At 39.4% G+C, this 69,917-nt stretch overlaps 10 protein-coding genes and 1 non-coding gene across 13 annotated transcripts in view; 6 read left to right on the top strand and 5 right to left on the bottom strand.

The window, feature by feature from the left end:
• Window positions 1-450: 450 nt before the first annotated feature.
• LOC126788006 (uncharacterized) lies at window positions 451-3,289 on the bottom strand. Of its 2 annotated transcripts, none has more exons than XM_050513951.1 (5): window positions 2,798-3,289; window positions 2,427-2,714; window positions 2,014-2,338; window positions 1,179-1,289; window positions 451-1,059 (listed from the first exon to the last, which is right to left on the bottom strand). In XM_050513951.1, exons 1-5 carry the CDS (start codon window positions 3,134-3,136, stop codon window positions 938-940), a joined length of 1,185 nt encoding a protein of 394 aa, XP_050369908.1. In that variant the 5' UTR covers window positions 3,137-3,289; the 3' UTR covers window positions 451-937. The 2 variants fall into 2 exon arrangements, with proteins under 2 accessions (XP_050369908.1, XP_050369909.1); XM_050513952.1 differs by having other exon boundaries at window positions 2,810-3,289.
• Window positions 3,290-17,022: 13,733 nt separating this feature from the next.
• Window positions 17,023-18,603, top strand: LOC126788206 (universal stress protein PHOS34-like). Its single transcript, XM_050514179.1, has 4 exons — window positions 17,023-17,394; window positions 17,486-17,595; window positions 18,068-18,186; window positions 18,342-18,603. Exons 1-4 carry the CDS (start codon window positions 17,220-17,222, stop codon window positions 18,421-18,423), a joined length of 486 nt encoding a protein of 161 aa, XP_050370136.1. The 5' UTR covers window positions 17,023-17,219; the 3' UTR covers window positions 18,424-18,603.
• A 453-nt stretch (window positions 18,604-19,056) lies between these two features.
• Window positions 19,057-19,128, top strand: TRNAD-GUC (transfer RNA aspartic acid (anticodon GUC)). The gene has a single exon. It is a non-coding gene; the product is annotated as a tRNA-Asp (tRNA).
• A 270-nt stretch (window positions 19,129-19,398) lies between these two features.
• Window positions 19,399-20,060, top strand: LOC126788707 (uncharacterized). The gene has a single exon (XM_050514724.1). It carries the CDS (start codon window positions 19,446-19,448, stop codon window positions 19,968-19,970), a length of 525 nt encoding a protein of 174 aa, XP_050370681.1. The 5' UTR covers window positions 19,399-19,445; the 3' UTR covers window positions 19,971-20,060.
• A 425-nt stretch (window positions 20,061-20,485) lies between these two features.
• LOC126787448 (uncharacterized) lies at window positions 20,486-21,963 on the top strand. Its single transcript, XM_050513331.1, has one exon. It carries the CDS (start codon window positions 20,503-20,505, stop codon window positions 21,961-21,963), a length of 1,461 nt encoding a protein of 486 aa, XP_050369288.1. The 5' UTR covers window positions 20,486-20,502.
• Window positions 21,964-22,103: 140 nt separating this feature from the next.
• Window positions 22,104-24,525, bottom strand: LOC126788170 (uncharacterized). Of its 2 annotated transcripts, none has more exons than XM_050514138.1 (6): window positions 24,169-24,525; window positions 23,605-23,701; window positions 22,958-23,127; window positions 22,762-22,837; window positions 22,611-22,669; window positions 22,104-22,411 (listed from the first exon to the last, which is right to left on the bottom strand). In XM_050514138.1, the coding sequence occupies exons 1-5, from the start codon at window positions 24,289-24,291 to the stop codon at window positions 22,653-22,655; spliced, it is 483 nt and encodes a 160-aa protein (XP_050370095.1). In that variant the 5' UTR covers window positions 24,292-24,525; the 3' UTR covers window positions 22,104-22,411; window positions 22,611-22,652. The 2 variants fall into 2 exon arrangements, with proteins under 2 accessions (XP_050370095.1, XP_050370096.1); XM_050514139.1 differs by having other exon boundaries at window positions 23,614-23,701; window positions 24,169-24,520.
• Window positions 24,526-26,126: 1,601 nt separating this feature from the next.
• Window positions 26,127-28,119, bottom strand: LOC126788131 (protein THYLAKOID ASSEMBLY 8-like, chloroplastic). Its single transcript, XM_050514098.1, has 3 exons — window positions 27,655-28,119; window positions 26,525-26,915; window positions 26,127-26,356 (listed from the first exon to the last, which is right to left on the bottom strand). The coding sequence occupies exons 1-2, from the start codon at window positions 28,030-28,032 to the stop codon at window positions 26,526-26,528; spliced, it is 768 nt and encodes a 255-aa protein (XP_050370055.1). The 5' UTR covers window positions 28,033-28,119; the 3' UTR covers window positions 26,127-26,356; window position 26,525.
• An 11,575-nt stretch (window positions 28,120-39,694) lies between these two features.
• Window positions 39,695-41,198, top strand: LOC126788820 (uncharacterized). The gene is made up of 5 exons (XM_050514833.1): window positions 39,695-39,758; window positions 39,858-39,973; window positions 40,114-40,264; window positions 40,379-40,558; window positions 40,662-41,198. Exons 1-5 carry the CDS (start codon window positions 39,714-39,716, stop codon window positions 40,971-40,973), a joined length of 804 nt encoding a protein of 267 aa, XP_050370790.1. The 5' UTR covers window positions 39,695-39,713; the 3' UTR covers window positions 40,974-41,198.
• An 8,070-nt stretch (window positions 41,199-49,268) lies between these two features.
• On the bottom strand, window positions 49,269-51,389 carry LOC126787757 (uncharacterized). The gene is made up of 4 exons (XM_050513659.1): window positions 51,152-51,389; window positions 50,965-51,070; window positions 49,721-49,844; window positions 49,269-49,604 (listed from the first exon to the last, which is right to left on the bottom strand). The coding sequence occupies exons 1-3, from the start codon at window positions 51,261-51,263 to the stop codon at window positions 49,766-49,768; spliced, it is 297 nt and encodes a 98-aa protein (XP_050369616.1). The 5' UTR covers window positions 51,264-51,389; the 3' UTR covers window positions 49,269-49,604; window positions 49,721-49,765.
• A 13,550-nt stretch (window positions 51,390-64,939) lies between these two features.
• On the top strand, window positions 64,940-66,938 carry LOC126787756 (ras-related protein Rab11C). Its single transcript, XM_050513657.1, has 3 exons — window positions 64,940-64,956; window positions 65,045-65,249; window positions 66,144-66,938. Exons 2-3 carry the CDS (start codon window positions 65,085-65,087, stop codon window positions 66,630-66,632), a joined length of 654 nt encoding a protein of 217 aa, XP_050369614.1. The 5' UTR covers window positions 64,940-64,956; window positions 65,045-65,084; the 3' UTR covers window positions 66,633-66,938.
• A 240-nt stretch (window positions 66,939-67,178) lies between these two features.
• LOC126787749 (metal tolerance protein B) overlaps window positions 67,179-69,917 on the bottom strand; it is a 2,753-nt gene continuing 14 nt past the window's right edge. The window contains exons 1-2 of the mRNA XM_050513651.1: window positions 69,577-69,917; window positions 67,179-68,500 (exon numbers count right to left, since the gene is read on the bottom strand). The exon at window positions 69,577-69,917 is cut by the window's right edge and continues 14 nt beyond it. Coding sequence (XP_050369608.1) covers window positions 67,334-68,500 — 1,167 coding nt within the window. The 5' untranslated portion in view covers window positions 69,577-69,917 and the 3' untranslated portion in view covers window positions 67,179-67,333. The remainder of the gene's footprint in view (window positions 68,501-69,576) is intronic.

Genomic DNA, 69,917 nt, shown 5'->3' with positions numbered 1-69,917 from the left:
ATGATGAAACCCCGGCCCATTCAATCATTCATCTCTATCTGCATGCAGTAACGTGGCAACAAATGAATAAAAAGAACTATCTTATTAGATTCCGTGATGATCGACAAGTACCATCACAATCGAAACGATGATCAACAAGTACCAAAAGATAGATCATAATTCAGGAAAGCTCCCCTTTGCCATGAATGAATTGTTTAAGATAATTACAGCTCCGATTAGCACGTTCAATTTTTATCATATTCGACTTCAAATTAAAGAGAATATGAAAAGTATTGTATTACGTATAAACTTATATACTATTCCTGTTATTATAAAATGACGTCTATCTTCTTCATTTAATAAAAATCTGAGATGATTAGTTCTACGTACAAGTATGTAAACCAAAAACTACAAACCACTGCCAGATAGAAGCAATATTACTTCTCCAAAAGTCTAGTGAATTAAACTTCCTGACGATATAAATTTCTTGATTGTATTCATGTGGAAAACCAACTACAAGCAATATTATTACTTCACCAAATGCTTACAGTAGAAATGTCAGTCACTAGCACCTGATGAGCAGACATCTATTTACAGTATTTGCTTAAGCTATTCAAGCCCAGCCCGGCCTCTGCAGCTGACAAATTCAAACTTATTGTTTGTTTATTTTTCTGGAAAGATCATAAAAGAGAGAAATTATACAAGATAATATTCTTGTCAATCTCGATCTGTTTGTCCTAATGTATAATCTAATGGATTCCCCAACATATCTAATTGATCGACTTCAATCTGTATGTCATCATCTTCCTCTTTATTCCATCTTAATCCCCCTTTCCTTATTTGCTAAGAAAAAACCAAAGCATCACAGTGACACCACCATAAGTGAAAATGAGAGATTAGCAACACTTAGGTGGTGAGGAAATAATAAGCATAGGCATTTGCCTTAGCTTTGGCAAAGTCAATACGTCCATTCTTGAGGTAGAGTTATCTCATTATTGTTCATGTCCGGCGGTGCCGTGCCTCTCGGGTGGCGCTTTCTATTTGCCAACGTGCTTGTCCTCCTTCCACCCTTTGAGGAATCTGAGTTGATCAAACACAAACGAACAGAGCAAGAGTTACGAGAGAAGTCAGATCTTGGGGAAGAGTTTGGCATGACGTACAGATTTGTTAGATCTAGCTAGCTACAAGGTAATTTGTACCGTTTTGTATGGGGAAGGCAGTAGGGTTTTGTCGAGGTAGCTCGCCCACTCGGTCGAAATGAACCTTCAGGGCTTGGACTACCTTCGCGGGTATTAGAACAGGGGAACATCCTGCAAATTAACCAATCAGAGAGAGCCAGCGTTTAGGAGATTCAAGAATTGATCTTTTCTACGTACAAAAGAGGTAAATTACGGACCACATTATCGGACTAGCTAGGATTACACTAGCATGAAAACGCCGACTTTCATTCACCTAGTACTATGACTTCAATTCAAAAAGTTATACTAGCAAAACATATCATTCACGGCACGCGATGTGGTGTAAACGAAGTTTACAATTAGCACATCTGAGATAATATATGTAATAGTAGTGTTTCATTTAATCAAACTGACATATGAATCTCATATATGATGGTATAATACAGAGTTTTAATTGTGTGAGTAGACCATTCTTCTAAACAAACAGTATCGCTAAGTTATCGAGAGTACGTCCTAACATAAATTCTTCTATAATGATTTTACTTCAAATAACCAAGAGGTTAGGGAAGATTCCATTTCACACGAGTCATATGCTAGCAACAAGATTGGCCAGTACCTAGATATATCAAACTTTTGATTCAGGATCAAAAGGAATCTCAAGAATATGGAACCTAATCTAGATCCATAGTCAAACGCTAAAAGATGCAATACACATCACACAAGCAACCAATCCAAATATAACCAAAATATTTCACTTCAAACCCCAACCACTCCAATAATTTTACATTCGGCAAAAATCCACTAAAATCTGTAATTCGATCCAAAACAAGATTCGAGGCTTTCAATCAATACGTACCTCTTTTATTCTTGGATGACTGGGATGTATTACCAATAACACAGGGCAAGAAGACACCAGTTCCGCACGACGGCGTGCCGACTCTCGAGCCGGAGCCCGACAGGCTATGGAAGGCAGCCCTCATATCCGAGGGGCCTTGCTGGTTGTTCAGCCACGGAAAATTGGCCATAGGTAGAGGAGGCCTTAATCCACCATTAACACAAGACCCTACTTCCTTTTGGTTGTAGGACTCAAATTCCTGATGAGTGATATGCTTCGGTTGTGTACCATTCTTTGTTGAGTTTCGCTTCTTGGAACTTTTCCCTTGCTTTAGCTTAAACTTAATCTACAAAGACAACACCAAACTTGGTAAGTAGAATGTTTGGTATGTGAATAGTTAACAAATTTTGATGGTTATGGTAACTTAGTCCTACCTTAGAGTCTTGGCTTTGATCAAAAGCTACACCTTGCTTTGGATTTTCAGCTTCAGCTACTTGGGTAGTTCCACTTGGGTTTCCTTGTTTGTTCGTTTCTAACTTGTCCAACTTGCACAATACGGCGGCGTACGACGGAGGACTTTTATGCTCCGAAGCTTGGTCTTTATTGCCTGGCGTCACCGGCGGCGATGGCTCCTGAGATGGACCTTCTGGACTTCCGCTGCTCGATCCCAACGGTGACCATATCGTCGCAGAGTCACTTGGCCAACCGACACGACCCCACGACTGCCACACAGTAACAACACCGTCAATACGATCCAAGATTTTAACATTCATATTCAACTCTGGAACATATATATCAATATTACCTCAGATGTTACCTCTCCATTTTTCTCGGAGCTAGTAATACTGGTTTTGAGAGCGTGTTTGTCATCGTCTTGCAGCATATACTGAGTCATTTGACGAGTCAACTCAGCAATGTAATCGTCGTCTTCCTCAGTCGTCTCAGACGACGAAACAAGCCCAGCTTCAATAGTCCTCGACTCAACAAACCCATTTCCCTCACCTTCAGGAAATCTCCAGCCTTGCTTGTAATCGGAGCCACCGTAAACCTTCATTTCCGACGATGGAGTCTCCCGCTCGTCAAGAAAATGATGATGATCGAACAGTAACTCTCTCCCGCGTTGGAAGTTATCTACATCCATCATAGTTAAAGCCCTAACCGCAGTATTCTACTCTGCTTCTTTTGGAACCTAAAACAGATCCTACAGAAGATACTTCAGGTGGGTTTTGAGAAGAGATAGATATGAATGAGCAGTAATCTAGAAATGGTGAGGATGAATATCACGAACTAATTATTATCTCAGTGCTACTGGCTGAAATTGGGGTCTGAAAAGAGCCACGCTAGGTTTATAAAGGGAGGGGAAAACGGTGTGGGGCCCGGGTGTAGGGTCCGGGGTCACATAGTAGCTGGACTCGTTGTTTGGTGCTTTCTGTCCAGAAGTGTTGGGCTCTCTGGTAGTTGGACCGTTTTGTCCAGCTGGCCAACCCTCCTTCCATTTGTTGAAAGAAATCGGGGTGTACCTAAACCACGGTTGTCACAGTACTCTTATATTCTAACTTATGTTTTGCTCAAATATCACGATCAAGAAAATAATGGGTGTTGGTTTGTTTTAAACAAAAGGGGAGAAATAAGATTCCGAGACACAAAGGATTCTTGAATCTTGATTCAATAATTTAGAGCACCAGCACAGTTGATACTGTAATTAACTTAAAAATTGGTATAGCTAGCTAGCTTGACAAGTATCTAAATAAAAACATACATACATAAATCACTGTTATACTTAATGATTCGAACATAGATCACAAGACATGATTTTGGAATCATTTTTGTCAAATGACGACCTTGTTATAATCCTTCTTCAAGTTTAGAAATGAGACCGTGTTTTTTTAGGCTTTACTTACTGTTGCAAATGTTATCAATTAGTAATATGAAAGAAAACATATACACCTATACATTTGATGAGACATTGAGCGATACAAAATCAAATGTAAATCTCCACGAGATCAGTTTAATTCGCTATATATATGCCGGTTAGTAGAGGTAGCAGCTTAATCAATTAATAGAACATTAATAGATCGAGAAAGCGGCATCTGAAGTTAACGTGACTGCAATATCAGATCAGTTAACGTGATGCTTGACAATTCGAACCTAGCCAGAACGGGGACACAACTATGAGAATAATAATGTACATGCCGTGAATGTATGTTTCCCCTAGTGGAGGTAGAAGCATACGTATACGTACTACAATTACGGTGAATTCTGGGTTGAACCAGTATGTCTAACTACCCGTGTCAGGGATGACGTGTCAGAATCTAAGCCCTTCATATTAAAAGTCAAATTTTGATCAATTTCTATGACCCATTTTGGCCTTTGAACATATCTGTTTTAACTTTCAATGGCATCCAATTAATTCATCTAATCTTTCTCCTTCAACCCTAGCCAAAAATGACAGCACCCAGTTGGCTATCCCCGGAACAACATTATGTTCTTGAATCACAAACTTCACTCCTCTCAGCGCCGCCGCAATACCCACCGGAAATGACATCTACCTACTGTTGGCTCAAAAATCGTCTCGGCCGCGTGTCAATAGGCCGGGTTCTCTTTGGCTTCCACATGTCCTTCTGGCTTGTGACGTGTGCTAAGGTATGCCAACTCGCGGCCAAGGGGCCAAGCGAGGTTTCAAAGTTGTTGTTTGCGCGGATCTAACTTGTAATCAAACGACTGTGGGCTGAGGAAGGATCACTCTCGGCCGCAGGGTTCTCAATGCCTTGATACAAGGACTTTAATACGGATCGGCTAGCTAGCCGCGATCTTAGTGTTGTGTGGTAGGGTGAATGTTGTGAATGTGAGGGTGATTGTGGTTCTTTGTGATTTTCTTAATACTTAATGTAAGCAATATAAAAGAAAAGACAGGGAAATATAAAGTAAGAACGTAAAGAACAATATAGTAAAAAACGATACAGAAAAGTGCAGAAAAGATAAATACCGGTAAAGAAAATGATAAAGTAAACTTGAAAATTGAAAGGAGACTGGTGTATTATGAATTGTAGAATTGTATTTATAAGAAAATAGTGTAGCCGTGTTGAGTGTTTGGTCGAGGACCTCTAACAATGAAACCTAAGGCCATATTTATACTGAAACTAAGAAAAAGAAAAAGAATGAAATCTTAGCAACAATTGGTGAGATTAATTACAAATAAATAAGAAAAACAAACGGTAGCACTGATTGCTGCAACATTAAGGCGGCCAAATTGTCAAAGTTGACAATGCAAATCGTCTTTCTGTACATGTGATCGCAAAATAACTATGGCCGCAGTAACATATTATGGCTGCGATAACTCTAGAAATCATTGCAGGTGTGTCCCATCTGTCCTACTATGCCACGTGGGCCTTACAAACACCTACCGGTGCTGCTACGACATGAAACTTCCTAAGCTTATAGTAGCAAGGAAGAAACACATTTTCAAGTGACAAATCGGACGGCGGAGCTTGATGGCGGGACCAGCGGCGAAGTCTTAGCTTTTTAGAAACAAAGTAATTTCATAAACTAAATTTAACTAATACAAACCTTGTTCGATTTGGTTTCCAGGTCTTACCTTTTTAGCTTAGCTTCTCCAACTACCCTAGCTTTTCCGCCTTGCTCTTTGCATTATTATATAGCTTTGAAACCCAGCATCGCTTCTTTGAAAATCTAGATTTATAATCTGATTTTTGTAGAAATGGGTCACAATGATTTTGATATTATATTTTCATCTTAACCATTCAATTTAATTACAGATATTTATGAGTAAATCATTTATACAAATTTTCAACTAAATTGAGAATCGTGAAGACAATCATAATTGTGATTTACCAATTCATAACTTGAGCAGTTCACATTTAAGTGATTTAGTACGTCCATTAATTTAATCTAGTTTTATACCTTAACGATTACTAATTTAGTTAAAATTTTGTAACAATGATCTACTAATATAGACTTATAAATTAAATGGATGAGATATTAAATGTGATCGAAAAATGAATATTTTTAACCATAAACCCAAAAACCTTCAACTAATCCTCATTTCCTAATTAGAAAGACTCACATACCTAGTGGTGAAAACCCTTTTTTTTTTTAAGGTACAATCGCCATTTAATGTCCCTGACAGTGCTGGTTAGCCACACTCGTGGTACGGTTGAATCAGGCCGAATCCTACAATTACTATGGAGTAGTATGGAATCCACGCTTCCAAAAATGCTTGGACCACCTGGCTGCACCCATTTTTGGGCATGCATGCGCGCTAGTTAAGCTACGGTTATATATATTTTCAACCAAATCTCGAATAAACTGACTTTTGTGTTCCTACTAGTACGATTTAGTAATAATTCCAAAATCAATTACATAAGTATTTAAGCTCTATAAAATTTTCCTACATATTTGATTAGACTAGCTTGATTATGTATTTACTATTTACATAACCGGGACATGATGATGAATTTTTCAAATCTAAGACAACAAATTATTGGTTTTACAGTTTTACACCATGCATATAGCTAGGGAATAATACTAACTGATTAGACACAACGAGCCATCTTTCGAATTCTATGAAAAGTTATGTCATAGGCTTATAGCTACTTCAGGAGTTTCAAATTGATGAGAGCTTCTTTTTTTTCTTTTTCTAACAGTCTTATTTATTAACGTTGAAAGAAATAGTTGGGGTGGGTGTAGGCCGTGTAGCATTTCCACCGGTATGGTTGAGAGTTGATGAGGTGAAGTGTTGAGTGTTGACAATTGGGGCCGCACAACATTCTTTCTATTTTGGATTTTAATTAATTTGGTTCTTTGCCATGTTGCCATGCACAGAGAACAAGTACGCTTCGACAAATTAAAAAAGGCAGATCGAGATTGATTAAGAAAATTAGTTCGTACTGTAACTGGAGCTACTTGAGGTGTTGAGGTAGTTGGACTTAAATTTGCACTGGTGAAACTGGTAAATGGATTCGTTTAGGCAATTCACCTAAAATTCCAGCGGTTATGGTTAGGCTAGCTACTGGTTCAGTTTATGGATACGAATTTGATGCGAGGTATCACTGTATCAGCCAGATACAAGACACTACGCCCATAATACATTTAAGTGACGGACACTTTCCGTCGCATAAAATAGTAATAGCGTCGCTAGGAGCTTAAAGTGACCAATTGTCCGTCGCTTAAAGGTCGTCGCTTAAAGTCCATCCATCCAGGTCTGAAGCGATAACAAAATTAATGTTCGTCGCTTTAACCTTATGAGGCGACGACATCAAAATTCGTCGCACTAAATTTCTCCCGATGAACCTATTTACTTTACACGACGACACCTCAAGACTTTAGTGACGAATGTTTAGAGCTTAAGCAACAAACTTTGGTACGTCGCAATATTTGATATTTATAGTATTTTTTGTTACCGAATTTTTTTCTACAATTTTTATTGTTGAAATTTATTTATATCTATTTATTTTCATTTTAATTTTAGGTCCATTTATTTTTTTGGTTCTTATCAAAACCCTTTCTCTCAATGGCCGCCGCCGTACACCACCACCCCTACCCTCACTCTGGCCATCCCGCCGCCGTTCCCCACATCCATAAGCGGCGCCTCACAATCCTCTTCTTCGCCACTAAAGCCACCACTCTCTCCACCTCCATGAACTCAAAATCAAGCCAATTTGTAAATTTATTTTTTTGGTTCTTATCAAAACCCTCTCTCTTAATGGCCGCCGCCATGCACCACCACCCCCAACCCTCACTCCGGCCATCCCACAGCCGTCCCCCACATCCACAAGCAGCGCCTCACAAATCTCTTCTCCGCCACTAAAGCCAACATCGTCTCCACCCTCTCCACCTCCATGAACTCAAAATCAAGCCAATCTGCAAATTTTGATCTACACAATTCATAAAGAAACAAACCTTAGCATAAAAAATTAAGAACACAAGGAAGAAGGGGAGGTGCCGATGGAGTGGGGATAGATAAATCTAGATCTAAAGAGGGTAGGCAAAGGGAGACAGCGGCAGTGAGGAGGTGTGAAAAGAGGAGGAGAAAGAAGAGACATATCTGATGAGTGAGAGTGAGGGTGAGAGTGGGAGAGAGATGAGTTTGGAATCAGTGGTGATCGATTTACCCAGGACCTCCTTTTTCCAAAGCCTTCAAGCTGATCGATCTGCAAAATCAAAGAGAAACAAGATGAGAGAATTTTAATGGCAATAGAGAAGAAGAATGAGAGGATTTGCCCAAATTTTAATGGCAATAAATGAAGAAGGAAACAAAAAGTTTGGCAAATTTCGTTTGAAAATTTGCCCAAATTTTTGGCGGAACTAAAACCGCCATAATTGAGGGTGTGTGAAAATGAAATTTGGAATTTGAAGTGTTGTGAGGCGATTCAAATCGTTAGATCTGGGCCAATATGATGGCTCAGACAATCCATCCGCGCCATGTCTTCATATTGGCTAATGTGTTGCTAAGTAAAATCCATATATATTTTTTCCGATTTTATTTTTTATATTTTCACTTTCATTCAACACACACATTTATCTTGATTATCCTTTGGGATACTTGAATGAAATGAAAATTAATCTCATAATTCGTACACTGATGCTAAGATATTTGTTAAATTACTAAATTAAAGTATCATATATTTTTCTAAATTATCCGTAATCACCTACGAAATAAAATTGACTTTCTTATTTAATTAATAAAACTTAAATTTCAAACTTTAATTTATACAACTATCACTTAATTAGTCTTTAATTTTGGAAGAAGAATAGTCGTTATTATTTATGAACTTCAATGGAAATATATATGCTATCAATACATAGTATATATATAGTCATATATTTTTTAGGAAGGTTGCCTTATTCATCGATACATATATTGTTAATAAGCTAAATCAAAGTAACTAAAATAATAGAATGAAATGGATTGAATTTTCAATATCAATTTTTAATTAGAATTAGTTATCAAAATTTAATATAATTATCTACTACAAAGGTTAAAGGAACATAGGTTAAATAGCATAGGGGTACTTGGGTTTCTATTAGCAAAGTAAGTCATTTGGGCTAAGTGACCGTTGGATGTCAGATATACGTATATTATGGTACACTGTTAAAATTTGGGATGAAACAGACGTCATTTGACTATCCGATCATCGAAAAAACTGAAAAATGTGCACTTTGACCACACAAATACACTTTGATCCTCACCCTTCGAAAATCTTCTTCCGCAACAGATAAGAGACGGTAGAAGAAAATGACTACCGGGTCTAAAATATGGCAACCCTGAACCCAGAAAGGCCCCGGAAGTGGGATCTACCCATATGGCATTAAGTGGTGTTTTCGGTTTTTCCAACAATCGAACGACCAAATGACGCACATTCCGGCCCAAATTTTAACCATCCTCATTATTCTACGTACATGCCACATCTAACGATCAGTTTTGCCGAAGGATGTCAACTTCAAATAGCGCCTTCAAGAAATAACAACTTCTTTATTAACCTAGTACAAAGGTTATGCAACATAAGAGGCTACTTGCGTTTTCAATTAGCAAAGTAAGTCCTTTAGACTAACTAACCGTTGGATATCAAATATACGTATATTATGTTACATGATTAAAATTTGGGATGGAACGGGCGTCGTTTGACTGTATAATCGTCGAGAAAACCGAAAAAAGTGCACTTGATCACACAAATACCCTTTGACTGCCGCCTTTTGAAAATCTTCCCCCACGACGAATAGGAGACGGTAGAAGAAAATAACTACGGGGTCTAGAATATGGAAACCCCACCCCTTAAAAAGGCCCCGGAAGTGGGATCCACCCATATGGGATATAAGTGGGAAATGAAAAAAAATTAAAGTGATAGAAACATAAATCTTTCGTCGCCTAAGAGTGTTGAAGCGATGACATAACAAGTCGGTCACTTAAGTGTTGGAGTTTTGGCGACAGACTTTTGTTCTCGTCGCTTCAAGGGTGTTTTGAGCGACGGAAGGCCATCCTTAAGAGATGAACTTGTTTCTCCGTCACCTAAACTATTTGAGGCGACAGACTTTTGCGTTTCCCGTTAGTGGTCGTCGCCCAAGAGTGTTATTGGTGTAGTGAGAAGATTAAACTATCAGATAGATCAAAAGGAGTAAAATTAACACTACTTAATATAGAGATCGACATATATAGAGTAGGTGTGAATTACATTCTCCAAAACATATCTCTAATTAATACGTACGTTCCATGCATAATGCAATATTGCAATACTATCCTCTCCAAATCTCCCCAGCTAGGCTAATAATTCTTTTCCGATCCTGAACTGTCAGCTCATTAAGATTTTGGCCGCGTTGACGTACGATCAGCAAACTTAAGAGGCTGACAAACTACTTACTGAAAATGTATGTTTAATACTTCAATGCCTTCAATTTGAGAAGACATATTCGAGCGTAGACAACCAAATGCATTACAGGAAGTCTGAGTGTAAGCCATGAGTAGAGCACAGCTGCACAAGCGGATCGGGCATACCCCAATATGAACATTACCAGCAATCCCAACATATATTCTTGATCTCTCAATTAATTTACGCGCTCAAGTGTTACCCGCTAATCGTCCAGAAATAATGAGTACATCCACAACATAATGAGTACATCCACGACAGAACTAACCATGGGATATGCTGCATCTAGGGGTGTAAATGAGCTAAGCCGACCCGAGCTGAATACTAAGTTATTTATATTTGCCTTGTTTTCATTCGATCGAGCTTGAGCCGGACAAAAATTTGATTTTTGTACTTCATGTTTAAGCTCGGCTCGGCTTGAAAAAACTTGAGCTGGGCTCGGATCGACTCATTTTATTAGACGAGCTTGAACTCGAATTGTGCCGGCTTGAATCATATGAAATTAAAATTTTAAAATAAAGAAATTAAAAAGAAAATTTAAAATCTGATGTCATAACATCAAACAAAACCAATTTTATTTGTAATAAATTAAAAATAACAAATCAAACTCATTATTAAACTTAAAGTCTTTAACTAATTATTCTAAAAAGAAACTTTTCAGCTATTTCAAATTAATATTATATTTTTAATATTATTTTTCATATAAAATTATACGTTATATATACTATAAAAATTAATAAATCAAGTTTAATTAGTAAACAAACCGAACTTTTCCCGAACCCGAGCTTGCTTGCGGGCTAAACGAGTCAAACGAGCCAAATGCTTATTGTTCAAACTCGGCTCATTTTTAAGATCAGACTTACTATTGAGTTCAAACTTGGCTCATTTAGTTTTACAAGCTCGAGTCAAACAGGCTAAAAGCGAACCGAACACGAGCGGCTCGAGCCTACTTACAGCCCTAGCTGCATCGCCAGCTTCCCATTTTATAAAGACGAGGTGATCCGATTAATGAAAAAAAACGAGTGCTTGACGTACCTAACGATCGAGCCCTAGAGTCACTTGCGCTTTCTAAATTAAAGGCAAAGCCATATGAGAAATAAAAAACCAAAGCCCAGCTCAAAGGATAGTCTGGATCTTGGATCCAAACAGTGAGGCTCGACTCATTCATGTATACCATATGTTCGGCATAAGATTCATCTCCTATTTTTTCTTTTTGTCTTTTTTAAATTCTTCTTCTCCAAGTTAAGTTGACTATATGCTGGGATGTCCTTATAATTTGTTGGCGTGAAACACGGGAGTAATTTGTGGTAGTTAGGTTAAATATAGAGTTAATATGTATATGAATGTATAGAGCAATATAATTCAACTTGGCATCAGAGCCACCTTTTTCTTCTCTTTTCGTCTTGCTTTGTTTTTTTCTTGGTTTTTTCTCTCTCTTTTTTTTCGGCCGGTCACCCCTGCCCTCTGCTCACCGCTGCCTCCTCATGTCCGGCTCTGTCACCGCTGCCCTTCGACGATCCCCAACGTCGCCGTCACTCCTCCGCACTGCCGTTGCCCCTCCCCCTCCCCCCGAAGTCGCCGTTTGCTCCTCCGGCGCTGCTGCTCTCCAACGCCATTAGCTTGGACCTCGCCGTCACTCCTCCGCATTGCCGCTGCCCTTCGACGTCGCCATAGCACTCCTCTGACGTCGATATCACTCCTCTGGCATTTCTACGGCTCTCCGACGCCGCCGCTCCTCTCTGCCTGAAATTTTCGTCTCTTTCGGCCACTCTCCGCACCGCCCGACCCGGCTCGGCCCAAATTCAACCCAGCCTAGTCCAGATTCGACCCAACCCAGACATCTCGACTTGACCCAGCCATCTCAACCTGACCCAACCCGGTCATATTTAACCCTACTTCTACCGGCCAGATTCAATAGCCTTGACTGTCAGTGTAGATTCACCGATAGTGCAAGTGCACCGCAGACAGGTTTTTATCCGTTTTTTGTGATTTTTTGCTGCATAATTCTGATTTTTTTAATTGTTTCTTTTTCAATGGGTTCTGGAACGAAGCGGAGGGTTCTCAGATCCCTGATATTCCGAAATTCCAAGTATCTGCCAAGGGTTCTGACAGTGGTTCATTTGGGGGCGCCAAACTCAACGAGACCAATTTCCGTAAATGGAAGCGAATTATGGCCGCTCATCTTCGAGGCATGCACAAGATGGGGCATGTCACCGGCGTCACTAAGGCTCCTAGTCCTGAAGATATTGTTGCCTACAATAAATGGGACGACAATGATGGTCTTGTCATGTCCGTCTTGTGGAAGGCTATGAATGACGAGATAGTTGATCTAGTGGAGGCACGTTCCACTACGCAGGCAATATGGGTGACAGTGGACGGCTTATATACAAATGACTCTGATTTCATATAGGTTTATGAGTTAATGTGCACAGCTTTGGCAATACACCAGGATTGGCAACCAGTGGCGCACTATTTCACCAAACTGAAGAATATTTGGGCTGAGGGATGTGAAACGTCCTTGCATGATTGAAAATCAATAGGATATTGTTTGATACCAAAAGGAGAAGGAGCTTGAACGAGTTCACCATTTCCTGAAGGGTCTGGATGCAAAGCATAACAGTGCGAAATGCGAATTGCTCAGAACGACCAAACCCCTAGCCTAATCATCGATTTCACCTATATCTGAAAGGATGAGTCTCAGCAAGAGATTTTTTTCAGGCATCGACTGTCGTTTCCAATCTTACTGTTCATGCTAAATCTCCAGCACCGCCCCTTCCGCAAGAAACTTCAGCTCCACTTCATCGACAAGGACCACCACCAAGCTTCGGGAATCAACACCGCCCTCATTGCTCTTATTGCCATGATACTAACCATGCTCGTGTGACATGTTGGAAATTGTATCCACACCTTAGGTCTAAGAGGCCTAATTATCGTCCCAGGCAAAAACCGTTATTCAATTAGTTCAGGAACCAGATATCTATGGTGTGGTTGGACATGATCATCATACCGCAAGAGGAGCACCACTTACAGCCTCCATAGCTGGTCGTGGTCAAATTGGTATGGCTTTCAATATTTCTAACTTTGTTAATTTTGATACATGGATTATTGATTCTGGTGCATCTGATCATATGACTTATGACAAATCTTATTTTACTATATTGTTCCCTCCACCAGTACCCTATGTTACTAATGCTAATGGTGAGGCCTTCCCCATGTTAGGGACAGGTTCTGTTCAAATTACTCCTATAATAGAGCTTCACAATGTGCTCTATGTATTTGCTTTATCTCATTATTTGATATTTGTTCCCCAATTGAACACTGACGTTAAGTGTTATGTGATATTTTTTCATATGTATGTGATATTTCAGGATCTTCTCACCGGAGGGGTAATTGGTCAGGGGTATCTGAGGGGCCGGTTGTTTCATCTGGATCTGACATACGCGGGGGAAAAACCAGTGGGACAATCTCGGATCGCTTTACTCTCCACTTCTTACAAGCTAAGTGAAGTTTGGTTATGGCATCGTCACTTAGGGCATCCATCTTTTAGTGTTATGAAAAAATCCATGCTTACTTTGTGTTATTAGTGTGGACGAGTCTTTTTTATGTTGTGAGACATGTATTTTGGGTAAGAGTCATCGATCTACTTATTCCCCTAGTACTTCTACTAAAAGTATTATTCCTTTTGAATTAATCCATTCTGATGTTTAGAGACCCTCCAAAGAGTCTACTGTGTCAGAAATGCGGTATTATGTGTCATTTATTGATGATTGCACATATCTTTCATGGATTGTTCTTCTTAAAACTAAAGATGAGATTTTTCCAGGTTTTCGCGCCTTCTATACCTTTGTCCAAACACAATATAATGCCACCATTAGAGTTATTCGTTCTGATAATGGGGGGAGGGGGAATATGTGAATCATGCTTTCAGGAGTTTTTTAAAACACACGAAATTGTTCATCAAACAACGTGTCCTTACACACTTGAGCAGAATGTCGTTTCTGAAAGAAAAAATCGTCATTACTTGATATGGCTCTGTGTATTCTTTTTAGTGCCCATATGCCTAAATACCTTTGGGGTGATGCTGTCATAACTTCCGCCCACCTCATTAATCGTCTTTCATCTCGTGTCCTTCAGGGAAAAGTTCCCTATGAGGTGCTTGCATCTCATGTCTCATTACCCTATTTTCATAATCATTCTGCCCGTGTTTTCGGTTGTGTTGCTTTTGTTCATTTTCCACAACATTAGCGGTCTAAGTTGGATGACCGGGCAGTTAAATGTGTGTTGGGTACGGAGGACATCAGAAAGGGTACTGGTGCTATCATCCCCCTACCCGGAAGTACTATGTCACTATGGATGTTATATTTTTTTAGGACATAAGCTATTTTACCTCTTCTGATACTGCTCTTCAGGAGGAGAATTCATATTTTGAAGAGCTGTATCATGGAGAGGGGGAGACAAGTGAGCCAGTCGATATGGTGATAGGTTCCATTGAGATTACCAGTGTGTCAGCTACACAAGCACCACCGGATGATTTCGGTGTCGTCACTCCGGAGATGTAGGTACTAGAAGCTGACAACATAACTGCCCCTCATGTCTCATGTACTATTTTTTATACACATGACCAATGCTCTCCTGGTAAAGAAGAACACTCATCTAAGGTTAGTCATTCTATTAGGGCTAATAGTAGACAATATGTCTTGTCAGATAGGTCTACTCGGGGTCAACCAACAAAAAAATATGAACCTACCCTTCAGGCTAAAGCTAAGTATCATGTGGCAAATTTTATATCTACCAAAAGATTATCTAAGTCATATGAGTCATTTGTGAATCAAATATCTACTGTATCAGTACCTAACAAAGTGCATGATGCATTAGGAGATCCAAATGGAGGAAAGCAATGGAGGAAGAGATGGAAGCATTACAAAAGAACAATACTTGGGAGCTTGTATCTCCACCACATGGCAAGAAGGCTGTGGGATGTCGTTGGGTGTTTACAGTGAAGCACAATCCAGATGGGTTAGTGAGCCGGTATAAAGCACCCCTAGTAGCGAAGGGGTTCACCCAGACATATAACATAGACTATGATGAGACATTTGCACATGTTGCAAAGATAAACACTATTCGGGTATTGCTTTCTTTTGCTGCTAGCTTAAACTGGCCACTTAGGCAGTTTGATGTTAAGAATGCATTCCTTCATGGAGAACTAACATAGGAAGTATACATGGATCTTCCGCCTGGATATGTGGCCGCTTCTCCAAGTAACTTTGTATGCAGATTGAGAAAGTCTTTGTATGGTCTTAAACAGTCACCTCGTGCTTGGTTTGGAAGATTTTCACAATTCATGAGGAAAATTGGCTACAGACAGAGTAATTCAGACCACACGTTATTTCTCAAACATCAACAAGGGAAGGTAACAACCCTAATTAAATACGTTGATGATATGATAGTTACTGTTGAGGTGGGTAGATTACAGAAACAGCTTGCCACATAGTTTGAGATAAAGGACCTAGGTACACTCAAGTACTTCTTAGGCATTGAAGTAGCCAGGGGAAGTGATGGTATCTATCTGTGTCAGATGAAGTACACCCTTGATCTACTAACATAGACATGTATGTTGAACTGCACTCCCATTGGTACTCCTATTGAGCAGAACTATCGGTTAGTAGAGTATCCAGATCAAGTCCCTACTGAAAAACCTCGTTATCAGAGGCTAGTTGGACGCCTAATTTATTTATCACATACTAGACCATATGTTGTGTATGTAGTAAGTGTAGCGAGTCAGGTCATGCATAATACAAGTGTGGACCACATGGATGTTGTTGTAAGGATTTTGAGGTACTTGAAGTCAGCTCCAGGGAGAGAAGTAATGTTCTCTAATCACAATAATATCCTTGAAGTTTGTGGCTTCACAGATGTAGATTGGGTTGGAAATATTACAGATCAGAGATCCACATTAGGGTATTTTACCTTTGTTGGGGGTAATCTTGTTACATGGAATAATAATAAACAAAAGGTGCTAGCTCGATCTAGTGCTGAAGCAGAATACAGAGGTATGACTCAGTGAGTGTACGAATTGTTATGGCTTAGAAATTTGCTACAAGATTTGGGTATTAAACCTAAGTGTGTTATGCACTTGTACTGTGACAACAAAGCAGCTATTGATATTTCACATAATCATGTGCAACATGATCGTACAAAACATGTGGAGGTTGATCGTCACTTTATAAAAGAGAAGCTATAAGCAAAGATCATTAGTTTTCATTTTGTTCCCACATAAGAGCAATTTGCCGATATGTTCACAAAATAAGTGTCTAAAAAGGTCTTTTATGATTCACTTAGCAAGTTGGACATGGTTGATATGTATGCGCCAACTTGAGAGAGAGTGTTGGCGTAAATCACGAGAATAATTTGTGCTAGTTAGATTATATATATAGTTAATCTGTGTATGAATATATAGAGCAATATAATTCAACTTAATTAGCTTACTCAAGTTCCACTAACTAATCAACCTCAATAATCCAAGAGATTGCGTATTGGAGTTGAAACCACTTGTGCCCACAGAGTTGCAGATTTTTCTAGTTAAAAAACATCAAGTAGCAGAAGAACAGATCAATCAGCTAATAAGAACATGCAGCAGGTATATTAATGAAATCCATGTGAGATGTTACATAAGGGTAAGCCACAGAGAATTAATTCCCCTTACACAAGTGCCCACCAAACGTCAACCCATAGATTCACATCTGATCATATCTTTCTAGCTTCTCCTTTATCAATTTGATTTCAGCGCTTCGAACTTCAACTCCATCGCCAGGCTCAAAGACTTGGTACCACTCCCGGGTTTAATCGATGACGAAAGATAGAAATATAGGGTTTGCGGTGGAATTCTCGAAGGGAAGCAAGACTGCTCTGAAATGGGGTATTCAGAATCTGAGTGACAAAGGTGACACCTTGTATGTCATCCATGTCAAGCCGGAACAAGGCAGTGAGAGCCGCAGCCTTCTTTGGTCTACCACCGGATCACGTACGTTTTGTTATTAGCTCAAAGTAATATGTATATTTCTGCAGGATGGTTCTGGTTTTTTATGAGTTTTAGATTCTGAATTTTGGTGCAGCTCTTATTCCGTTTGCCGAGTTCCGTCAAAAGGACGTTATGGAGAACTACGAAGTTGAGCTTGATCCAGAGGTCTTGGACTTCCTTGACACTGCTATCAAGGAAAAACACGTATGTGCTTACATGTTCTGTTGTTGATGCTAATTGTGAGAACTTACCCTGTCAATATTTGTTGTCTTTTTTGATGAGCCTTGAAATGCATCACATGAGTCACATATAAGAGTACTACCCTGTAAACTTACCACGTACATCCATTATCATCCCCATGGGAAGTTATGGGTGATTAACAAAGTACACTTTAATTAATTATAACCATAATACTCAAGTATCAAGCATACAAGACTAACGTACACCATAATGATCGATACAAAGAGTTCATGCATGTAGATAGTTAAATATTTTGGTCAGGAGTTCATGCAAGTAATGCCTATTATCGATCGACATTTTAGCACAACTCAATGATTCAATGAACTCATAACATGCAACGGTACCCGGTAAAACTAGTAAACTAACCATAAAACAACGATGTCTTAAAGAGGTGTTTCATAATTGAGAATTGAATGTGTGTGAAATATGAACATAGGTGACGGTTGTAGCTAAGCTTTACTGGGGAGATGCAAGAGACAGACTTTGTGAAGCAGTCGAAGACTTGAAGCTCGACTGCTTGGTCGTCGGCAGCAGAGGACTGGGCACCATCCAAAGGTACATGCATTCATTTAGGTTACCTGATTTCTGATATATTGTATAAGTATGTAAGTACCAATTAACGATTCATATAGCTAGATGGGGTACTTTTGTTGAGCATGCTGTGTAAAATGATCGACGCTAATCTGGTGTATAATCTTTCTTGAATTCAGGGTGCTACTGGGAAGTGTATCAAGCCACGTTATGGCGAATGCAAATTGCCCCGTTACCATTGTCAAGGATCAGAAAGCTTAATTACGGTGTTTAGCTGAAAATTCTGAGTGACAAACCTTGCTAAAATTTGAGCTATGATATTGATTTCTTCCGAGGAAACAAATAATTTTTGTGGGTGCATGCTTATTTGTCTGTCGTTTGATATGTACGTATCAGTGAACAATTCATGATTTCAGCTTCAATTTTATTTTCCTTCATTAATATTGTGACTTTTTTTTTCTGCGACAATAAGGATGTATCCTCTCAGCTTCCTTGTTCTTTTCTTCATTATAGTGAGTTAGCTAGTGACTTCAGAACCTTGGCATGAAAAATATGTTCATGCTAATTATGACTTTATCGAGGAACTCAAGCCTCTAACGGTTAGAGTACAATGACTATATGACTTTGCAGTAAACTACACGAAGTCTCATTTACGAGATTACTAGCTAGAAACAAGATAGCTCGATCAATCTTTAGTTTCGATCATGTCTGTAGTCCGTCGGGTACGATCAATCTTTAGACTCAATTATTAGCATAACACGATGGGAGCGATCGAGTCACTGATACCGATTCTGGAATCAATATGGACAATTCAGAATTATGAATTGATGACTAGCATCGGAGAGTTTGGCTTTGTTGAAGTTAATTATATCTCGTGTGCCGCTATAGAAACAAGTCGTTGTAGTATAGTGGTAAGTATTCCCGCCTGTCACGCGGGTGACCCGGGTTCGATCCCCGGCAACGGCGTTTGTTTTGGTAATTTTTTTCCATCAGCTTTTCTGTTTTGTGTGAAAACCTTCTCACATATGTTGCTTCTTGCCTTCTTCAACCCTTTTCCTTGCCTGAAAAGCCACGTTAGTCAGAGAAAACACGCCACTCTTGGTTCCAGTTTCAAGCTTCAGAGTCACTCTTCTCCATCTTATCCTCCCTCAAACGAAAACCAAAGTTGTATTTCATAAAACCAAACAAAGATGCATTTCATCTCCACCACCACCACCACCAAACCACACGCTGAAATGTCCGACGTATCTCACCGGACAATACCCACCACTCGCATTCACATAATGGCCTTGGACGGCATAGTCAACGTGAACTCACTTTTCTCAATTGCCCTCTTCATAGGCCTCACTTGGTTCCCTACCACCGACCTCAGCTCCATGCTACTAGGCTCTAACAAAGCTTGTGCTGCCGGTACCGATACGGCGGAAGGACTCATCTCCTTCCACGTCTACTCTTTCAGCTCCTTCCTTTTCTCCAGCCTCATTGCCTTGGCTCTCAAGCAAGCCATCAAAATTAGCGAGTGTTGTACTAGTAGTAGAAATGGTGGCTCGGATTCTGAGTTGCTTGGTGCCAACATGGGCCATGTTAACCAGGTGGGTTTGCGGGTCGGTACGCTGGTCTCGGCGTTCGGGTCGGTTTTCGGATGTGGGTTCTTGATGATGGCCTTGGTGGACTTGGTTCAGATCAAATTGGGGAGGTTGAGTTGTGGAGATATGTATACTTTTGCTGCAATTGGTCCTTTGGTGACTTTGGTCCCTTTGGCTCTTGTGATCTATATCTTTCTTGTGCTTCATGCCTTTACTCGTTAAGGTATCGATGAAGCTTATACAACCCTCTCAATTTAGTTGTGAGTTGTAAATGGTTCATTAGATCCCTTTAGGCTTTGAATCATTGCTAGAAAGACCAGGAAATGGACAAATGTTTATGCATAATTTATGAATAATGTAGTTTTGTATCCTGGGAGTTTCAAGACATATGCATAGCTTGAGAACAAAGCAATGTCATTTTTGTTATATGAAAAATCGAGGGGTCTCCGGTTGCAAAACTGCAATCAAGAGAGCACCATTTTTAGACAAGATTTCCAGTCTGATTTCCATTTTGACAATATAATTATTCATATAACCTATGCTCATAGGATACATAACCTCAAGTCAAGTTTATATATTTCAGTCAACTGAAGTTGCTTCTGGAACAAGATATGTTTGTTATCAAAAACAATTTCTTGAGATTGCCAATACATGGGTAGCTTATACTAGTAGAACCCCATGTTCAGATGCCATCTGAACTAGTCTCTTCTATCTGAGGTTAAATTTTCACCATTTTCTTAGATCTCCTTCTTCAATGGCAAGGGATGCAGTTGGTGGATTCAGCTTCCGCCGTCTTTGCTCCATTGTCTCGGTGCTGTGCGCATGGTCCTTCATCTCATTCATTTTTTGGTGCCATCGTTATGGTCCCTGCTATTCTTTATACCAAAGAATGGAGCAGAGCGATATCACTGAACTTCTTTCATTCCCTTCTGCCTGGAATAAGCTCAGTTTTTCCACAAATCCACCCCCAAAACTCCTCAAAATTGCTCTATTCGTGAAGAAATGGCCTCAAAGCTCTCAAGCAGGAGGGCTCGAACGTCATGCTTTGACACTCCACCTTGCACTCGCCAAAAGAGGTCATGAACTTCACATCTTCACCACTTCTCCTTCAAATTCCTCCTTCCCCAGGTACGAATTGAATAATTTATGCTTTCATCTCTCAAAGCCAACAGCTTCTGGGTATCTGGATCAAGCTCTAGTTTGGAAGCTATTTCAAACTCAGAACTCAACAGGAAGACCTTTTGATGTGATCCACACTGAGAGTGTTGGTCTCATGCATACTCGATCACGTGATCTTACAAATTTGGCTGTTACTTGGCATGGAATTGCATATGAAACTATCCATTCTGACATCATACAAGAACTTCTGCGGAGCCCTGAAGAATCACAGGGATATGCTTTGGCTGAAAGAGTTACCAAAGTTGTCGAAGAGGTGAGGTTCTTCCCCAGTTATGCTCACCATGTTGCTACCAGTGACCACGTGGGAGATGTACTTAAGAGGATATACATGATCTCAGATGAACGCGTGCATATCATACTTAATGGTGTTGATGAGGAGATTTTCAAGCCGGACATTTTCAAAGGGAAGGGTTTCAAGAAAAAGTTTGGGGTGCCTGAATCTAAGAAGTTGGTTTTAGGAATGGCTGGGAGGTTGGTGAAGGATAAAGGACACCCGTTAATGTTCGAGGCTTTGAAGCAAATGCTAAGTGAAAATGATGCATTCAGGCATAGTGTTGTGATTCTAGTTGCTGGCAATGGTCCTTGGGGAGCTAGGTACAGAGATCTTGGATCTAATGTACTTGTTTTAGGGCCACTGGAACAAGCTCAGCTTGCTGACTTCTACAATGCAATAGATATTTTCGCGAACCCAACTCTTCGCGCTCAGGGATTGGATCATACTTTGTTGGAAGCAATGCTCTCTGGTAAGCCAGTAATGGCGACGAGACTTGCAAGCATTACAGGCTCTGTGGTTGTTGGAACAGAGGTTGGTTATGCATTTTCACCAACAATAGCTTCATTAAAGAAGACCCTCTATAGAGTTTGGGATGATGGAAGAGGAAATCTAAGACAGAAAGGTCAGGCAGCAAGGCAGAGAGGCTTGGAACTGTTCACTGCTACCAAGATGGCAGCTGCTTATGAAAGGTTGTTCCTCTGTTTATCTAATGATGAGAGAAAAGGAGAAAACTACTGTCAATATCAAACTCCACCACACTAATATACTGGTGGTTCATAGATATTGTTTTGATTCACCAGCGACTTCTAATCTGATGAGGATGTATATACCATTCAAGGGTAGCATTGCTTTCCAGAACACTATGTATCACTAATTTCTTCATAATGACAAAACACATTGCATAAGAAACAGTAGTCACTTCAAGCAACAACTTTATTTGCTGATAATAGAAGAGCAAGAGGTTCATATCATTAGCCCATCGGCCATTACAGGCGTTAATTTAAAAGCAAAAACAACTTTTAAACCACAGATAGAAACTTAGTCCAGTGCAGAGTATTATTAAACTCTGTGAAACAGTTGACCTTACCAACATAAAAGTTTCGCACATCTTGACTAAGAGGCATCTCTTTGCAACCTCCTGTTGACACCAGCAACTTATTTAGTACATATTCACCATACTTAAAAAACCATGCCCTGGCCTCATGAATTCCTGCAAAGGAGTACATACATCAGCTACTTATCTTGACTATAGTACAAGTATTTACCATGTTTAATTAATCCAAAAAACCAAGTATCTTAAAAGAAGCAAAAAACTAAGAGACAGGATGCAAAAAGACATTTGGAATTACAGGACATGTCAAGATACTAAGGAAGATTCATCTGAAGAATTGGGTCGAAAGTTAACAAACCTTGAAAATAGATGCAGAGGCCATGGCCAGGAAGGCACGGTCCTAATAATAGAGCGAACCTGCAAAAAAAGCCAGAAGTTTAACACTTGATCTACTCTACAACAGGGCTGTAAACAGTAACAAGTACCAGTTTCATCACTTATATGAATACCTTGCCACCAATTTCCTCTGGCAGCACTGTTCGCATTGCTTCCATTTGGATCATCTTCTCCAGCATCTTTCTTGAACTAAATCAATCACAGAACAATGAAGACAAATTAGTTTTATACATCCAATTTGGCTATTTCTGCTGACACTATCAGATTACAATGCTGTATTTATGTTGATGATCACTCATCAAGACTCACTAGAGGGTAGGATCCAGTGGCATGAGGGTTACTTGGGGACTGAGAATAGACCTCTTGCCCACCATAGTAAAGAGATGAACTTAGGTGACATGGTTCTGCTCTTTCTTCCTGACGAACTGAACTGTGGTCCTTGTTGGGTAAGCTATAGCAAGCATCTTCGCTACTTATAGCTATATAGTTTAAGAGCAAAACAAAGGTTGATGGAATAAGCTTTAAAGAATAGTGCATATCCAAGATTACGAGTTTCTAGAGAAGTACAAAAGAAGCAAATGATCATGGGGCATGAAAATGTTATAGTTATAAGAACCTTAACCACTCAGCCTATACAAAACTAGTAAGACTGCTGATCAAACAACCAAGCTTTATTCTCAATTAGGAATTAAAGCAGGACGTTTTACATAGAGAATGGTCAATTTTCACTTACTAAGTAAAAGCGCAACGAAGCTAAATCAAGCATTTATGATCTGAAATTCTGGATCATATGATAAGCAAATGATGTTCATTAATGAACAGAACATTAAGATATGGTTGGATGTCATCACTGGGATGGATCAATAATATACACTTGTAACATTAATACATAACAGGGAAAGAAAGATAATAAAAAAAACTACATGAGACTGTTATCAGTGTTATGAAGCACAAACCTTGATTACCTTGCTTGGGGTTCCATGCTTGATTTCCCAAGGACTGTTTACGCCAATATTCAGTCAGCTCAGAGCTTGATGAGTTTCTCCCTACCACCTACAATCAAATAGAGAGAATCATAAATCCAACAAAGAGTTATACAGTGTGTCTGAGTGACCAAGACATTTCACTGGACATAATCCTCACACTAGTCAACAATACAGAACATTTCACTACAGTTCCAAGCAACACATGCAAACCTAGTCACTTATCAGAAAAAGAAAAAAAAAACAGAATCTAGTTCATCACAATCAGATTATTCTTTTTCCCCTTTTGCAGTGTTCTGAAAGAGAATTTGCTTTTCCAGAGATGGGTTTATATAAAAAATTTGCAACTACGAGCATAAGTTCCTTTAATTCCAACAAAAACCAAACTTCAGCTTTTCCAAAGATTGAGTGATTTTATCAGATAAGATGAAACTAAAGGTAGCAACTTTGAACTAAAGGTAGCAAATTCTTACCAGAAGCTACTTCAGCGGAACAAGAATACTAATGAATTTTGAGTGAGTAGAAGAGTATAGATACCTGTGATGGTGGTGGGAAGATGGAAGCAAAAATCCCAGTTGAAGACTTGGGAGGTGACTCCTTGAACCCAAAGAGTTCAGCAGTAAATGAGGAAGAACTTCCTTGCTTCTTCACACTCTCCATTTTTTTTTCGGAGACAAACACAAAAGCAGGAGATCCCAAGAAGATGGCAGAAGAGACTTGCAGAAGAAAAGAGCACGTGAAAACCAGAGTTCCTGAACTCGATTTTATAATGCTATTCTCCAACTTCTTCTTCTACAAAAGACGGCACTAACAGTGCCGCCCATGTGCCTTCATCACCTTTTGCTATTTTGTGCACAGGCCAGGTTCTGTTTTCCTCCAATTCTATTCGCTTTCCAGTTTTTGATACACAAAGAAGAGAATTCACAAAGCATACTAGCATAGTGGATAAGTGCCACGTGGGCTCCATCTGTCCTCCAAGCTGTACAATATGATCCCAGAATAATCCGATGCCACATAAATTGCAACGCCTCGAATCATTTTGGTCGTGTGTTTGTGTTGATGTGGTGATTATAATCGAAATGCATTACTTTGGCCAACGACCATTTTCGAATCATCGCATATTTTCTGTGTTGATATTGTGCTTATAGATGTGCCTTTTCCCTAGCTCACAAGTTCCAAATGGCCATTTGGGACTGATTTTTCCTTTGGATGAGTTGAGGGCTTTTTCAGGAGGAATGAATCTTGATTCTTAATGCTTGTGATCCCACCAAAGAAGAAGATAATCAGATAAGGTTTTTTTTGCAATGTGGGATATTCTTTAAGTGGTTGCTTGGTCCAACATTCTCATCCTGTTAATGTCAATGTACTATTCACAAGTAAACCCACCAGGCCGGCCATTGTAGTACTGGAAAAAGATATTCCAAATGCATGACATGTCAATGTGTTCTTGAAAGCCTAGTCAAATTATGTGAAACAATTTATTTTTATTTGGATCTATGAGTTTGATTTGAAGTATCACGATATGTCTATTTTCTCTATTTTTGGTATCTCACAACTGTCTGTCAATGCTATCAGCTTCATCCGTCCTTTAATTAAGAGTTTCTTGGCCGAAAATTTGCTATTTGCTATGAGTTTTTTTATATATATGGTTTTGCATGTGTAGGTGACACATGCCGGATTGAGTTTTTGTTTATCCTCTTTGTTGGAGTTTATCAGATATAAGAAGTCAGATTATTTTGTCTCTCTCCTTTATTAATTTGATTTCAATAAATTAAGAACAGTTTGTCATGTTAAAAAAAAAAGTGGGATGCTTACAACAAAGTTGGTACAATTATTGGTTTGAGCGTGTTTGATGATTCATTGATTTGAAGCTTGATGTTGCCACTTGGTACAATTGTTCTCTTCCTTTCGGTGTTTCGTGTTTACCACTCAATATTATCGGACAACTATTATCTCGAAGCCAAACCTCATACTATTCTAGATAACGTGCTTGTGTTTCATGCTATTCAATATTCATATAAGGATAGCATGTTTGGTATCCAAATTACCATCGTGGTTATTCGATGTACTAATCATCTGTTTTCATTACCCTTCTTAAAGGAATCTAAAGAGTGGTTTATTATTTGCATATTTCCTTTGCCAGGAATTCAATCGAAAAGAGGGGTTATCCATTCCAGCAAGTTTAAGTTTACATTGCAAGAGAATCAAATGTGCATGTGTAATGCATGTAGGTCTCTCACATAACATCATGAATCTCATTCCTAATTCTTCAGAATCAAATTCTAATTGGGGGAACATTGAGAATAAAAATCACTCCACCAGGTCCAAAAAAATTCAACCGAAATGGCAAAGCACTTATTCAGTCATTTAAGCATCTAACCACATGGGCTCACAGTTTCCTGTATTAGGCTATTAGCTAAGTTTTCGTATCCCCGCAGAGGTGCTTTGCCACCGGAAATTCCCCCTGAGCTTGGAGATTGCGAGTGCCAAAGATGCATGGGATACAGAAACCAAATCTTCTCTATCAGTTAATGTACAACTCATCTACTTCTCAAAAAAAAAAAGTTTACCCGGTGACAAACCTAAACGAACATTTTACAGCAGATCAAAAGTTTAAGTTCCAGGAAGTCAGAACTTTGAAGCTCTAAAGAAGAATATCAATACCGCATGTCAATACATGGAATCCCCCAACCCTCCTAGTGGTCCAGGCATGCAATCCCATATCCTATAGTTAGTTGAGAACTTGAGATGTCACAATGTCATCCAGTGAAATGAAAAAAAAAAAAATTGAAGACCTAAACCCAACAAAATTTGATTAAGATCACGAATGAATGTGAAAGGCACACCTAGAGAAGTACATACTGAAGTCTAGACTGAAAGCATAGATTCGAACCTTAGCAGGAGCCAAAAATCTCTTGTGGAGGGTCATACACATGTTGTTCAGGAAAAATCTCCTCAAAGTCTTGCTTGACTCTGTTTCTCAAAAGGGGATGCGGCAGAAGGCCTTTTAACAAAATCCGGAATGGTAGCTGGTCTGGTAGATCTGGAGACTGTTTCATGTCCTCATATATGTTCATTGCATCGGCAGGAGAACCAGAGCTCAAAAATCCCCTGATAACTTCTGTATATGTTTGAGAATCAGGAAACAGTTCCTCCTTTTTCATACTATCCCACAGCAGCATAACATCATCCATTTTCTTGGATTTCGCTAATGAAATAATCAAGTCTTTGTACAGGTAGACGTCAGGCTTGTACCAATCTTGCTTTCGGATCACCTTAAATACCTGACAGGTCATTGAATTGCTTGTAAGCCAAATAATTAACACAATAAATGACCATAACAAAATTGGCAGCTTAAACAAACAACCACAATAATGCAATTTTGAAGAAATAGCATTCCAAATAATAGAAAATATCCAATTTCATCTCTGGTAATGTCACAAACAAGTCACCAAGTGCAAACCTACAGCATTCATCAGGGACAGAGAGTAATTCAAATGAAACGCCATCATGTACTGGATGCATTAGGCTTGACACTGAGCGCTTTGAAAGAATCAACAAACGAGAATCTCCAAGTCATGGTTCGATTTATAGTTGAAGGATGAGATTTCAACATTAATATGTAATTAGCCAACTTAAACTGTTAACTACATATGAAAACAATCCCCAATCGACTACTTGCCATTTTGCCAATGACTAATTGGTCACAGAAAGAACTCACTCCAATTGAGATTAACCGTATACCAATGAGCCTGCATTGCCAACAGGAATACACAGAAAAACCTTATACTGAAGACAAGTCCTTCTTAATCGGTTAAACGCTATCTAATCATACTGAGGATTCCAAACATTAACACTAAACTTTGGTATTTCGTCCAACACATCACTAGCAATGCCTAGTCCTATTAACATAGCATAAATTACAAACCCAAGCACGAAACTTTAATCACAACCCAGAACAGCAAACGCAAAAAGACACAAACTTTAAGCATAGAAGAGAGCTTTGTTACATTAGTACACTACCTTAATAGCCAAATCGACCTCTTCTTGGCGCTCAAGCTCGCTGAGAACAGCAATCATATCCAACTTGAGAAGCCTCAAAACATGGCTCTTTATAAACTTGCCAAGCCTCTCTTCATCATCCTTAAACCTTTTCAACCCCGAAATCACATAAAGGGCTTCTTTCCCGATCAGCTTCTTACCCCTCCAGAGGGGTCCTCTGGGTCTTCCGTCATGGTATAGCCTAAACCCAGAAATGGGTTGATGGGATTGGATTTGTGAAACTGGAGAAGTGGGGTTTGGAGGAAATGGGTTGTCTCGGATTGGTGTTGTTTTCAGACGTTGAAGGAGTATTGAAGAGAAAGTTGAGAGCTTTGATCTTGTAAATGCACGAATCGACATGAAATAGTATGAATTTGACGGGATTTGGGAGATGGGAAAACTATAGAGGGGTTAAGTGGTCTCTCTTCTTTTGGGGGTCGAAAGACTCGAAACTGGGAGACTGGGGTTTAGTCGTGTTTAGACTTTGGGGTTTTCTCTTTACGGTCGTTCACTGGCGCAGTGTATTTACTTTTTTAATTTTGTTTTCTATTTTTTACCTTCTATTTACAAAATGGTCAAATTTACGGTTCCACACAACCAAGAACGAGAAATCAACTTGCTAATAATTTTGTTTTTTTTTCGAGTTCTTAGACATTTTCTATGTGGGGTCTGAAGGTAAATCTAACAGAGGAAAACCCTCTAATGTCTCACGGTGGTACATCATTGCATATCGAAGCGGAGAGGCCAGTCCAGAAACCGGACATCAGGATATTCTCACGGTCGAAGGTAATTCCTCAGGTATGTGACTAATCCTTGACGAGACCCATGTGAAATAGTTCTAAACCGGTAGTCTAGAAACCAGGTACCCTAGCCACAGTAATGTCAATTATGTCAACAATGCCTTGAATCAGAGCCATTGTACCCCAGTTAGAAATAAAGAGGTATAAATACATGAGAATGCTTTGGATAAGTTGGCATGCAGTACTTTTAACCCTGATATCTAAGTTTTGAACTCGCAAAAGCCTGGTTCTAAAGCAAGTAGTAACAAATAATTTACCACCAGTAGTTAAATAGCATATTGAAGTAAATGAATGTATTTTTCATTGAGATGCCGAAACTAAGAACCAGCCGGAACTAGTTACCGACAAGAAAAATGGTCTAAACTTTTACTCTAAACTAATGCAAAATACTCTAAAAAGGAAAAATATATTTTCTTTATTGACTAGAAAGGGAGAAAAGATTGCAAGAATTATTGCAGTCCAAGTAGATAAACTTCCGAAAAAAGAAAAGAAAAAATTCTTTAGTCTAAAAGAGAAAGAGAAAGAGGTTGAAAATATTATCACAGTCAGTTAAAGTTAGTGTAAGAAATAGAAAGAACAATCCCAAAAAAGATTCGTACTTACTCAAGTATATAAACTTTATATTCGAAAAACGAGTTCAGGGAAAGTTCACCAACCCTGTGAGTAAATCCGCTATATCAGGAACCACTCTGATATCAGCTTCGGTTGTCAACAAGATTTTAGCTTCATCTTTACTGCATTTCCTGCTGCCATTGAGGCTGTGATTTCATTACCATTTCATCCCTTGTGGAACCCATTTAGTAGTAGCTAGCTCCAATCAATGAGCTTACAGCATTTGTACCTTATATATAGTTGACAAGATCTACGGTAAGTACACAGGCAACACCATTGTAACAATTTCGAATTCTAAAAGCAAAAAAGCTGAGGTGTCACTTAACATTTGGGGTGTCCTATTCCATACACGGCTCAAAAAGCTGAGGTGTCCTATTCCATACACGACTCGTGTATATACACGGGTCAAAAAAGCTGAGGTGTCACTTAACATTTGGGGAGACGGCCAAATCTGATCCCGTTAGTACGGTTAATTAGGCTTTTACCATTCAGTGATCTTTCTTTAAAAGTGTGTAAACCCCATCTTCTTCTCCTCTCTCAAATCCACCCCTCTCAATCTCAGAACCCATCCGCACCTCACCTCTACCAAAATCCCGCATCGAAATAGCACTCAAAAGATTTCCATGCCCAATTCAAAATCCCGGTCGAGAAGCTCTTCGTGCCGCCGGCGACCGAGCTGAAGTACACCGATTCCGGTGCATATTAAAGGGATTCGTCTATTGTGCAGCGTTGCAGAGGATGCAGCGTGACTTTGTTCCCTCATACGTGCGAGAGTCCCTCATATCTCACAGCACTCTCACTCTCACTCACACACAAACAACCCTCTCCCTCAACTCGGTCTGTTTGTGTGTTTGATTATGCAAAGGTCCGGTCTGGATTTTGAGGTAAATGAGACGCGGCTTTGAAATGTGGTCAACTGAGTCGTCTGGGTAAGGAGAAAATGGAGAGGGGATGATTTACCGAACTTTGATTGTTCTGTAATTCGAGATTGACCATGTCTATTAGCATGTATGTGTTCTTAATTTAGATTATGTTCTTTGTTTGACATTTTCGATTTTGGGGCTCATGAAAATAAGCTGCAAAGATTTTAAGTGGGTTTGTGTTTGTATTGTGAAATTTGAATTGGGTATGTCTTTAAGTTCTGAGCTTTGCTTTGGAATTTGTTGATCTTCACTCTTTGATATTGATGTTATGAAAGTGTACTTGGTTTAACCCGGGTTTGGAATTGAACTTGTTTTAGGTCTAATGGTTTTTTGTATAATGACTGAGCTGAACCAAAGTTGGGTTCGTTCCTTATTTATATGAATTAGTAATGGCTTAGATTGTTCACAATTGATTTTCTAGTTTTAAGCTTTCGTGGTGGAATTATTTGATTATGAATATGTTATTTCTGACCTGATGGTGAGCCAAGTATAGTTCTTTCCTCGTGGAATGAGCAGTATATTTCTGTTTGTTTTCTTAGTATTGTGAGTGTTATAACTAATGTTTTGAGCCATTGTTCAGGGATGGACAACCAAGAATCTATTCTGACTACCAGAGCAAAGTTTATCAATCCTTCAACTTGTTTTCTGCTGAGGAACCTTGATACTAGGTTTGAGCCATTTGAATGTCATATCTTTATTACTTGCATTCATCATATATCTTGTAATTTATTGTAGTGTATAATATACTTATATATATATATATGTATGTATATATTTGTAAAGAAGAAAACAAAACCGAAAATGTGAGTAATCTGGGTGGTACTGTGTACATCTATTGCTATTTTTCTTTTGTGAATTTTTTAGAATCAACTATTCTTACTATTTTCGTGTTAGCAAGTGTGAACATATATATACTCTGTTTTCAATATTAGCTTCTTGTTATGGTACCTGAGACTCATGTAATTAGTTCAACCTCTAGATTGTTCTATCTCAAGTGATTTTGGAAATAGCTTGGTTCAAGATACTGCAGTTTAATGCATGTTAGATATACCGTTCCTAAACTCTTATAAGAAAAAATGTGAGTGCTCTGGAGCCAAAATTGTTGTATGAACATTTACCATAGACTAAGGCATAAGATTATAATATTGGCCCTGATAATTTATTGTAATAAGTTGAATTCCCAATTTGATTTTTAGTGTGCATGTTCTTCAGTTTAATGTTTATTTGTATAAAAGTCACCCTGGACAAATGTATTTACAGCAAAATATGAAAAGTTGTGGAATTTTTTTTCTGTTTTATTTTCCCCTGTCATTTTCTCAAATATAAAAAATTTGAGCCATTCAGAATTCATAATTAAATTTCTGTTTAGTCTTTTATAGTCTATACCCCAATTGAGTTTTGAAGTTCTATCCACATCAGATATGGTTAATTTTGTTCTTTACAATGAATATTGGTAAGTACATGAATCACATTCTTTCTATGTCACTAGTTTCACCATTTCCCCCAGCCACAAAACACACACACCTTGCCCTCTAATGATAGTGTGGTTGATTCTGCCACTTTATTTTAATTAGAAAGAGACCTAGTCTGCTGGCACATAGAGCATTGCGAGTCATGGGTTCAAAATGGCTATAGACATGTTGTTATACACAACTGAGGGCAAGTTGGTGTGGTCAAATGCAGCAGTCAATTTCCCTCTCAAAAATGGTATTAAATTTTCTTGGAGTCCTCGTGGCATTTATTGAGCATCCATGTGTTGTAAGTTTTAACTGATGCCTGAATAGGTATAAGTGACCCTAGTATTGGTACAACAAATTTTGAATCTCTTTGCTACCCCACTGCATTTGTGGCAGAGGTCACATTTATCTTACCTTTGTATTAACATCTTTACCGTCTAAAGATCCAGATAATAAAAATCCTTAGTTATTGTCTTTATCATAGGTTTCTTTGTTTCTATCTGTGTTGTTAAAATTTGTAGCATGTTCAAGGAAATGAGAATATTGGATCCATTCTATTGGATGGCTTTCACCTGTCTTGCTTGTATATTCTGCAGGGAATGTTGTGCGGGACTGCTTGTGAACAAAGACTTTCACGGCTCAAACACTATGAAGTATGAAGCTATTGTTGTGGGTGCTATCCTTTGTCAGATCTTTTGTATTCATTGTTTTTGCTTTCATTTGTGGTTTTATGGTTTTAGGCTTATAACAATGTAAATTATATATTATGGTGAAGTTCCTACTGTTTCATTTTGCCATTCAATAAACTGATTCTGGATTCTGCTCCAGTTCGATTAACGAAGTTTTATATTTTTACATCAGTTTGTTTATGTCTTTTGTTTATTACATAGCTCATGAAATGTATGTTTTTTGTGTCGTCTCTCATACTATTGCTGCTTCTGACTCACTGGTGTAACCAATGTGCTAAATATCCCGATATATCCTCGATATATCCCCGATATATCCCTAATATTAAGAAAACGATACGATAAGTTGCTTATCGGTCTATTATATCTGTCAACCCGAAAAATCAAGTCAAATGACGATATATCGGGTCAAACCGAGTTTGACCCGATATATCGGTGCCCTTTTTTTAAAATATTTTTTTTTTAAAACCACGTTGTTTTGAAAAAATAATTTAAAGAAAATGAAAATTTTGTTGATAACATTCAATGACGAGAGCGTTTATGATGAATGATCATCTTTGTTTAACCCGATATATCGGTGCCCTTTTTTAAAATATTTTTTTAAAACCACGTCGTTTTGAAAAAATAATTTAAAAAAAATGAAAGTTTCGTTGATAACATTCAATGACGAGAGAGTTTATGATGAATGATCACCTTTATTTTTATTAATTAATATTATTTATGTATTTTAATTGTCAAAATAATTAAATAATTTTTTATGAAGTTTATTTAGTAGATATACTTCTATAAGTTTTAATTTCTCAAGTTTATTTGGTATATTTTGATGTATATTTTTATAATTATATTAAATTTAATTAAAAATTAGCAAAAACGATAAATCCGATATAATCCGATATATCTCGATATATCCCCGTTATATCCTTATTTTACAAAACCGATACGATGCCGATAACCGTTATTTAGACCATTGGGTGTAACATAGTACCAAGCAATGAAATGAGTTATATACTTGAGACTCCACTGCTTAATATTACGATTGAGACTCCACTGCTTTATAGTTACGTATGGAAGTACATGATTTCGCAGCTCCCTCATAACCCATTAACCCAAGAGCCTCTCAATGCCTTTATAGTTCATGATTAATAGAGTATCCACTAATGTAGTATAACATTTTAACTAGGTTTAAATAAACATGTACATTATGAAGCAACTATATGGATAAAATGTCTCATGTACAATCAACACCACCTGATGCCATCGGTACATATAATTACATATGTGGTAAAAATTTCATCTCATTTCGGCCTCGTTTAACCGTCCGTAATTCGGGTCAACCGAAAATATTAATATGCTCTATGGGTGGAGCCATCACCAGGTGTCGATGACCGACCGGCTTTTACATTTACCCAACTACATAATACTCACGACTGAGTGTGTCTAGTTGAATTAAAAAAAAAACAATTCCGGAAAGATTCAGTCAAAGGGTTTCCGTTTGGTAAATCGACATATTTTTCGGTTGACTCCACTTACGGACAGACAAACAATACCCAAATCAGATGAAATTTTTACCACGTGTTTTATTATATATGTCGATCACATCAAATAGTGTCAATTTTCCATACGTTGGACTTAAATTCGTGATCAACAAAGTGTCCACTAATATTGTATAACATTTTAACTAGATTTAAATAAACATGTAGCATTATGAAGCAACTATATGGAGGAAATGTCTCATACTCAATCGACACCAGCCAATGACATCGGTACATATAACTACGCGCGTGATAAAATTTCATCCCATTTTAGGCTCGTTTGACCTTCTGTTATTCGAGTTAACCGAAAAAAATACTAATATGCTCTATGGGTGAAGCCATCACTTGGGGCCGATGACCAAATAGATTTTACATTCCCCCAACCACATAATACTCGTGACTGAGTATGAGAGGTCGAATTCGAAAAAAAACAATTCCGGAAGGATATGGTCACAGCATTTCCATTTGGTAAATCGGCATATTTTTCGGTTGACTCCAATTACGGACAGTCAAACAATCGTCAAATCGAATGAAATTTTTACCACGTGTTTTACTATATATGACAACCACATCGGGTTGTGTTGATTTTTCATCATTGAACTTAAGTTCGTGATCAACAAAGTATTCACTAATTTTGTATAACATTTTAACTATGTTTAAATAAAAAATATGTAGTATTATGAAACAACTATATGGAAGAATTTTCTTGTATCCAATGGACACCACTCAATGTTATCGGTACATATTATTATGCGCATGGTAAAAATTTCATCTCATTTCGGGCTCGTTTGACCGTCCGTTATTCGGGTCAACCGAAAAAATATTAATATGCTCTATGGGTGGAGCCATCACCGGGGGCGATGACTGAGCGGGTTTTACATTTCCCCAACCACATAATACTCGCGACTGAGTGTAAGCAGTCGAATTAAAAAAAAAGTCAAACAATCCCGGACAGTCAAACAATCGGGCTATTTTTCGGTTGACTCCACTTACGGACGGTCAAACAATCGTCAAATCAAAAGAATTTTTTACCATGTGTTTTACTATATATGACAATCACATCGGGTGGTATAGGGTTCGGAGTTTCGGGGTTAGGGTTGTGCAATTTTTTTTGAATTATTATTTTTTCTAATTTTAAAGTTAGAATTTTATATCTCATTTTTTTTCGTATAATGTGCGGCGTCACCTCGCGGAACATTTAAAGCGGAGGCCACGGTCAAATGCAGTCAATATATGGCTATTAACATGATATTATCGTTGACCGATGTATCAGACGGTTCAACGACATTCAAATCCTACAATTTTTCACCGGGGATCCTTAAAATATATATTTAACATATCAGATGGTGCCGATCGATCGTATTAGGCCGTCATAATTACGAGGGCCAAGGTGTGACCTAATGTTTACTACCTAAATAGCTTGCTTAGTAGGAATGGGGGATCTTGAAATACTTTGTAATTACGATGATCGGGGACAGCTGATGCATTCCTTCCTATTACGTGGGCGACATGAAAAAATTTGGTCCTAATTGGGACTCGTTCGGCCGTCAGACTCTTCGGTCAATGCTAAACCACCCTAAACCCCCCTAAGGGGGGCGACGTACTCGGAGGGGGATGGAGAGCCGCACCTGGCACATTTAGAACGGCCTATTGTTTCTCGTATGACGTGTAGTGTCGCCTCGCGGAACCCCTAAAGCGGAGGCCGCGGTCAAATATGGATATTAACATGATATTACCGTTAACCGATATATCAGACAGTTCAACGACATCCAAATCCTACAAAATCTCACCAGGGATTCTTAATATATATATATATATATATATTAAACATATCGGATGGTGCCGATCAACAATATCCGGCTGTCGGGATCACGAGTCCCAAGGTGTGACCTAATATTTACTAACCTAAATAGCTTGCTTAATAATAAATTTGGGGATCTTGACAAATACTTTTCAATTACGGAAAAGAGGTCAACGATCGGGCCCAGTCGATGTCTCCCTTCTATTACGTGGGCGGCGTATAAAAATTTGGTCTCAATCGGGACTCGTTCGGCCGTCGTACTATTCGGTCAATCCTAAACTACCTTAAACCCCCCTAAGAAAGGTGACGTCCTCAGAGGGGAGCGGAGGGGCGTGCCCAGCACATTTAGAACGACCTATTTTTTCCAGTACAACGTGTGGCGTCGCCTCACGGAACCCCTTAAGCGGAGGCCGCGGTCAAATAAGGTCAAATATGAATATTAACATGATATTACCGTTGACTGATGCATCAGACGGTCCAACGACATCCAAATCCTACGAAATTTCACCAGATATCCTTAATAGATATACTGAACGTATCGGCTGGTGCCGATCGACCCTATCCAGCCGTCGAGATCATGAGTCTCAAGGTGTGACCTAATATTTACTAACCTAAATAGCTTGCTTAATGAGAAATTGGGGGATCTTGAAATACTTTTCGATTACGGAAGAGAGGTTAATGATCGGTGCCAGCCGATGCTTCCCTTCCTATTACGTGGGCGACGTGTAAACATTTGGTCCCAGTCAGGACTTGTTCGGCCATTGGACTATTTAGTAAACGCTAAACCACCCTAAACCCTCCTAAAGGGGACGATGTGCCTGGGAGGGACCGGATGGCCGCAGACGACACACTTGAAACGGCATATTGTTTTCCATACAACATGTAGTGTCGCCTCACGGAACCCCTAAAGTGGAAGTTGCGGTCAAATGTGGTCAAATATGGATATTAACATGATATTACCGTTAACCGATGCATCAGACGGTCCAACAACATCTAAATCAGATGAAATTTTTTACAGGGTCTGTAAATATATATACCAATCACATTGGCTGGTATCAATCGACTGTATTCTAAAACTCAAATTTATATATGACATTTTTGAGAATGTTTTCCAAATTGTTTTATTGATTTAAAGATATGAATTAGGCCTATTTGGCTTTGAGAAACCCCAAGCCCAGCTCTTTCCTCTTTTAAAATTCAAGACCCGAGCCCATTCGATTAACTCAACTTCTCTTCTCTCATCTCTTAAGCTTGCCAGCCCACTCACTCTTTTTCTCTCAATTTTTTGACAACACAACAGCTCCCATTTTTTCACTTTGCCCAAAAAATTTCAAAAAAAATTACCACACACTCATAGTGACGCGCTCTATCGACTAAATCTAAATTTTCAAGATAATTATATATGGGTAACACAGATGCCCTTAGGAAAAAATGAGAAATAAAGAGCTAATCGTGTGGATCGAGACCCAAACATTAACGAAAAGTGATGAATTTTCTACCACATACATTGTAAACAATGGTGACAATATCAGACAGTCGATTTTTGAAAATATTATTTCGGTAGTATAATTAGTTTGTAAACATATACTTTTTCACAAAACAAACTAGAAATGTTATGCAACATTAGAGGGCACATTGTGATTCACGTGATCAATATTCTCAAAATTAAACTCCGACCGTTGGATGTGATCGTCACACTAAAGTACAGGTACAAGTACGGGTACGGTATGAAATTTACCAATTTCCATATTCGTTTGGGTCTCGATCTATGTGGTCAACCCTGATTCACATAATACATCTCTAACTAGAGTCGCGTGGGCGTTTAAAACTTTTTCAATTTTTTTAAATGGGTCAATAGCGTAGTTCAATTAGGGATGACAATATTATCCATTGAGTAGGGTATTACGGGTATTCGACCCTAATAAGGCTGTGTAATGGGTAAAAACGGGGAACGGGTATGCAGATCCCCTATATTCGAAATATGGAATCGGGTAACGGGTGTGGATGATATTTTGATCCCCATTCTCATTCATATCCCCACCCAATAAGAATAAAATATATATTATATATGTTTTAATATTAATTAATTAATTTATATTTATGTAAATAAATACTTTTTTATAGTTAATTTTATTTTGAACTAGACTTATATTGGTTTTAGTTGGATTAATGTAAAAAAAAACTAATTTCATCATAATATTTAGTTTTCATTTTAGATTTTACGTTTGTTATACACTCATATAAATTTTTATATAATATAACAAAATTTTATTAACGGGTATTGAAGCGGGTATGAGAAACGGATCCCTAGCGGGTATAGGGACGTGGAATACCTATTACTTTCTAACAGAGATTGGGGCGGGTATGTTGACGTAATTGAAATTGGGTATGTGTATGGTATTTTGATCCCCTTACGGCCTTATCCTACCATGCACATTGTCATCCCTAATTTCAATTGAAGGTCATAAATAAAAAAGGCTAAATAGCATGCTTTCGTCTTATTCAAGACGAATTAAGTGACAATGATATTAATATTAAATTTGAAATTTAAGTAAAATAATTAGATGAGTAAAATTGAATTAAGATTGCGACTAATTTAGAAAAAAAATGTTACTTTAAATTGTTAAATCAAAATGTATCTTAGCATTATAGTACAAGTAATAATTTCATAATTTCATTCTATTTAAGTGGCTCGAGGGAATGAGGGATAATCAAGAGAAATTTGTGTTGAATGAAAGTGAAAATATAAGAATAAAATCGAAAAGATAACATCAAAAATACATGGATTTAACAAAATAACACTTCAGCCAATAAAGAGACATGACGCGGATTGACTATCTAAGCCGTTAGATAGGGATAGATCTAACGATCTGAATCGCGCCCCACAACACTTCTAATTTGGAATTTCTCTCTCAAATATGGCGGTCTTTGATTCCGCCGAAAATTTGGGTAAATTTCAAACGAAATTTGCAGAAGTTTCGTTTCCTCCATTTAATCCCACTCTTCTTCTTTTCTTTTTAAAGGAATCTCACTCTTCAGATCTGGGTTCTTCCATCGGCGCCTCCCTCTCCCACCCCCGCATCAAGGCGCGTCATTCTGGTCAAAGCGGCTTCATCGTCGCGCACAAGACCCACCTTGTCCACCAATTCGGATTTTCAATTCGCAGATGTTGTTGCTGCTGCTGCTTTGCCATGTGTCCCCAGATTCGAAGAGCTCGACACCACCAACACGCTTCTCTTCCAAAGAATCATCTTCTTGGGCTCTCAGGTGTCTCCCTCCCTTGGGGTTTTGTTTGATTAGAGAATCATCTTCTTGGGTTTTTGTTTGATTAGGTTATAATTACGAGTTGTTCTTCAATCCTTTTAATTTCACAACTCTCGATCTAATTGTCCCAACGAGTCGATGATGATTTGAAATCTCGCTCACTTTGGTTGTTGTACTCTTTGTAGGGACTAGTGATGGATCCGATGGATGAATCCCTTAGGAAGCAAGATTGAAGAGGTTCTTTGATCATGTGAATTGACTTTATCAGTCATTTACATTATTGACCTTTTGAATTGTTTTTATAGTGCTCGATTCAGCAGTTGAGGGTCTTTTGATGTCTTCATTTCGCAGGGTCTCTTCTTGGGATCAATTGGAGCTGCACATAACAGAGATGGACTTAAGAAGTTGAACATCACTCACATTTTGACCGTTGGTAGTTCATTGGCTTCTGCTTATCGAGATGAATTCGTGTATGAGGTCTTGAATGGTAATCACTGCTTGTCATCTTTCAATTTTATATTGCTCTACTCTTTTTCTAGGTTGCTGAACTCCAGTTTGCATGATCTGTTCTTTTGTTTTGTATCGTTGTGATAATTGTTCAACTTTGTTGTCATTTATGGAGTTGCTAAGTACTGATCCACATGCATTCACTTAATCAAAATGTACTGCATATCATAATACTTGAGGCAATAGAAGATTGCTGAACTGATTTGAATTTTTTTCTTTTTGTTGGCGCTCTTTGAAAATTGAGGTAGTTGTGGACAAAGAATCGACAGACCTGAAACAACAATTTGATGGACATTTCACTTATATTAAAGAAGCTAAAAGATCTGGTGGTGTGTTAATAATGTCACTTTAATTCTTTAAACAAAAGACATCAGAATGTATACTAGTCTAGGTTATCAGTACAGTGTGGACATGATTATAACGACGAGAATGCAGGTTATCAACACCTTTGCGAACATTATGAACAACGGAGGAGGCGACTGGTACCTTCCAACATTCATTTCGGTACGTGGCTTGCTTATACATCCACCTTCCACCTTCCATATTTGTTGTAAATATATGCTTCGGATAATATATTTACAACAGTTCAAATGGCATTATCAGGAAGCTGCAACTAAAGGGAAAGATATGAAAACATCATATGACAAGTGGATTGACCATGTATCTACTGTTAGCCGCATGTACAGGTTCATTGGAAAATTTGAAGATTGCATTAGGATAAGAGGAAGTTTAAATTATGCAATGCTTAACAGAAGATTGTGCTATTGATGATCAATCTACGAAATTATTAGGTAAATATAACTTAAATTTAAATTTATTGTGATATTGTTTGATACAACCCTACTATGGTGCCCCAGATTTTTGTTCCAATCAATGAGCCTAAAGAGAATGGGGATCTTGGCCACTGGTACTTGCTTATTATTCATGTCAAGCAACGATATATGGAATTACTTGATAGTGCCTCGTCAGACAGTACGTTGCTTCCAAGACGCCGTGCCGCAAAAGCCGTGGTAAAAATTTCAAATATATAGATACATAACTGTAAATAATAAGCGTTACTAATAACTTAAACATATGTGATCTGCATAATTCTCCACTACTTATAATTTGTTGATGTGTTGAAGGTGGATCTTCTGGACAACATACTACTAAATGACATTGTAAACTTCATGGTGCCTCTGTCGATGATGTCTGAATTTCCTTGGACATATGATCCAAAGGCACTGCTTCAGCCGAATGGTGCAGACTATGGTGTGTTTACCATAAACAATATGGAGGATCCACAAGGACCATGGGGTGAACAGGTAATAGGTGAAGTCTAATTGATAGAATTTATACAATGTTCAATTTTCAAAGAGAAATATTGTTGTACATTTTTGAATATAAAACAATGAATGTGCATGGCAGTATGATTCAGACAAGGAGCGAGCAAAGTTGATCATTAAACTGCTAATGCATCCGAAAAATGAGGTTGTTGATCTGCATGACAAGGTGGAAAGGTCACTTCTCCGATGGAAAGGAAGAAGGGACAGTACGGTCAAAATGGCTGAAGAGAAAAAACAACAGCAAAAAAAACAAAATCTAAACCACGGGGGAACAGAACCAGGTAAAGGCGCAACATTGAAAGAGCCAATTAATATCCAGGATACATCACTTGTTAAAATTTCATCGGACGATACAAGTTGCCTCCACACCAAAAAGAGGGGGAGGAAGAAATGATCTCGTTAGTTCAATTGAAAGGTTTATGGGGAGGAGTTATACAGTTTGATGGATTACTTTTTGTTACCAGGTGAATCCAGATCAAAAAAGATGGTGCAAGTATGCGGTGCCCCCCCTTCCCCAAACAATGATAGTGTTAAATATCCTTACTTTGCGGGGATTATTATTCGATTTTGGAGATAATTTTGTTTGGGTAATCACTCTAGGCCCCCTACTGGCTATGTTCGGTAGTCAAGTTGTTGCAATGCAAAAACATTATGGTAGAGGTTTTTACAATGCAACAGGTTTGTATGCAAACTATATGCTTACTGCAAACAAGTTGTTATTTTAATATCAACCAATATTAGGCTTAATTACTATTATACCTACATTGACTTGATTCGTTACATGATAGACTACCACTGTGGGTGGAAGGGGAGCAATCCTGATATCATTAGGAAACAAATTAAGTGTTCGTCCTCAGATAAAAATTTAAAGAAGTGAAGTTTACATCCTGATTTAAAATGGAAAGAAATGAAGCAACAATTGTAACTCATCAGCTAAGTACTCCAGATTGTCAACCAATATCATAAGTATTGGGAATTAAATGTCACACAAATAATACAGGAACCTTCAACAAAATATTCACCACCTATCACCCCCTGAGTGTCAACATATTTCAACAACATAGTTTTACAATAATAAGATTAAATAAGTTGGATCAAGATATGAGAACTTAACATGGAACATTAATCAGTACATGTCAATTTCTATGACTTTGAATGGGGGCATTCCTTCGTTACCACCAGGACCCTGCAACCATTCATCTGTCAAAATCAAAACTGTCAAAACACATAGCCTACTGAAGTAGATTAGTGTACAAACTTCGTGTTGTTTTATAATAGCAAATAACAATGACGTCAAGGAAGTGGGTTATACGAGCTCGGCTAAAAATACAGAATTGGGAAAAACTTACAACAAATTCAATTATCATGACCCTGTTGGAGAGATATAAGCCATGCCAGCAACTAATCAGTTCTACAAATTTTTCACACCAACTTTCTGATATAAATGATTGAATTACCTTTTCTGTGAGTGGTACGTGCTCGTATCACGGCAGGATGTTAGGAAACGATCGGTAGAACCTCCAATAATCTCCCCCTACATCTCCGATTTCACAGCTGCTGGATCTCGAGGGTGAATTGTTGTTAACCACACCGGTTATAAAGTCAAAAGACATGGCTTCCTCTTTGTTATGAATTAGGGAATATGTATCACTGTTCAACCTGTCAGCTTCTTCAACCAACTCATCAGCCTCAGTATCAGAGCAATCTGATGAACAACTACCATCAGCCACGCTACTACAGCGCTGAGGACTATTATTCCCTGTAGCACCAACACTGATATCTGGTTCGGCAGTTGACAAATTCACATGGGAACCAACTCCAAGACAAGTGCGACAGTCATGCCCAACCACTCCACATTTTGAACAGGTCCTTCTTTTCTTCACGTTCCCCTGCCCTTTAGTTGGTTTAGACTTTTTCCCCTTACTGCGGCAGGTCACGGGGTCTCTTATTACATTAGGATGAAGGTCGGTTGATCTGGTTGCTTCATCAACATAGACAAGAGAATCTGTCTCTCTCGGTTGAGGTAGGTTGCGCGCGTCTATGGTTAGGTCATTCAGGGCTTCCTTAATAGTGTCATAGCCTTCATCACTGTGTGACGCAATGTGGCATATCTTGGCACATGCAGACATTAGTTCACCGTACCTGGCCTGCTGCATAACCTTCCTATAAACATTGTGGTCATTTTCCACACAATCAACGCCTTCTTTTGTCCACCTCTTCTTAACTAAGGAATGGGGAAATGTAGTCACATTCTCAGATTTCATCGCCAGGAACATGTGGCAGTATGGAATGCCATCAGACTCAAACAATTTGCACGAACATGATAAAATTGGGTTCTCTCGGCCACCCTGGAACCTGACCTCCCATGTCCTCTCCACTTTACCATATTGTGAGATGCAGATAACTGTGATACCTAAATCCGGAACCTTGCCGGTTAGTATGAACTTCGGCTCAAAATAAATCTGATCTCTTAGCAGTAGGAATACATCTTGAGTAAACAAACTTCCAATCTCTTGTTCCATACCACGGAGGTGGGATTTAAAAACAGGAGAAAACTGGTGGGACAAGTAATCGTCATAGAGACCGCGATTTCTTATTCATGCAATAGTTTTATCAAGCCGGGGAAGCAACTCATACAGCCTTATACAACTGCCCAGACCAATCTTCAGATTTCTGTGCATCCCCTCACACTTCTGTGTACTACAAATCCCCCCAAAAAAAGAGGTTCGAAAAAAAGCTTCTGCCCACATCTCTCTTTTACCATACATTCTAATTACCCAACTATTGTCTTCTAACTTGTTCATCGCCACAAAATACTCCCATGAAGCCTCCCACTCTGGAATACTAAGCCCTGCAAATATAAGGTGGAAGAAGTCTTTTTGCATATCTTCTTCCTTCAAGTGAGATTTAACATTCCTCCCGACATGCCATGCGCATAGACGGTGTGTGGCCTCCGGCATGACAGTTAGAACAGCGTTTCTCATTGTTTCGTCGCTGTCGGTCACAACAGATACTGGCTTCTTATCATTCATAGACTTTTAAAAAAGAGGTCAGTACCCAGTTGTATGTCTCCTCAGTTTCATCAGCCAAAAGTGCACACCCGAAAATAATAGTACCTCTATGATTGTTGGTTCCCACAAAAACGGCCAGAGGCTTATCATAAATATTTGTTTTGTAAGTACTGTCAAATATCAAAATGTCCCCACAAGAACAATAATCCTCATAGGATTGTCCATCTCGCCAGAACATGTTTGCTAGCCTTCCACTTTCATCTACGCTGAAATTGCAAAAGAAATTGGGGTCCCTAATGGCTTTAGAGTTCATCCAACTAATTGAGGCTTGAGCATCACCGTCCATCATCAGCTTTGTGTGCTCCTGTTGAACCCTGTTGTACAGGTCTCTTTCTGTAAACCCAACAAATTCCTGACCCTCGGCTTGATGGACAAGAAACTCATAAGCACGGGCAGTCCCAACAGATACTTGTCGTATGGACATGACCTGAGCAATGTCGTGCTCCTTAACAACACGATTGGACCTAACAAAATGCTTCTGGTTCCACCTTGTCAGTGGATGGCTGTGTTCAGTTACAAATTCGGAAACATAGAATGAAGTCCCCAATCTCTCCTTTTTAAAGGTTATCTGGGCAAGACAGTGGCACCTTGAAAGGCGTCGGGTCTTTGTTGGCCGATTTCTTCGCGGGTTCCCGGAACATAAGACCCTATCATTTTCATCCAGGTTGGAAAGCCGCGGCCGTTTTTCATTATTCCTCATCCTCTTATCAACGTAAGGGTCTTCCTCCGACTCACTTTCAACATCAGGATCACTACCAAAATCATCACTGCTAACATTGCGCTCCCCTTGTCTGGAACAAACCATTAGTCTTTGGATAACTGCTGACTTATTACGGTTCTACTCCAACCTGTGCTTCCTCATACTAAACCCCTTTGCCAATGAATAGTGGGCATAGAACGACTCGATTTCCTCTTGACTGGCAAACTTAACGTTCTTCATGTCATATAGAGTCAGGTCTTCGTAAGGTTTACCGTTGAACATCAGGCATTCATAATCATAACCCAATTCCCTATCGTCGCCCTCTTGCATAAAAGGCAGTGAATCTCCATTCACATTGTCATCAACTGAAAATGTTGTGTTTGCATTATCGATAGATGGGATGTTGTTCAGCTAAAATGAACTCAGCTCAGTGGACTCCATAACTATAATCCAATGCTCTGCATACACAACAGAACAAATGACCATTATAAAATCTAAATTTATGCTTCCCCTCACCGCCTAGTTCTTCCACAACAATAAAACTTCCTCACACAGCTAGACTGGGTGACACCATATCATCAATATCTTAGACAACCAACTAACACTGCTTTGAGATATCAAAATCTCCAAAATAATGCAGAGAAAACTAACCATGTTCATATTTAAGCCTCACATTAAGACTACGATTAACCTTAAACAGGTGAGGTCACTAAATAAACCTAAAATGCGAAAAATTCCAATCGGCACAGTAAGATCCTAACAAAACAACCGTATCTCTATATAATACATACACTTGCTGCAACCCATAAATTAAAATTTACATCATACCTTACGTTTCAGAGATTGCCTTCCATGATTATAACTATCCGCTGCAAGGTTGCGTTCAGTGGCGGAAAATGGTGGACACCAAATTCCTACCGCACCATTATCCAATCTCCTACAACTATATAAATCTCTTCTCTAAACCTTATTCATTCTACTTTCAACTGAAGACGATTTGTCTGATCATGTATGATAAATATCCCTATCCCGTCTCTCATCCTTACCCTTTTCTTTATTAGATCTACCCTTTATTTGACTGATTTTACCACCACCGACACTAACTCCGTTCAATTCCATCCATAATTACTTGATATTACAGAGAAATTTTTTTTTCCACGCGGCTGATTCGACGGCTAAGATGGCCAGTGTATAAGCACGGGCCGTGCACTGAATAATTCTCGGGGGTTTAGTCGTGTTTAGACTTTGGGGTTTTCTCTTTACGGTCGTTCACTGGCGCAGTGTATTTACTTTTTTAATTTTGTTTTCTATTTTTTACCTTCTATTTACAAAATGGTCAAATTTACGGTTCCACACAACCAAGAACGAGAAATCAACTTGCTAATAATTTTGTTTTTTTTTTCGAGTTCTTAGACATTTTCTATGTGGGGTCTGAAGGTAAATCTAACGGAGGAAAACCCTCTAATGTCTCACGGTGGTACATCATTGCATATCGAAGCGGAGAGGCCAGTCCAGAAACCGGACATCAGGATATTCTCACGGTCGAAGGTAATTCCTCAGGTATGTGACTAATCCTTGACGAGACCCATGTGAAATAGTTCTAAACCGGTAGTCTAGAAACCAGGTACCCTAGCCACAGTAATGTCAATTATGTCAACAATGCCTTGAATCAGAGCCATTGTACCCCAGTTAGAAATAAAGAGGTATAAATACATGAGAATGCTTTGGATAAGTTGGCATGCAGTACTTTTAACCCTGATATCTAAGTTTTGAACTCGCAAAAGCCTGGTTCTAAAGCAAGTAGTAACAAATAATTTACCACCAGTAGTTAAATAGCATATTGAAGTAAATGAATGTATTTTTCATTGAGATGCCGAAACTAAGAACCAGCCGGAACTAGTTACCGACAAGAAAAATGGTCTAAACTTTTACTCTAAACTAATGCAAAATACTCTAAAAAGGAAAAATATATTTTCTTTATTGACTAGAAAGGGAGAAAAGATTGCAAGAATTATTGCAGTCCAAGTAGATAAACTTCCGAAAAAAGAAAAGAAAAAATTCTTTAGTCTAAAAGAGAAAGAGAAAGAGGTTGAAAATATTATCACAGTCAGTTAAAGTTAGTGTAAGAAATAGAAAGAACAATCCCAAAAAAGATTCGTACTTACTCAAGTATATAAACTTTATATTCGAAAAACGAGTTCAGGGAAAGTTCACCAACCCTGTGAGTAAATCCGCTATATCAGGAACCACTCTGATATCAGCTTCGGTTGTCAACAAGATTTTAGCTTCATCTTTACTGCATTTCCTGCTGCCATTGAGGCTGTGATTTCATTACCATTTCATCCCTTGTGGAACCCATTTAGTAGTAGCTAGCTCCAATCAATGAGCTTACAGCATTTGTACCTTATATATAGTTGACAAGATCTACGGTAAGTACACAGGCAACACCATTGTAACAATTTCGAATTCTAAAAGCAAAATAAGTATAGGATTGTGTCGGAACATGCTTTAGGATTCAAAGTTGCAGTAACCACTTCTAAATGTTCATGTAAATGTATATGCTCATATATCTGTTTTGTCTTTGATTAATTCCAACTATAGATTACTTCTCAAGCAAATGGCATCCCTAGAGTGACTAGTGAACGTACTTACAGACTTACTTGTTGCTAGTGAAGCTGAAGCTGCTTAACAAGCAACTTTCTACTTCTTATATGGAGGACCAGACCTCCATCGTTGAAGCTATCTGATTCACGCCAAAGTGCAATGTTTATAGTGGGTGTAAATCTATCAGTTATCTTAGCCAATCTGATGAAGTCCCAGGATCCTGTTGTTTGAAGTTGTAATGCTATGCTTGACAGATACTAGTTCATTAATGTCTGCAATTCATTCACACAATTTCTAGATATGATCAATCTTTAAGCAAGCATGCGTAATATTTATTAATCCTTTCTAATGACAGACAAACTTCTTATGAAGCACTGGATCACTAGAAAGTTTCTCTTTCCTGGTCTGTAAGCTTGGCCATTAAGACTTGGAGAGAGAGAGAGAGAGAGAGAGAGAGAGAGAGAGCAACTTATCGCCAACAATAAGAAAACTGATACTAAAGGTGTAACCGTGTAAGTAGACTGCCTGATCCGGACAACAGTATTTATTTAGCATACCATGATGATGAGAAAATGGAGAGTACATAAGGAAGTGAATCAAGTGATCCCAGGTGCACAATACGGACCTCATTCTTTAGAGTCAAGTTATAAAGTATACCAATAACGCTTAAAGGTTTCTTTCCAATTTAATAAAATGCAGCAAAAGTGAGAAGGGTAGTTTGCAGCAAAGTCGAGTCTTACCTTTCTATCTTTGATGTTATGGGTATGAGAACTAGAAGAGCACTTAAAAATAGAAGAGTTCCGTACTTGGCCATTCTTGAACCTTCAATAGCCATGAGGGTCAGTATTTAAATTGACAATTAAGGAAGAGAGATTGGTGTTACGATATTACCAACAAGCACTGGGGATTAAAGCTGATGTCGACACTAGTAAGATAAGAGATTGAGTATTAGCAATAAGTATCGACTCTAATACTAATTTTTTGTGAGTGAGTTGCAACAAACTGGATAACAAAGAGATATAAAGCAACAGTCTTAAGTTTTCTTTGGGAGCCATAAAAGTCTGACTGCAGGAATGACAGCTCCAATAAGAATCTACAATTAGGTGCTCTAATAATCTTTCCACAAGAAGAGAAACTTGAAGTTTTGAATACAGAGATTTCACTTTACTCCAAGTACAGATAAGTTGAAACACAAGGTTGGTTCCGGTTATTCTGGAATGCAGAAGGCAAATCCTAAGGACAATGAACCAGTCATGACTACCTTAAACCGATTACAATGTATGCATAGAGCAGATCAACCCTAGCCATCACCATAGAGCTTCACACATGGCATTGATAAACATACAGTTAATTCTACATAATTTCTTTTTTAGATCACAATTGAAGCACATTTTAATTCTGCCAAAACAAAAGGCAAAGAATTCATGCTTCTTTAATCTCTTTCTGGGTTGTAATCAATCGCTGAAGGCAAGAAGAACACAACAAAAGCAAAAACTGACGGAAGAAGAGAAGGAACCCTCATTTGAATGGAGAAACACAATGTGACAATGGTGAATGCGGCCCCTGTTGGAGTGATAATCTACAGAAGGACCTTCCCACTGATTAATCCCCTGGCCATTTAAAAAGATTAGATCTCTGATCGAGACAGATTTCGTGTACGCACACAACCATTGAGTAGATCAACTTCTACAGAAGCTGAGAGAACACAGCAAGTCAGTGGCTTGCGTATGAAGGGCGCCATAGTGATGGCGGGTAATATTTGTTTGAGGGGAAGCTGATTGTTTAGTGAAGAGGGAATCGAAAGTGGGTGCACGGAAGGTGTCTGCCACAGTTTGGCTTTGCAAATAGCATCTTTAGTGATGCAAATGTAGTGCACATATTTAGGAATAGGTTCTTGTTGCTTTTTTTGGGTACTTTGGTTAACATAAGTCCTTTCCCCTTGTAACCCAGCAGGATCTGAGACTTCTGACTTCGAACTGAAATCCAACTTTTGCGGCCATTTTCAATGACAGAGTTAACTTGAGAATGTAATCATAAATCATCCATGGAGCTTGAAATTGAAATTTAGCTCTAAGATACAAGAGCATTTTGAAAAACGACAGAATAGCCTGGTCTGGAAAGCACTACCATGTAAGAATACAGACATGTTCTTGCCTGCTAGAAGACCCCCAACAGCAGACGGCACAGAGGAAAACTGACCAACATAAACATATAGCTTCGAAACTTTGAACAGCTCTGCACAGCGCAGCCACTGTGTCCCGTAATATTTTAACTAAAGAATAAATTGATAAAAAAAAAAAAAGAGTTTTGAAAGTCACACACAAACAAACAGACACTACTAAAGGGATCGGATGTTAACTTCAGTTATATCTAAGCCAACCAGCACAGGTGACTAGCGTTTGTCAGAGATCTTCTCTAAATTATGATTCTCAGTTTTAAGACTAATCATTAATGTTAAGGGAGGAGTCTCACATTGTCTGATAAGTTGTAACTGAATGAACTTTACTACAATGGACTTCACACGCTGTTCCAAGTCAAAGTGCAATCATACATATACTACATTGAGTCCAGTTGACAATTCTGGTCTAGACACCAGTGTTTAAAATCCTAACGTCTTCAAGCAGTGTAACACCAACCTCGTGGACAATCACTACATTTAGCCATAAAAAGAAAAGAAAAACACAGTTAACTTACTCTGAAAATAGTCCATTGAAATAACAAGTATACATGCAAATCTTAGGAACTGGTACCGAAGAGTTATCTTACATTTTTAATAGGATTCACCTACGTGGCTGGGCAGAAATGATATACTCATGTATGAAGATAATTGGCTGCCATCATCAGCTCCAGGGTCAGTTCTGGTTCAATGTGAAACTCAGTCTGCTTACCACTGTTCGAAGAACAATATTACAGTAATAAGTATGTAAAAGGATAGTGAGCAAAAAAGTGAAGTAACATTCTCACCAAATTATTAATTCCAACTAACCATAGTCAGTTTAAGCTTCAACCAATATCCAGATAAAAATCCTACAATTCAACTCTATTTATCATGCAAATATGTGGTTCACCTAACCAATATTCGCATATCCCCTCTATCTTACTTCTCTGTTGCCAGCTTTTCTGTTGCCAAAGTCGTATCAGTAATTATATGCACATTTGATGTCTAAATTAACCTCAATAAGTAACCAAAACTGAGACACATTATTTCTAATTCTAATTAATATGAGAGAAAAAAAAACCACAGAACGTACGAGAATTTCTTAATTCCTCACATCTTCTCACATCCTTTTATAGTGTTGGGTGGAGTAAATGTTGAACCTTTCCTTGCTGAAATGGGTGAATTAATTTTCTTATTTTCCAAATAGAAAAAAGTAGCCAACTTTAGAAAGTTTACAAGAGTGATCTCCAAATTTTTCGCCAATCATTAAGATAATGCTAAGCCTGGGTAGCTAAGGCACAGCTTTCATTTAAACTTTAAGCCTATAGTTACAGTATTAGCTTAACATTAATCATATTTATAGTTCAATTCCGAGGCCTATAAGTTTTCAATACACAAAAAGAATACAGCTCAGTACAGAGATGGAGGTACATTATAAAAACAGATAAACCACCAATCTAGAGAAACCTTCTTAGTTAAACTACGACAATACCGAGATCATCTAAATTCTGTTATCTTCTGACATCCTCTGCATAAAGACTGAACCTTTCCTAGCTGAAAGGGGTGGAATTTCTTTTATACTTCTTTTCCTAAAAAGGAGCCAACTTTGGAAGTTCACAACTCGCCCTTATCTCGTGGCCTAACAATTGTCATTAAGATAATGTCACAACTTAGATATACTAAGCCTGAGTAAACTGCTAAACATCAACCCTATAATCACCTTATTAACTTAACATTAACCCAAACAAAAAGTCCTAATAAATTTCCAATACTCCAAAAATTACAAAAACTCAGGCAATAACATGAATGAGGTAAAATCCAATAGCAAAAGAGAGAAACAGATAATCAAAACCTGGCGAATTGAAGATTCCAATAGAAATACTTGCAGATCTTCTCAAGAATTGTGGTGCTTATGTCAGGGAACTTCACCACGCCGAGTTCCGTTTCGGCAAAACCACCTGCCCAATATATCAAAAATTCAAAACCCGAATCCTTTAGTTGGCAACTAATTAAGGAAAGGAAGAAAGAAAGAAACGGACCTGGAGAAGTGAGCATGTTGCGGATGGTCTGGGAGACCATGGCGGCGTCTCTGTGGACGACAAATTCGAAGCCCTCGGCGCTGATCAGCTTCACGGTGTCTTCCTTCTTCATCTTCAACGACGAGATTTGAGATCGATTTTAGGGAGAAGGAGAGAAAGGGAAAATCGAAACTCACTCGGTTCTGATTTCACTCAGTTTGTGTCTTTTATTCTATCCATCGTCACCTGCCTTTTGGGCCAAACTTTTCTATTCTTTTCGAGGAAAATTGATGTCCTAAATTTTTAAACAACGAACAGAAATTCATAGAAAAACATGTAAATGTTTATTTGTCTAAAGTTCGACTCACAATAGATTAATAAAAACTTAATGCGATTGCGTTTATCCAAGTTCGAAGCTTAAACATTGATCTTATTCGAAAATTCATAGCTTAAAGCCTTAAGCGTACTTTATAAACAAAACAACATTGTTTTTTTTTTCATTTTTAGCGCCATGCCTTAAAATTATCTTTTTTTTTCTGACAACGGGTGAAATGGTGAATGTCCCGCTAGGTATTCGATTATTGAAGATAAATGAGAGTACAAGGAGGACAAAAAGCCTAAACCTAAAATAGTAGGACAACCACAATACTACGAGGGATCTGCCGAACCCAATACTCATCCATTTATGGATTTCTAACAAGATGGGCTAACCTATGAGCCACACCATTTGCTTCTCTATAGATGTGATTGAGGGAGACAAAATCGAACGACCAGAGATAACGACGACAATCTTGTAGAATATTACTCACCTCAAGCAAATCACCAGTTGGCTGTTGTAAGGCATTGATCAGTATAATACAATCACATTCAGCTTCAAGCTCACGGTACTCATGTTCTATTGCAGCAAGCAGGCCGCTCCACAGGGCTTCAGCCTCCATTTGCAAAGCTGATTGTGCACAGGGGAAGTGCCGAGTAAGAGCAGCGCAGCCACACAACTCCATTCACTGTCACGCATAACCACACCAATTCCCCCAACCCCCGAAGAACTGCTATAAGAACCATCTACATTCATTTTGACTCTACCACTAGGAGGTAAACACCACTTCGCAACCTGCCCCATCTTATTGTTAATTGGCCTCGGATGCACTGTATTATATTCCTCCAGAAATTTCAAACCCCCCCCCCCCCCCCCCCAATCGGCCATATAGAAAGGGTTACAAACACCTCCCTGCCACACAATATTATTTCTCTCCGACCACACTGTCCACAAGAGAATAAAGAACATGTCAACCTTCTTCTTGTCCATAGCATCAAGAACCAAACAGAACCATTCCATAAAGGAAGGAGAGGGAAAATTCTCAGTTTTCAATTTAAGAGGGATAAAATTCCAGAAGCTTTTGGTAATCGGACAAGAACAAAACAAATGCACACTGGTCTCAACACCTTCACCACATAAAACACATTCAAGATCTTGTAGGTGCACCTTCTTAACCAAGGCATCCCTTGTTGGAATCACACCTTTACACAGCCTCCACACAAAGGAGAATTCTGCTATACCCATGCAGCAGCACTTTCATCCACAAACCCCCACACAAAAGACTTAACTGTGAGTGGAATGTAGTAGGTATAGTGGAGTGAGTAGGTGGTTAGGATGAATTAGCCTATATATACCATTGTAATCTGTATATGAACAATCAATCAAAACCAAGCAATAATCAACTTACTTCCACTTGGTATCAGAGCAAGAAGGCTCTGTTTTTTTTCTTTTTTCTTTTGTTTTTCCGGCCGGTCGCCCTCTCGTGCTCACCGCTGCCCTCCGGCGCCTCTCGACTTCGCGGTCGAATTTCCGCTGCTCCTCGCTCATCGAACCGCAGTTGCCGCCTGCTCCGCACTCGGACCCGAAGTCGCTGTCCTCCGCGCTCCGTTCTTCCGGCTCCGTCACCGCTGCTCCTCACCGGTACTCATCGCCCGCAGTCGCCACCCACTCCAGAGTCGACCCAACATCGCTGTCCCTCTGCCGCTGTTGCTGCCCCCAACGTCGCCGTCCTCTCCCTCTGCAGTCGCCGTCCTCTCCCTTTTTATAACCGGGTCGCTTTTTATATCGCTCAACCAGATTCGGTGCGACGTCACATGGGTATCCGACCCATTTTTTAGCCCAGCCCAGCCCAGTTCGTTGCGACCCGGCCCAGCCCAGCTCAGCTCAGTCCGACCCGGTTCTCCTGACCCGACCCGGTTCGCCTGATCCGACCCGGTTCGCCTGACCCGACCCATCAGTGCATCTTCACCGACAGTTCCAGTGCACCGGCGGCAGATTCTTCTCCATCTTTTGCCTCCTCTACACTTTTTCCTTTTCCATGGGTTCTGGACACGAAGCTGATGGTTCTCAGACCTCTGATATTCCGACATTCGAAGTATCTGTGAAGGGTTCTGAAAGTGGTTCATTTGGGGGCGCCAAACTAAACGGCACCAATTTCCGTAAATGAAAACGACTCATGACTGCTCATCTTCGAGGCATGCATAAAATGGGACCTGTCACCGGCATCACTAAGGCTCCTAGTCCTACGGATATTGTTGCCTACACTAAATGGGACGATGACGATGGTCTTGTCATGTCTGTCTTGTGGAAAGCTATGAATGATGAGATAATTGATCTGGTGGAGGCCTGTCCCACTGCACAGGCAATATGGGAGACACTAGCCGGCTTATATACTAATGACTCTGATTTCATACAGGTTCATGAGTTAATGTGCACAGCTTTAGCCATTCACCAGGATGGGCAACCGGTGGCGCACTATTTCACCAAATTGAAGAATATTTGGGCTGAGATTGATGTGAAACGACCTTGCATGATTACAAATCAAGCGGATATCGTTTGGTACCAAAATGAGAAGGAGCTTGAACGAGTTCACCATTTTCTGAAAGGTCTTGATGCAAAGCATACCAGTGCGAAAGGCGAATTGCTCCGAATGACCGAACCACCTAGCCTACTCACCGCTTTCACCTATATCCGAAAGGATGAGTCTCAGCAAGAGAGTATTCTTCCGGCACCGGCTGTCATTTCCAGCCTTACTGTTCATGCTCGATCTCCGGCACCACCCCTTCCGCAAGCAACTTCCGCTCCCCTTCATCGACAAGGACCACCACCAGGTTTCGGGAATCAGCCCCGCCCTCCTTGCTCTTATTGCCATGACACCAACCATGCTCGTGCGACCTGTTGGAAATTATATCCACATCTTAGGCCCAAAAGGCCTAATTATCGTCCCCAGGCAAAAGCAACAGCAGCTCTTCACTTAGTTCCGGAACCCGATATCTATGGTGTGGTTGGGCAGGATCATCATACTGCTGGAGGAGCACCTACCGCATCCATCGTTGGCCGTGGTCAAATTGGTATGGCCTTCAATATTTCTCACTCTCACTCTGTTAGTTCTGATACCTGGATTATTGATTCTGGTGCATCTGATCATATGACTTATGCCAAATCTTATTTTACCATATTATCCCCTCCACCCGTACCCTATGTTACTAATGCTAATGGTGAGGCATTCCCCGTATTAGGGACAGTGTCTGTTCGTATTACTCCCACCATAGAGCTTCACAATGTACTCTATGTTCCTGCTTTATCTCATCATTTGATCTCTGTTCCCCAATTGAACGCTGACGCTCAGTGCTCTGTGACCTTTTTTCCTATGTATGTGATCTTTCAGGATCTTCTCACCAGACGGGTAATTGGTCGGGGGTATCTAAGGGGCCGGTTGTTTCATCTGGATCTGACATACGCAGGGGAAAAACCAGGGGGACCGTCTCAGACCGCTTTACTCTCCACTTCTGACAAGCTAAGTGAAGTTTGGTTATGGCATCGTCGCTTAGGGCATCCATCCTTTAGTGTTATGAAAAAATCCATGCCTACTTTATTTATTAATGTGGACGAGTCTTGTTTATGTTGTGAGACATGTGTTTTGGGCAAGAGTCATCGATCTACTTATTCCCCTAGTACTTCTACTAAAAGTTTTCTTCCTTTTGAATTAATCCATTCTGATGTTTGGGGACCCTCGAAAGAGTCAACTGTATCAGGAATGCGATATTTTGTGTCATTTATTGATGATTGCACACGTCTCTCATGGATTGTTCTTCTTAAAAATAAAAATGAGGTTTTTCCAGCTTTTCGTGCCTTCTATACCTCTGTCCAAACATAATATAATGCCACCATTCGCATTCTTCGGTCTGATAATGGGGGGGAATATGTGAATCATGTCTTTCAGGAGTTCTTTAACACACATGGAATTGTTCATCAAACAACGTGTCCTTACACACCTGAGCAAAATGGGGTTTCTGAAAGGAAAAATCGTCATTTACTTGAAATGGCTCGGTGTATTCTCTTTAGTGCCCACATGCCTAAATACCTTTGAGGTGATGCTGTCATTACTTCCGCCCACCTTATTAATCGTCTTCCATCTCGTGTCCTTCAAGGGAAAGTTCCCTATGAGGTGCTTGCATCTCATGTCTCCTTACCCTCTTTTCATAACCTTCCTGCCCGTGTTTTCGGTTGTGTTGCTTTTGTTCAACTTCCACAACATCAGCGTTCTAAGTTGGATGTCCGGGCAATTAAATGTGTGTTTGTTGGGTACGGAGGACATCAGAAAGGATACCGGTGCTATCATCCCCCTACTCGGAAGTACTATGTCACTATGAATGTTACCTTTTTTGAGGATATGAGTTATTTTTCCTCTTCTGATACTACTCTTCAGGGGGAGAATTCATATTTTGAAGAGTTATATCATGGAATGGGGGAGACAAGTGAGCCAGTCGATGTGGTAACAGGTCCCGTTGAGATTACCAAAGTATCAGCCACGCAGGCGCCACCAGAGATTGTTACTCAATCATCAGCCACACAGGCGCCACCAGAGGTTGTCACTCAATCGATTGAGACACCAGAAGCTGACAACACAACTGCCCCTCATGTCTCCCGTATCACTGTTTATACCCCTGACCAATGCTCTCCTGGTACAGAAGATCACTCATCTGAGGTTAGTCATTCTATTAGGGATACTAGTAGACAATATGTTTTGCCAAATAGGTCTACTCGGGGACAACCAACAAAAAAATATAAGCCTACCCTTTAGACTAAAGCCAAGTATCCAGTGGCAAATTTTATATCTACCAAAAGATTATCTAAGTCATATGAGTCATTTGTGAATCAAATATCTACTGTATCAGTACCTAACAAAATGCAGGATGCATTGAGAGATCCAAAATGGAGGAAAGCAATGGAGGAAGAGATGGAAGCATTACAAAAGAACAATACTTGGGAGCTTGTACCTCCACCATATGGCAAGAAAACTGTAGGATGTCGTTGGGTGTTTACAGTGAAACATAATCCAGATGGGTTAGTAAGCCGGTATAAAGCACGCCTAGTAGTGAAGGGGTACACCCAGACATATGGCATAGACTATGATGAGACATTTGCACATGTGGCAAAGATGAACACTATCCGGGTATTGCTCTCTGTCGCTGCTAACTTGAACTGGCCACTTAGGCAGTTTGATGTCAAGAATGCATTCCTTCATGGAGAACTAACAGAGGAAGTATACATGGATCTTCCTCCTAGATATGTGGCCACCTCCCCAAGTAACTCCGTATGCAGATTGAGAAAGTCTTTGTATGGTCTTAAACAGTCACCTCGTGCTTGGTTCGGAAGATTCTCACAATTCATGAGGAAACTTGGCTACAGACAAAGTAATTCAGACCACACGTTATTTCTCAAACATCAACAAAGGAAGGTAACAGCCCTAATTATATATGTTGATGATATGGTAGTTAGTGGGAATGATACTGTTGAGGTGGATAGATTACAGAAACAGCTTGCCACAGAGTTTGAGATGAAGGACCTAGGTACACTCAAGTACTTCTTAGGCATTGAAGTAGCCCGGGGAAGCAAAGGTATCTATCTGTGTCAAAGGAAGTACATCCTTGATCTACTAACAGAGACAGGTATGTTGGACTGCACTCCCATTGATACTCCTATTGAGCAGAACCACCGGTTAGCAGAGTATCCAGATCAAGTCCCTACTAACAAACCGCGTTATCAGAGGCTAGTCGGGCGCCTGATTTATCTATCACATACCAGACCAGATGTTGCGTATGCAGTAAGTGTAGTAAGTCAGTTCATGCATAACCCCAGTGAGGACCACATGGATGCTGTTGTAAGGATCTTGAGGTACTTGAAGTCAGCCCCAGGGAGAGGAGTAATGTTTTCTAATCACAACAATATCGTTGATGTTTGTGACTTCACAGATGCAGATTGGGCTGGAAATATTACAGATCGGAGGTCAACATCAGGGTATTTTACCTTTGTTGGAGGTAACCTTGTTACGTGGAGGAGTAAGAAACAAAATGTGGTAGCTCGATCTAGTGCTGAAGCAGAATACAGAGGTATGGCTCAGGGAGTGTGCGAGTTGTTGTGGATTAGGAATCTGCTACAAGATTTGGGTGTTAAACCTAAGAGTGCTATACAACTGTACTGTGACAACAAGGCAGCTATTAATATTTCACAGAATCATGTGCAACATGATCGTACAAAACATGTAGAGGTTGATCGTCACTTTATAAAAGAGAAGCTAGACGCTGAGATCATTTGCTTTCCGTTTGTTCCTACAGAAGAACAACTTGCAGATATACTCACCAAAGGAGTGTCCAAGAATGTTTTTTATGACTCACTTTGCAAGTTGGGCATGGTTGATGTGTATGCGCCAACTTGAGGGGGAGTGTGAGTGGAATGTAGTAGGTGTGAGTGGAATGTAGTAGGTATAGTGGAGTGAGTAGGTGGTTAGGATGAATTAGCCTATATATACCATTGTAATCTGTACATGAACAATCAATCAAAACCAAGCAATAATCAACTTACTTCCACTTTAACCTCCGGTGGTATCCTAGCCCTCCAAATCTGGTCCCAGTACTTCTTCATAGCCTCATGCCGAGAACAAGAAGCTTGAATACACAGATGAGAACTAGACCATGCTACATGGTAGCCACTCTTCACATAATACACCCTTTTCTTATCATAATGCCAGACCATCTTGTCAACTCCACCTTCAAAGCTAAGAGCCATCCGAGAGATAACATCAACCTCAGCTTCTGTAAATAATTCATCAATGAATGGTCTAAGTTAACATCTCTCCACGGGGTCTATGATATCACTCACCTTCATATGCTCCATGCCAACAAAAGGAGCATTAATAGGTCGAAAATTATAAGGAATGGGAAGGCAAGGATCAGTCCAAACAGAGATGGAACTCCTACTACTTACTTGATAGCGCAAACCTCTTTTCAGCACTTCACAGACCAATAAGTAAGCTACGCCAAGCATAATAAACATCATTCCCCAATTTAGCCTGCATGAAATCTGTATGAGGAAAATACTTAGCCTTGAGAATTCGGCTAACCAGAGAAGTAGGCTTGCTTAAAATCCTCCACCATTGCTTAGCAAGTAACGCATGGTTGAAATGAATCAAGTTACGAAATCCTAACTCATCTTCACCTTTCGGTGAGCACAATTTCTCCCATGCAACCCAATGAATCTTCTTTGTTTCTCCCCTATCACCCCACCATAAACGAGTCATGTATTGATGCATAGTATGACAAAGATACTTTGGGACTTCAAAAAAACTCATCACATAAGTTGGGATGGATTGAAGAACTGACTTTATCAAAATTTCTTTTCCAGCCGTGCTCAATAGCTTGACTCTCCATCCCTTCATTCTCATTTCCACCTTATTAGCCACAAACCTAAAAGCTTCCTCCTTTGAGTAACTAATTTCCATTGGAAGGCCAAGATATTTGTCATGTTTAGCCACTCTAATCACCCCCAAGGATATCAACTAGCTCCCATTGATACCAAAGGGCAACATTACGACTGAAGGAAGCACAACTTTTATCAAAATTAATTTGCTGCCCTGAAACCCTAGAGTACCTCTGTAAAACCTCTTTCACTGCTAAACACTCTGCATCCTCCGCATTAAAGAATATGAAGGAATCATCTGCACAAAAAAAGATGATTAACAGCGGGCGCTCAACTACACTGAAATACCATGCACCTTCTCATTCAAAACCGCATTCTCAATCAACTTTGACAAAGCCTTAGTCACTATTAGGAACAAATAAGAACTGATGGAGTCACCTTGACGTAAACCACGCGCCGAGATAATCTGTCTACTAGGCTCCCCATTAATAAGAAATGAGTACGAGACTGTACTAACACATCTCATAATCCTGGCCACCCAACGGTGATCAAAACCCAGTCTCAGCAGTAACGCTTCCAAAAATACCCATTCAACCTTATCATAAGCTTTACTCATGTCAAGCTTGAGCGCACAGTACCCCTCCTTATCACCTCTAACTCTTTCCATAAAATGAGCAATCTCAAAGGCCACTAATGAGTTATCAGAAATTAACTGTCTAGGAATGAAAGCACTTTGAGTATGAGAGATCAAATTGTCAAGCAAAGGTTGCACTCGATTAGCCAAGATCTTCGACCCAATTTTATATAGTACATTGCATAAACTTATCGGCCTCAACTGATCAACCGTCTTGGGAGTCAACTCTTGCATTGCATCATCACTATCCAGAAACATTTGCACCGCTGCAACAATGTCATCCCCAATAACTGGCCAGAAATGCTGATAAAACGGCGGAGAAAAACCTTCCGGCCCCGGGGCCTTACTCGGATGCATAGCCTTTAAGGCAATCCACACTTCCTCCCTTGTAATCTCACCACCAAGAACCTCATTCATTTCTGCCAAAATCTGTTGGGGTATTAAATTCAGAACCTCATCAAAGTCACTAGTTCAAGCTAGGGTTTGACGATTTAAACAACTCAGTATAGTAATTTACAACCACTCTTTCAATTTCATCCTCCTCTAACCTCCAAATACCACTGCCATCTCGAAGACCTTTTATCATATTTTTCTTCCTCATGTTGCATGCACTCTGGTGAAAGAACTTTGTATTCATATCACCCTCTCAAAGCCACAAGACCCTCGAACGTTGTTTCCAAAAACCTGTTCACATTGCAACAGTTCTTGCAATCGCAACTCCAACTCCTTACGTTCTTGGGATAGAGGAATATATAAAGAATAATCATAAAACACAGTGAGCTTAGCCCGCACCTCTTCAATATCTTTCTTCAGCCCACCAAACTTATGCTTACTCCACTGAACCAACATCTCCCTTGTATTCTCCAACTTGTTACAGACTTTAGTCAGCGGATTATTCATTAAAGCACTCTCCCAACCTTTCTCCACTACAGTCTGACACTCCTCCTCCCTGAGCCAACAATTCTCGAATCTAAATCTCCGTTTACGTTTCTGTCTCCGCCGACGAGTCTTTTTAACCTCAAGAAGAATGGGAAGGTGGTCAGGCTCATTTTTATTCAAATGGAGAACACGAGACTTACGAAACCTGTTAAGCCACTCCTTGTCTGCCTGAAAACGATCCAGTCTCTCTTTAACTTCATAACCATGTCGAAATCCCTTCCACGTAAAGCTTGGACCAACAAAATGAAGATCCGATAGAGAACAATCACCCACCACATCTCTAAACCCTCTCATAAGTCGCTCTCGTCTAGTTGGGCCGCCCTCCTTCTCATAAACCGCTAAGATCTCATTAAAGTCTCCCCCAATCACCCAAGGAACACTAGAAGCCGTGTGTAGTTGACGAATAAGATCCCACGTCTTATGGCGATTTTCCGGCAGAGGATGCCAATAGATACTGGTAAAATGCCATTGATCACAGCCCTCCCCAATGAGCACGTCAATATGGAAGTCTGAATATGAGAGAAGAGCAAGCTTCTCCTCCTCACCCCACATCAAACACACACCACCTGCTCGACTCTTTTTCTTACCCTTCTTCCACGGCGTAATCTTACAAGGCACTGCAAAAGAATTTTTAAAACCAATCTTCTTGCGAACTCCAACCATCTCATCCACTGTATACCGAGTTTCACTCAAAAAAACCAACTTAGGAGAATGAAGAGCCACTAAGCTCTTCAAGCCATGAAATATCCAAGGGTTCCCGATCCCTTGGCAGTTCCAAACTATGGCATTCATTTTTCGTGATGGGTCGAGGTCAGAGACACGTTTCGGGGTACGTGCAGAACCCTTGCCAGAATCAGAAGATGAACTGTGAAGGAGAAGAACTTGCTTTGGGAAGATGAACTGTGACTTTCTTCTTCGGAGAGCAACTGAGTTTATTTCCACGTGCCCGTGAGCTAGAAGAATAATGGACCTGGGCCGCCAGCTAAAGAACAGGGATATACAAATCACCATCAGACTTACAAGGCCCAGTGAGAGATTTGGCGGCAAGCCACTTATTTGACTTGGAGGTCAACCTCTTTACCCTATTAGCAGATTCAATCTCAAAAAGACCTTTCCTTATCTGAATCTTACCCACCTCCGCTCCTTTAGCCTGATCCAAAAAAATTGGAGTCACAATCTGCAGAGGATTCGGTTATTGATTTCGTTTGAGATCACCTGCCCCAACAACTTTCCGGATCACGACAATGGCAAATCCGGACTTGCCATTCTCTGACACCTCCCCTTCTCACTGGAAACACCAAGGTCATCTCCTTCCTGATCATCTCGCCGCCGTTTACTTGGCCTGGCACTCTCATCATGTTCCTTACCTCCGGCACTATCGACCTCCATGGCCATATCTTTCTCTGCCCCTCCATGCTTCGTTTCTGACCGCCGGTTTTCTACTCCACCCTCCTCCTGAAAAAGTAACATAGTCTCCCCATACTCCGTCCGACTTCAAATCAACCCCACTGTTGGAAAATCGAGAACCTCCATAATCCAACCAATCTTCTTTTTCGGATGTAACCCAAACCGCCAGCCTCCCCCGGCTGATCTCTGCTCCTCCTCCTTCCTGCCTAACTGATGCAGAAGCCATTCTTCTTTATGATCAGCATGCAACAGAGCATCATATGACGGAGTGTTAATATTTCCGGCTTGCTTTAGCGGGCACTTACCCCCCACATGTTCCATTAACCCACCAAAGAAGAAGTGTGGCAAGCGTTCATATTCTAAATCAAAGCGTTTACTCTCTGGCCAACCAGTCAGCCTTAAAGTTACCCACTTTCGTAGAGATTTACTGACATCAATCCCAACCCTAATTCTAAGATACTCACCCAAAGCAGGGTGATATTTTCCTTTCATTGCTCAGACAACCATTCCAATCCCTTTCCCTGGCCATTGCCCAGTTCTATCAATCTTTTCATCCTCGAGATACGCCAGTGGAAGACCTCATACTCGTATCTAGAATAACTGCACCCTTACATCGACCTCATCCGGGTCCTCCTGCCCATCAGTTACTCCCAGGGAAAGAAGGGCTCGATCAAAAAGACCAAGGACATCCTTTGACTACCTTCTTCAGATCTGACTCCCTCCGAAACGAGAACAAGATTCGATTCCCTTCCCCTACCCTCGTCGCTGTGATTCGATCTCGTTCCAGGGCTCATCCTTCGGAATCCATAGCCCCCTCATCGTATTACTTAAAAACTGTAATTTGTAATTGTTTCTAGTGCACAACTCACCCGTAAGATACCATTGACGTGCGGTCGTTCCCACATGATCGTCAGGAATAACCACCTCCACCGCCGCCTCATCCAACGCCAACCTTCGTGCAAAACTCCCAACAACTTCCACCATAGAACACAGGAAGCCAACTATAACAAAATAGCTTTGGACAATACACACCACCTACCAATACATAAAGTAAAGATGGAGAACACTCAGCTCTCCTATAGCGGCGTAGAAGAGAAACCCTAAGATGTTGGTATATTATTTTTTTTGTATGATGCCTTAAAATTATCTTAGCGTATGTAAATACCACTCGTAGGAACACATTGCCAATAACAATATTTCGTGCATAAACATTTAGAGATAAAATTGAACCTTAACATATAAGAGTTGTTAAGAATCACACCATTTCCTCACAACCACCACAAAGTACTGTTGCGAACCCAAATGCTTCCGGTCATTGACATCGATCCTACTACAATTACCACCCATGTTGCAACCTATAAAGTGTTTAAGACCGATCTTTAAAGCCTCATATGCACAACTTGTAAGTATTCAATATAATCTCAGTCATTCAAATGTTTCAACTTTCAACTACATTATGAAAATTATAAATTTTTTTATTTACGTTATGTAGTGCATTTACACGCCGTGTACTAAATTCTCTTTGAGCAAAACAACTACTACATGATAACTAAGGTCGATCCGCTAGAGATGCTATGAGCGAGGTCACATTAACCCGCACTAAACTAACCCTGACACCTAAAACTATTACAACAGAAGTAGAAAAAGGCTCGTCCCACTGAACTTGAACAACTACCGCCATTCGCATCTTTATGGCATTTTAATCATGAGTTTTTTCCATAGAGTAGAAGAATGATAGTGGGAATATTGGCAAATATTTAATTGATATTACTATATGATTACACACCGATCCAATAATAATGAAATTATGATATCCAATATATTCATTAGATTGTAACCTGATTCAAATCTGACTCATTGACCTCTCAATTTCATTGCTTTATATATACAACAAGTATGAGGCTAAACACTAGTCTAGCGAAAGTCTAAGCTATAAAATTATCACCTAGGCCAAGTGCCAAAACAATAATTCATAGTTTAATTCAATTCACAACAAAGCAGCCACAATATATATTTAAGTTGCAGTAATACCAAACAATCCCTTAGTTTATTAGCAGTTCTTGCGATGAATAAATGAAACCAAAGGTTTGGTTACGTTTGGGTTGTGAAGTTTATGACTAGCAAGAACTTTGATTTGACTAGGAAATGTTACCATAGCTATCCACCCGCCTAGGCGAACGTCTCACTTTCTATATCTCTAAATGGTCATATTCTCGCTCGACTATAGTCGTAAAGTTATTCGTAGTTTTTTTTAGAAACATGGTCAAACGATAGCCAATAAACTATTATTATTACTGAAATCACATAATACAATGGGGAAAGACATAGAACCTTAACCTCAAATGTACAACAATTCAATAGAGAAAACCATGAAACTACAATAGAAATCTCAACCAAACAACTGATGTATTTTATCAAACACCAAGTAGCAAAGAATCTAATTTTAGCAACTCTATTTACTTTACAGTTTATACAACATACGGAAAAATAATGCTGATATGAAGCCATAAGTTTTTAATTCATAGCTTATATATTTACGAAATTTATCAGTTGAAATGTCAAATAAGTCTCAATTGGTTTAGTAGGACAATGACCCTTAATAATGAGACGGAACAAGACTGTTATTAATTAAGGTGTTAGTTCTAATTGAACAGTTTAGTCGGGACCATAGAATCATTTTTCCGAACAGAAAAACGTAAAAATGATTCGTAGATTCATGTCGGTCGAACTCGGATTCCATTGAGGTGGTATATAGCTGTCCTAAAAAAAATATTAAAAAAGGGTGGAAATAAACGGCGTGGGAGACACTAACAGCCAAAAGGAGGCAAATCAAAAACATCCTCCTGTCACCAACCGCCAGGCTGCACAATGTCAGACGAGAGAGCATCTATCTCACTGTCCCTCAACCCCACCCTTTTTGACCTCATTTGTCCTAAAACGACGTCGTCTTCCCTCCCCTAAACCACTCTTATTTATTCGCCGTTTCAACTTTTTCAAAGCCTCTTCTTCATCGTTCTTTCCGTTTCTTTTTCTCTTAAAAAGAAAAGGAAAAATCATTACAGCGGTTCCGTCATCGCGGTGAATTTCGACGCCGGAGATTGCATTTTTCCGGTAAGTGAAGTTTGTGTGATCTGTGTGGTCAGATCTGGCTGTTTTGATTTTGGTTTGGTGAAAGTTTGGGGTGTTGATTTTGGTGTAGGTGAAAGTGGGAGAGAGAGATAGAGAGAGAGATCGGAGTGATGACGAGCAGAGTGGACCACGAGTATGACTACTTGTTCAAGATCGTGCTGATCGGCGACTCTGGAGTCGGCAAATCCAACATTCTCTCCAGGTTCACCAGAAATGAGTTCTGCTTGGAGTCCAAGTCCACCATCGGCGTCGAGTTCGCCACCAGAACTCTTCAGGCTAGTTCTCCCCCTCTCCTATTTCAGACTCTGTGGTTTAATTTCTGTTGTTTATTGAGTTCGTTTGGTTTTAAGTTCTAGTCTTTTAGTTATGATTATTAGCAGATTGTTCGGAAATTGCTAGTGATAGGTTGTTAATGAGCTCTGAATGGGGCTATCCATGGCGAATGAAGCATATAATTTGCTTGAGATAGCCGAAATTGCTACAAGCCTGGGTTTCCAGTTGGTTACCACTTAAATTGGTCGACGAGTTGTCCATTACAGTAATGTAAGAGCAGTATAGCATACGTCTGTTCTCTTCCTTCATAATGTGGTGCGTGTGAGATCCTTGTCATACGGAATTTTTGAAACTATGGGATTTGATCATGTTATAAGATACTTTCATCGGACTATGGCGACAAATTAGAGTCTCTGATGCTAAGTGCTGTATGTTGCCAATTGAGATTATAGGGAACTGAAATTTTGGCCTTCTCTTTCTTAAGGCGAATACATTCAAAGTTCCCACATTTTAACATATTAATCTATCTATGCCTAGGAATAGATGAGTAAAGGTTTAATTCCTCTGTTGTATTAAAAAAAAGCAAGAATTCCTCTGTTGTATTTCTTGTATATTGTATGTGAGGTTTTTTCCTTATTAGTGCAAATTATCCTTCACAAGCATGTTGATGTGTATGACTGTTGTTGGTAAGTATTCATTTGTGCTACAATTGCTGCTACTGGACTCACTGCTTCCGGACTGTTAATGAATTTAAAAACACAGTTTTTATATTTTGGTGATGTCGTCCTAGGATGTGGTAACTAGATATAACTCCATTTCCAGTCCAATGGTTATGTTCACAATTTATGATATGCAATTTCATCCAAACCTAACATTTTCTGTGTTTGAAATCACAGGTTGAAGGAAAAGCTGTCAAGGCACAGATATGGGATACAGCAGGGCAGGAACGATATCGTGCTATCACCAGTGCTTACTATAGAGGGGCAGTGGGTGCTCTTCTTGTATATGACATAACTAAGCGCCCAACATTTGATAATGTTCAAAGGTGGCTTCGTGAATTGAGGGACCACGCGGATTCTAATATTGTCATTATGATGACTGGAAACAAGTCTGACTTGAACCATCTTAGAGCTGTTTCAGAGGATGATGGTCAGGCCCTGGCTGAGAGGGAAGGTCTCTCATTTCTTGAGACATCAGCACTCGGAGCAACCAATATTGAGAAGGCATTTCAAACTATTCTAACAGAGATTCACCATATCATTAGCAAAAAGGCACTGGCAGCCCAGGAAGCTGTCGCAAGCACCACCCTTCCTGGTCAAGGAACTACTATCAACGTTGGTGATGCTTCTGCTAATACGAACAAAAAAGGTTGCTGCTCTACATAAACGGATGACTGACACCTAGGGGAGGAGAAAAATTTGCTGGATAAAACTTCTTTTAGTCATTTCTTCCTTTTTGGGTGAGAGGGGGGAGAGCCATGTAGAATACAGTTTTACTTAATTGAGTTGTGATAAGGAAGCTTGTGAATTAAAATTTACAGTGGTGTTGGTACTTTTTTGGGGTCTGCTTTTCCTTGTGCCCTATTGCTTATATGTTTGATAAATTGTAACTATTGAAATTTGGAATGTTGGGTGGAAGCTTGGCATCTCAAATTAAAGAATTAATGGAACAAAGGAGACATTGTTTGTTCACAGTTTGATTCCTGCGATTTGTTCACTAGTTACTTCATGACTTGAATAAAGATTCAGTATCTTTTCTTTGCAAATGATGGTGGAAACTGCTGCTCATTCTTTTGCTACGTTGGTCTAGTATCCAAAGGTGAGTGATCTTCACTCTCTTTTTTAACAACCCTTTTTAGTAATTAGCATCCATTCACATTGGTGTCAAGGCAGAGAGTTAGAAGAGAGCAAGTGAAAAAACACAAGTGCAAGTGAAAACGAGCAGTGACATTTATCAATTTGTAAAATGCTCGCTGATATACAAGTCACATTGGCCTCATTTGACCATCCTCCTGTAATATATACTTGTATAGGGCAAAGAGTAAACTGTAAAACTATGACAGAAGATGATAGGTTGAATTTGCACACTACTGTTCAATTTGTACCGTAACATCACGAAGTCTGTAAGTTCTATCACAAAGTTCACTAATTTCATCAATTATCTGACTTGAGATTACTGTAGGCTCTGCGGTGATATGGCACGACAGTACCAATTTTCCAACAGTAAGTGCCCAAACATGTAGGTCATGAACATCCTGAACTCCCTTAATGCTCTTGAGACCTTTCTCTAACTTGTCGATATCAATTTCATTTGGTGTTCTCTGCATCAATATGCTATATGTATTTCTGAGCATTGGTATGGTTGTGCTTACAGCAAAGACAGAAAAGATGAGTGTGCAAATCAGATCAACAACTAACCAATCTGGCTTCGCCCAGATGAAGGCTCCAGCAATCATTACTCCAACGGACTGAATCATGTCAGCCATGACATGCAGGTAAGCTCCTTCGAGATTTATGTTTGATATTTTACTTTTTACTGGAGGAGTTGACACCAAGCTCATTTCATCGTCCCCAACTGTTGTCCATGCTTCCTCCTTTCCATGATCCTGATTATGATTATGACCATGATCATCATGATGATCAAAGTGTCCACAGGCATGATTATGATGATGATGATGATGATGAGTGTGATCATGACCGAGCCACATTACCATGATCAAATTAACCAAAAATCCAAATGCTGCAACTGCAAACATTAGAACCCCATTAATCTTTCCATGCTCGTGAAGCATTCTGTCAACTGCTTCATATATCAAGATCGCAGCAACCACCCATATTAACTGCACTGATAGAAGCGCACTCAAAACCTCAAGACGGTGATATCCAAACGACTGGTCTGACGTTGCCTCCCAACCTGAAGCAATTACGGCGAAAAGAGAAATAGCGAATCCACTAACATCAGTAAACATGTGGGCTGCATCTGTAAGTACTGCCAGGCTGTTGGATTTTACACCACCTACAATTTCTATAACCATAAACAATATATAGACAATTATGAGTACACCAAGTTTAGTTGCTGATTTTGAACGTTGTCCTGAATCCCAACTACTGCTTTCTTTCTTGGAAAAAGCACAGACGGAAGAGCAGGGTGACTTTTGTGGCACAGGCAGAACCTCGATTATTTCAGAGACTATCGGGATCTCAACTTCATGCAGGTTCTCTGTTTTAGATAAAGGTACCTTCTCATGCTCCATCTGTTCCAGCATAATGATTCATGGAATTGAAAAAGAAAACATCAGATAATGAATGTCAAATAACAGTCATTTTCGGATTGACAAAGAAATGTCAAATACCATGTGCTTTTGTGCTTTAATACATAAGTGAATGTTAGCGGCAATTTATGAACTTAAGACAAAGCTTGAGACTTCAGACTTTAGACAAAGATGGATGCCATGAACAAAGAACAAAGATCTAGCAGCGAGCAGCATCACTGTGAGTCTACAATGATCTCTAAATCTTCTTTAAACAATTGTAGCTGTTCAACTATAATGCACACGTTGAAGTGAATTTCTTCAACTATCAACCAGAATTATAAATATAAATTCATTGGAAGCAATTAAAACATTACACTTCAGATGTCAGACTCTCAGTTGAACACGATAAAGGCATAATTCCCAACCTTAATTTCCTACCCTAAAGAATCAGAAAAGTAGTTAGTATAAGTGTTACTAGCCTTAGTTAGTTACTGATATCAGTTTGAAGTAGACATTTCTGTATTTCGACACTCTCAAGGCACAAGTGTGCACCATCTCAGCACAATGACCCTGCATTCTTAGCATTTCAGATCCAAATCCTCATGACTATGTCAATCACTCAATTGTATCATTCCTTCAAAATGGTACTCAATGCACATAATAAGACTATCAGATATTGAAAAAGCATCCAAAATTTGAACATTATAACTCTACTTTTACAAAATTTGACGAAATCCTTCTATCATCTGGAAATAGTCAACGTCTATGCCCAGAAAATCATATACGTGATTCCAAGAACCTAAAAGACTCAAAATTTGGGGTTTTCCAAGGGATCAGTATACTAGCTAAAGCATCCAACTATGCCACTACATTTCTACGTCAAAGAGAGAAAGAGTGCAATATATGTAGACAATGCAATCTACATAAAGAACAATATACAAATCAAATTAATTACTGTTTGCAATCACACAAGAAAGACACCATGAAGATTCAATCGCCCATTTCAAAAACCAGATCAAAGACTCCAAAAAGACAAAGAAAGCAGAGATCAAAAAGTAGTGAATGAGGTACAGTACCTGATGATCAGAGCAGAGAAAACTATAGCTTTGATCAGTCTCTTTGAGTCTTTGGGTTATCACAGATTTTAAAAAGGGGTGATGATTTTAAAATGGAAATGAAACATGAATTGGGCGTTGTGTACAAGGACTGAAGGAGGGCTCGATCCTCAATTCCTCATCTTGGACGTTATAACAATAAGTGGTTGTTGGGGCCGGCCATCTCCGATCTCCTTAGTTTGAGATGACGACTATACGAGTTAAACTCAAATGTGAGAAACCCCAAGGGAAAGAGTCTAGGAGATCTCTCAAACTTACGCTGAACTCTTTCCGAACATTGCTGATGTTCTTCGAGTCAAACC

Source organism: Argentina anserina, chromosome 3, assembly GCF_933775445.1.
Source record: "Argentina anserina chromosome 3, drPotAnse1.1, whole genome shotgun sequence".
Lineage (NCBI taxonomy): Eukaryota > Viridiplantae > Streptophyta > Magnoliopsida > Rosales > Rosaceae > Argentina > Argentina anserina.
Note: the sequence above shows the minus strand (reverse complement) of the source record. Positions and strands in the feature narration are given on the sequence as shown.

Coding starts and splice junctions, on each gene's coding strand:
- LOC126788006 (XM_050513951.1), bottom strand. CDS start 3,136: ATGATGGATGTAGATAACTTCCAACGCGGGAGAGAGTTACTGTTCGAT. Junction 1,290..2,013: donor GTCATCCAAGAATAAAAGAG/GTACGTATTGAT, acceptor GTTAATTTGCAG/GATGTTCCCCTGTTCTAATA. Junction 1,060..1,178: donor TGCCTTCCCCATACAAAACG/GTACAAATTACC, acceptor TGATCAACTCAG/ATTCCTCAAAGGGTGGAAGG.
- LOC126788206 (XM_050514179.1), top strand. CDS start 17,220: ATGACGAAAGATAGAAATATAGGGTTTGCGGTGGAATTCTCGAAGGGA. Junction 17,596..18,067: donor CTGCTATCAAGGAAAAACAC/GTATGTGCTTAC, acceptor ATATGAACATAG/GTGACGGTTGTAGCTAAGCT. Junction 18,187..18,341: donor GGACTGGGCACCATCCAAAG/GTACATGCATTC, acceptor TCTTGAATTCAG/GGTGCTACTGGGAAGTGTAT.
- LOC126788707 (XM_050514724.1), top strand. CDS start 19,446: ATGGCCTTGGACGGCATAGTCAACGTGAACTCACTTTTCTCAATTGCC.
- LOC126787448 (XM_050513331.1), top strand. CDS start 20,503: ATGGCAAGGGATGCAGTTGGTGGATTCAGCTTCCGCCGTCTTTGCTCC.
- LOC126788170 (XM_050514138.1), bottom strand. CDS start 24,291: ATGGAGAGTGTGAAGAAGCAAGGAAGTTCTTCCTCATTTACTGCTGAA. Junction 23,702..24,168: donor TCTTCCCACCACCATCACAG/GTATCTATACTC, acceptor ATTTGATTGTAG/GTGGTAGGGAGAAACTCATC. Junction 22,838..22,957: donor CCACTGGATCCTACCCTCTA/GTGAGTCTTGAT, acceptor TGATTGATTTAG/TTCAAGAAAGATGCTGGAGA.
- LOC126788131 (XM_050514098.1), bottom strand. CDS start 28,032: ATGTCGATTCGTGCATTTACAAGATCAAAGCTCTCAACTTTCTCTTCA. Junction 26,916..27,654: donor AGGTCGATTTGGCTATTAAG/GTAGTGTACTAA, acceptor ATGACCTGTCAG/GTATTTAAGGTGATCCGAAA.
- LOC126788820 (XM_050514833.1), top strand. CDS start 39,714: ATGAACAACGGAGGAGGCGACTGGTACCTTCCAACATTCATTTCG. Junction 39,759..39,857: donor ACCTTCCAACATTCATTTCG/GTACGTGGCTTG, acceptor TGGCATTATCAG/GAAGCTGCAACTAAAGGGAA. Junction 40,559..40,661: donor AAGGACCATGGGGTGAACAG/GTAATAGGTGAA, acceptor TGTGCATGGCAG/TATGATTCAGACAAGGAGCG.
- LOC126787757 (XM_050513659.1), bottom strand. CDS start 51,263: ATGAAGAAGGAAGACACCGTGAAGCTGATCAGCGCCGAGGGCTTCGAA. Junction 51,071..51,151: donor CAACATGCTCACTTCTCCAG/GTCCGTTTCTTT, acceptor TATATTGGGCAG/GTGGTTTTGCCGAAACGGAA. Junction 49,845..50,964: donor TGGAATCTTCAATTCGCCAG/GTTTTGATTATC, acceptor TTCTTCGAACAG/TGGTAAGCAGACTGAGTTTC.
- LOC126787756 (XM_050513657.1), top strand. CDS start 65,085: ATGACGAGCAGAGTGGACCACGAGTATGACTACTTGTTCAAGATCGTG. Junction 65,250..66,143: donor TCGCCACCAGAACTCTTCAG/GCTAGTTCTCCC, acceptor TTGAAATCACAG/GTTGAAGGAAAAGCTGTCAA.